Here is a 71,201-nt window from a genome sequence, read left to right on the forward strand (position 1 = left end):
CTAGCCCATTGTGAGGCTTAGACCACTCCCCTACCCTTTCAGTGTAGATAATATCGTTTGTTCAAAAAAATAAATAAATAAATAAATTCAATCGTCCAATCTGTCACCAGAGAGTCTACAAGGATGTAATTTATAAAGACATAAACCTAATAAAATAGGAAATAAACTAATCCTTAAAAAAAAAAAAGGAAATTAACCCAATCCTTGTTATAAAAAAAAAAAGAAACTAAAAGACTAATGGGCCTGCTGAAACGAGAAGCCTTTATTTTAAAACCCTAAAATAATTAAACGACACATCCTTGTCATTAAACTTCCTATCCTGTTCTCCATCAATATATGAAAATGAATAACCACAACATAAATATGCATTTTTCAGAGCACTGTCTATATTACGTAAACAAGCAAGATTTAACAAGTGTTTTGTTATATGCTCTTCCATGAATTCTTTGCATCACCCTCGCATGAGTTATAACAGATCCAAGTAATAAATTTAACATTGATCTTGAATGTTGAGGCACACAACAATGAAAGGGAAAGATACCTGTATCATTGCTCCTGGAAGATCATTTGTCCAGTGAAGGCCCAAGCAGCTTAATACCAGATCCACAGAACTTCACACATACAATTAGAGGATATTATATCAAAATTAAAATCCCTCAAGCAGTTAAATTAACCAAAACCAAAGAAATTAAATGTAGAGGGATACCTTTCCTTGACTGGCAAAAACTCTTCGTCACCAACAATAAAGGATGTTTCAATGTTTTCAGTTTGTAATTCACGCTCAGCATTTCTACACAGTTTTACCATGTCATATGATGCAGACATCATAATGAGCTTTTCAATGGCACCTAGCATAGGAAAAAAGAAAAAAAGTGCAGCTAAGTTAGATTGTCATTGAGGAATCACTTTATGCCATCATAACGGGGGGAGGGAGAGAGAGAGAGAGAGAGAGAGAGAGTTAACAGAGAATCATCTTCAACCCTTTCGGTTAAGGCTCTACTTATGGAGCTACTGGGGTACATCATACATGGTAGGAAATTGGTAATTTGTGAGTCGTACCAATTCATAAACAAAAATACCACTATTTCCACTTAAACATCACTTACTTCCTCAGTAACATCATTTGTATGATAATTTTCGTCAATAAGGTTAGAAATACTCATTTAATCTCTTTAACTACGAAAAATAAATTACATGTCGGACAATATGTTAAAGCTAAATACAAAGCATAAAGGAGAAAGGTATTAAAAATCTAATTTCTTACCGCGACCATGTAACAAACGCCTGACAGCTTCCAATTGGCCTCCCAAACATAATGCTGTTGGAAATGTTTTTTTGCAGTCCTTCAATATGTTACACATGGAAATTCAAACACAAAAGAGAAGAAAGTACTAGCCATATAAATACAAAGTGAAATATTTTTCTTTGAATGAGCACCATAAACTGAAACATCGAATATAGACTTGCAGAAAGATGTACACATTCCTCACTCTACAGCCTAGAATTAAACACTAACTATTGCATTACCCTAAAAGTAGTGTCGTTAAACATCACAATTTATGAACTTAGATGAATCAAGTGTTGCAAGGTTTCCCCAAGAAGGTTACCAGACTTTACTGTTACCTAAATTCATCAGATGCTGGTGGAACAATAGAACTTGAACAGGTTTGGAAGTAAGAACACAAGAAAATAGGGTTAAGTTTTCTACTTAGGAAAGAAAAAGGAGTGCATCATCCAACTATATCAGCCGAAACATTCCAAAGGATATAGCCACTCAAGGAAAGGGGATTCTATAAATCACCAGAGTCCTAGGAAAACTATAGAGAACAGCATGCTGACGTATAACGTTCACCGGGTATAACATAGCTCAAGATATGCAATTTTATATACCATACGGGGAAGTAATTTGGTTGATAATGTACTTGAATCGTCCCGAGTGGTGTTCTTACCATCAGAAACAGTGATGAAGCCAACAAATTCTACTAACAAAATCATCTGTTCTGATAATAATTCATTCCTTCAGTAAAACTAAAGGTTCTAAACCAAAATTAAAATTAAAATAAAATAAAAAACTGGGTTTTTTTTTTACCTCCAAGCGATCTAATAGATTCTCAGCAACAGCATCAACAAAAGAATCCTTGGAACGCATCAACCAAGCAGCTCGATCAAGCTGCACACAAACAACAATAACAAATGACAATTTTTTATTATTTAATTTCTGAAAGAAAAAAAAAAAACATGAAATTTAATTTATCAGAATGCCCACCCAATTGGCAATTGCTAAAGTGAGATGCTTTTACTGAAATTTGTTGGGGGGGGGGGGGGGGGGGGAGAGAAAGAGGAAATTAGAACCTGTTTGCGTCTGAAGTGGCGATCAAAGACCTTGATCCTGGAGCCTTGAACCCCATCAATGTTGTTGGTGTCGGTACAGAGAGCATTTGAGAAGAAGAAGAGTGAGTGCGGAGCTTCTCTTCCTGTCCTCCATAGCGAGCACCTCCGGTACAAGCCTCTCATTTTTCGCACTCCACTCCACCTTCTTGTTTTTCTCAAATGCAATGTTCGTTTATCCCTCAATCACCCAAGTGCCAATTTCCCCCCTCAACTTTTTGTTCAGCCAGTTTGCCCCTTAGTTGTATATCAATAAAATTTAAACCCCATTTGAGTCCATGAAAGAGGGGAGAGAGAGGAACTTGGGATAGAGACACGGTACCTGATGCTGATCAGAAAATTATAACGCCTATTCAAAGCTTTTAAAAGCATTTTTAAACGGTCATTCAGTTCAGTTCTATGTTCGAATTTGGTAGACGGTGAATTCAATACCAATTTAGGTTAGTTATTGTGTGGTTTAACTGAACTCTATATTATCCTAGTATAAAAATATCGATGTACTCAAACAAACAAAAATATATTTTTGAACTGACAAAGAGTACAAACTGAAAGATCAAATGATGCTACTGTTAAATAGTAAATTTTTGCGCCAGTAAACTGAGCTTCTAATTAAGAGATTGTGTTATTTGTCAAGTTAGTTTCTATGCCTTGCTATGCAAAGGATTTCAATTTTTTTTTAGGCTTTTTATATTAACACTCGACAAAATGTTGAAGACACCCAACATTAAAATTTAGTATTAAATGATTTATTTACCTTACTACGCATTGACAATTTTGACCTTATTAGGTTTTTAAAAAAAAATTATATATGCACTCTAAATCACTTTTAACGTATTATTTATCTTCTTCAACTATCAAAACTCCTCCAACCCTCTATTGTTGAATAAAATCCTACCCAATGAAACTATGAACATGTTGATTGAGAAAAAATATTTTTGGCGAATGAAACACGAAATCGATGTTTCGAAAGCTTCACATGAGGTAAGACTTCATATTTTTTTATTGTTTTAGTGATTTTGACGATCTCGATAATTATTTAATTTTGCTTCTGATGCGTTATTCAAGTTTCTATGTTCGTATTCATCTTTTAGGGATCACAGAGATTACATGAAGAATTAAACATCCATAATTACCACCAAATATTAAAAACTGATGACATGAGTTTTAACGGTGAAATTGAAAACAATCCACATATGCTTTAAATTTCAGGCGGCATCTTTTGTCAAAATTTCAGTCGACATTTTTTGTCCAAATTAAAAGCTTTATAAGATTTGAGAAATGTGGGGTGTATAGAAAATACGGGGTGCATGTAGAAAATGTAAGGTGCATATTAAGAATATGGGGGTGTGAGGATATTAATGGGGAAGGATGTGGGGTGTATTAAGATAATTTTTAATTGAAAAAGCAAATGTGGGGTGTATTAAATACATGGGATTTATTCAATAATTTGTGGGATGTTAATATAATAAGCCTTCTTTTTATGTCAAGTGATAATCATAAACTGATCGAATTTTGGCTCAACTTAGTTTACAATTCTAAATATAAACATAAGAATATAATGCATCACAAACTATATGAAAATGGAAATAAAGTTAAACACTTGTCAAATATTCAACAACGAAGCAATAACTTGAAAGAAGATGAGAAATAAAAGCAATCGAGTAAAATTTAAACATATCCACTTGCATTTTAAATGGAAATAACATGGATCTCGAACAAGCCAATATTTATTTTAGGTCCAAACATGGCCCCCTTTAAATGTAATTAAGCCATTAATCGAAGTCTCTCACGATTCTGAACATGACTCAGCTATTTGGTCTGAGACCATCAGGCAAGTGTATCGACGTCTCGAAGGATTAGTCTCTCCCTGGAACCTACAGTCGATGAAGAAAAAAGAGAAGTTAGGGCCACTCTGCCATCAGTGAAGATTAAGTAGTTCTCTTCAGAATTTCAAGCATGTGCAACTTCTTACTCCGGCTTCCTCAACTATCTCAAAAGAAAGTATGATCCTTCTTCCCTCTCCACCAATAAAGATCAAGAGAATATGTACTTTAGTACTTCTTCGAATTTAAGAACAAGGATGTCACATTCTCTGAGAGTACAATTCTTGCGAGGCAGTTGGCCGAAACTCCTACTACTACAGACATCTCGGGTTTAGAAATGTACATTCGAGTTCCTTTCTACAATAGTGTGAAATGTGGAACTTTCTACATAATCCCTCTTCCTAATATTGAAGCTGTCCAAATGTATCAGGAGGTGCTCGATGCTAGCAAGGAAAAGCCTAGCACACCCTCTCAGAGCAACAAGCATAAGAAAATGCCTGTTGTTTCTCCTAACATATGCATCTTTGAGGTCTTGCTCGAACTTCAGTAACTCAGCCAAACGGTTGACTCCCCTAGCCAGAAGCCGTCAGTCCAACAAGCTGAAGCTCTAAAGCAATCCTTCAGGCACCGGTTGGAAGGTGGTTTTGATGGCAACTTTCAATTAGACTTGATCAATTTGATGGCAACTTTCAATTAGACCTGCTTTATCAATCTGAAAGGACACTTGAGAAGCTATATGAGCTGATGGAGATCTCGAAAGAGCAATTCAAGACCTTCAAATCCTTCTTCAAGTTTCTGAAGTAGCTGCACGAACAATACTACTAAGTTACCAAAAAGGCTAAGGATGTACAGCAAATGAGACGTCAACACTCTCAATCCTCTACTCTTCTGAAATCATTGTCGAAGAAGGAACCAAAATTGGGGACATGATTTCTGTGGTGAACCAATAGATTCAACAGTTAGATCAATAGTTGCCCAAACTGAAAGCTAATAAGGCTAGCTCGGCAAGTGAACTAGATGTAAAGGTGGTTGAGGCCTCAAGTGCAAGCGAACAAGTAGATATTTTTTAATGCTCAGTTGGTTGAGGCCCCAAATACTAACATAACAACTACATTGATTTTCAACGTTTAAAGTGAAGGACCATATTTATCTATTTTCATTGTTTTTTTTTTTTTTTTAGTACATTGATATTTTTACTTTAAGAGGGGAGAATACGGCTAAGTCACACAACAGGGGTGGAAAAAATTCCCAATATTCCCAAATCAAACCAAAAAAATACCAATCCCAAACCAAAAATGTCCCAAACTGATTTTCCCAAAATTCTGGTATTCCCATGCCTAAAAAATACCGAAATTTCGGTATGGGAATCGGGATTGCCTTTCCAATATTTCGGTATTCCCAAACCGAACCGAAAATACATATTTTTAATTATTATATATATATATATTATTTTAATTATAATTAGAATTAATTTGAACCGTTGGATTGTTTCAAATTAATCGATGTCGTCCATCTATTCCTTGTTAGGCTTTCAAGTTTTAGCTTTGTTTGTCCCCATCAAGGACTGAACTAACTTCACTCCAGTTTCTAACTTTCATTTCATTTCTCAGTCTCTCTCTCTCTCAGTCTCACTCAAATCCAACTTCGGCCAGCCATTCACTGGCCCACCACCACAAGCGGATCATCCACCACTATCTCTCCCTTCCTTCACGATACAGAGTCACAGCTACGACCGGTCTGAGATCTCTCTCTCACGATTCTCTCTATCGCGACTCTCTCTCGCAATTCTCTCTCTCAGGAGTCTCTGACTCTCTCACGCGATTCTATCTCTCATATTCAGACACATGTAAATAAATATGGGAATTAATTTAGGGTTTGTGAAATTAATTTACGAATTCTAGATTAGGGTTTGTAATTTTAGGGTTTTTGAAATTTAATTTTCGAATTCTAGATTAGGGTTTGTTTGGTTTCACAGATCAGATTCTATTTAATTGATCTAATGGTTCAGGTTCTTGGGTTCTTGGGTTTTTGCAGATTGGTTTAATACTTTCTCAAATTCCGATTTAATACTCTCTCAGATTCTGGTTTAATAGCATATGTGGAGCCGCGAAGGTTATTCTCTTCTAGTAGGAAGCCATTATTAATAAAATGGATGTCACATTAGCGACCAATATTTACCAATGTTGATCAAAGTTTAAGCAAGATCAAAATTTTTGTCTTTTTATGAGAATTACTTGGGGTATTAGGCAAACAGAATGTTGTTTTGTTGGTGTGTTATTGTTAACAGAGAAGGTGTACAAACAAACCAATGCCACAAGGATATCAAGGACAAGGTAATTCTGTTTGCCTCAACCGAGTAGGCATGTGTTGTTGAAATTGAATAGGCAGATGTTGTTGTGCATAGATTGGTAGATTGCTTTTGAATAGGCAGATTGTGCACAGACGCTTTTGAATAGGCAGATTGTGCACAGACGCTTTTGAATTGGCAAATTTGTGCACAGATTAGTAGAAACAAATTGGCAGATTGGGCATGCCCATATGTCAATTTTCAATATAAAATGTTGAATTTTAGCCTAAAAGTATAATATGTCAAATTTTTGTCCAAAAGCCCAAAACCATTTTGGGATTTCCGATTTGTCCCGAAATCCCGAAACTATTTCGGGATTCTCGAAAATTGGGATTCCCGAAAATTTGGTTTGGAATCGGTATTGAAATTGGGATTCCTAAAAATTTCAGTTTAGGAATTGGGATAAGGGTTTCGGTATGGGATTCCATACCGAACCACCCCTACACAACATGTAGCCTAATTTGGTATCGAATTCGCCATTTACGAGATTCAAACCTAAAACCACTCATTTTCAAGTAAAAAAGAAATACCACAAGACTGTAGTACTGAGTGACATCTATTTTCATTATTAAGGATCAAATTCAAGACTTACGTCTATTGTTTGACCATTTTAGCACAAAAATAAGGGTAAATTACATTTTACCCCTTAAAGTTTGGGGTCAATTTCTACAACATTTTTAAAACATTTCAATTTCATACATTTTACTTATCATTTTATTTCAATTTCATACATCCGTTAGAAAATCTGTTAATTAAACCGTTAAGTGATGACGTGGCAAATATGAGATCTACATTTGTGCTGACATGATTGCCACATTTGTGTCATGTGACAAAAAAATTAATTTTTTATGCATTTAAAATATAATATTATTTACCTTGTTAAAAAAATAAAAAAAACAACCAAACAAAACAAACCCAGAACACCCCCCCTCGGCAACCCACTTCTCTATCTCCTCCCTCTTCACCTCCCATCAATTCTCTCTCCCCAAACCCACTCCTTCCTCTTCACCCCCGATCCCACCCCCACCTCCCTGGCAATTCCCCCACCCCACCCAAAACCCCAAATAGTCGTAGCTGCACGCATGGCGGTCGGAGGACTGGTGCTTGGAGCAAAAGAGCTTGCTGCACTAGCACTGAAATCCGATCAACCCGACCTTTCACGATCTCTGACGCCTATTCGGCGATTCGCCTGATCTCGCGATTTTTGACGCCGTCATCTTTTGGAAGTCTCGACTGGGGCCTCGAAGCTGAATGTGGGTCGGGGGTGAAGAGGAAGGAGTGGGTTTGGGGAGAGAGAAGGGATGGGAGGTGAAGAAAGTGGAGATGGAAAAGTGGGTCGTGGGGGGTTATGGGTTTCTGGGTTTGTTTTGTTTGGTTGTGTTTTTTTTTTTTTTTTTAATAGGGTAAATAATATTATATTTTAAATGCATAAAAAATTAAATTTTTTTTGCCACGTAGCATAACTGTGGATTCCATATTTGTTATGTCATCAGTTAACGGTTTATTTAACAGATTTTCTAACCGATGCATGAAAATGAAATAAAATGATAAGTAAATTCATAAAATTGAAATGTTTTAAAAATATTGTGAGGAATTGAAATTGATTCCAATCTTATTGAGGCTCCAAAAAATAAATAACCTGAAATTAGAACACTCATATTTGGTTTTGGACAAAGCGCGCGATAAAGGAAAGCCCATCCTCCGACGCCGCAAACCCCCTTTCGCTCGTCTTCTCCGTCTTTTATTTCGAGCGCTTGGGAGGACACCAGTAAGGTTTTTCTGTGCTGTTCTCCGTTGAAGTTTGCAGGCCTCTGATTTTTAGGGTTAGTGCTCTGAAATGGCAGCCGACAAAATTATGGAGGAACTGAAAGTGGTCTCAAATGCTTGACTTGGCTGAAACCGAGCGGCACAGGAGCTGAATGCACTGTAAGTGTTCACTCAGAGTTCACCACTGATTTCCTTTGATTTCTTTTGATTTGTCCATGCTAGTTTTTTACTGGGTCACGGAAGCTGGGGCTTTTTTCGGTAATTTAGTCTTGCAATTGTGTTGATAGGGTTTTAGGGTTTAGAGAAGGCCAATTATGACTAAATTTTTTGGGTTTCTCACGTCAGTTTCTAGTTCTGGGCACCCTTACGGTGGATAATGGTGGCTGATATAACGATTTCTCCCATTATTTGGGGAAGAATTATAAGCAACATTTCATGGATGTGTGCCATTGAGAGTAGGAATTTTTAATATTTGTGGTTAATGTTCGATTTATGTTTCACATTTTCAGGAACTTGTAGTGAAATTTATAATATTTGAAGCAACGTATCAATTGTTACAACCCTGCAGAATGGGCATTGAATCTGGAACTCCTCCTAATTCACATATTACATGTCAACACAAGAAACGAAGGGTTTCTCGGGACACTTGCTTTTCTTCGTCTGGGACTTTTAGCCATCTTGAAGCATCCGTACCCTGTTTACCAACTTTAGAAGCAGCTGATTACTATACGCAGCCCTCTTTGAAGGATTTGGCTGCTCGAGAATACGCAGATCCTGGTTTCTGTAGCCGAGTGTTGGACTTCACAGTTGGGAGACTTGGTTATGGCTCTGTCAAGTATCCTGGGAAGACTGACATAAGGTTTTTGGAATTAGATAATATTGTCAAGTTCCATAGACACGAGGTAATCGTATATGAAGATGAAGCTGTCAAGCCTTTGGTTGGCCAAGGTCTTAACAAGCCTGCTGAAGTAACTTTGGTCCTGCAAACAAGACCATCAAATATTGACGAGAGACAAAAATATAATATTGTGAAAAAGTTGATGCAGAGTGCGGAGGGACAAGGAGCTCGCTTTATTTCGTATAATCCAGAAAGCGGGGAATGGAAATTCTTTGTTCACCATTTCAGCAGATTTGGGTTGAATGAAGATGATGAAGAAGACATCATGATGGAAGATAGTGCTTCAGCTCAAGATCTTGTGGAAATGAACCATGGTGAGATTTCTGATGGTGATGAAGAAAACCAAATGGATCCCACTGGAATTGGGCTTTCACATTCTCTACCTGTACATCTTGGGCTTGACCCCGTAAAGATGAAAGAAATGAGAATGTTGATGTTCCATGATGAGGAAGAGGAGGCTGAGGATTTGAATCATATCCCTGCACATTATAATTCATCATATGCTTCTCAGAGGATGAGTCAGAGATCTACTCCACCAGCTGTGCGAAAAACCCCACTGGCATTGCTAGAGTACAAGCATGGTAGTTTTGACTCAAATTCTCCTGGAGCCATTCTAATGGCCCAAGAAAATAAGGCCATGCACTCTAAGACATTGAAAGAGGGTTTTATGCTTGATCTCAAGCATGAAACACCAGTAACCAGAAAACATTCTCACAACATAGTTGATGCTGGTTTGTTTATGGGTAGGTCATTTCGAGTAGGATGGGGCCCAAATGGAACCCTTGTCCATGCTGGAACACCAGTCGGGAGTAACGGTTCTCCAATGATGCTATCATCCATAATCAATATAGAGAAGGTTGCTATTGACAGTGTTGTTCGAGATGAAAACAACAAAGTTAGGGAGGAACTTGTTGACATGGCTATTGATTCTCCTTTAGATCTTCACAAGGGAATATATCATCAGACAGAGGAGATTGAAGTTGGATCATTCAACCTGAGGCTTCAAAAGCTTGTCTCCAACCGCCTGATGCTTCCACAGATTTGTAGGAGCTATGTAGATATTATTGAGAAGCAGCTGGAAGTTCCCAGCCTATCTTCCTCTGCCCGTTTGGTTTTGACACACCAAATAATGATTTGGGAGTTGATAAAAGTTCTCTTTTCTGATAGGGAAAATGGTGGAAAATTGAAATCTTTGGGTGCTGAAAGTGAGGAAGAAATGGTTCAGGATGTGACGGAAGCTTCTCAACAAGTAGACCTGGAAGCTTTACCTCTTATTCGGAGGGCAGAGTTTAGCTATTGGTTGCAGGAGAATGTTTCTCATCGAGTACAAGAAAAGATAAGCTCCTTGAATGAGTCCAGTTATCTAGAATATATATTGTTACTTTTGAGTGGGCGTCAGTTGGATGCTGCTGTGGAACTTGCTGCTTCTCGAGGAGACGTGAGATTGGCTTGTTTGTTGAGTCAGGCCGGTGGGTCCATAGTCAATCGTACTGATGTTGCCCAACAACTTGATCGTTGGAGGATCAATGGGCTTGATTTCGACTTCATTGAGAAAGACAGGATAAGGCTCTACGAGTTGCTTGCTGGTAATATCCATGGTGCTTTTCACGATGTTAACGTTGATTGGAAGAGATTTCTAGGGTTGTTGATGTGGTATCAACTAGAACCTAGCACTTCACTGCCTACGATTTTTCACACCTATCAACATCTTCTTGACGATGGTAAAGCTCCATACCCAGTTCCAGTGTACATTGATGAAGGACTGGTAGAAGAGGCTGGGAATTCGAATGCGGTGAAACGTTATGATCTATCTTATTATCTGATGCTGCTTCATGCCAGTGAAGAAAGTGAAGTTGGCTTTCTGAAGCCCATGTTTAGTGCCTTCTCGTCAACACACGATCCACTGGATTACCATATGATCTGGCATCAGCGTACAGTGTTGGAAGCAGTTGGTGCTATCAGCTCTAAGGATCTTCATGTTCTTGACATGGGATTTGTTTCCCAGCTGTTGTGTCTTGGGCAATGTCATTGGGCCATCTATGTAGTCCTTCACATGCCCCAGTCTGAAGATTTTCCATATCTCCATTCTAATCTTATTCGGGAAATCTTGTTCCAATATTGTGAATCCTGGAGTTCACAAGAATCACAACGCCAAGCCATTTTAGACTTGGGTATTCCTAAGGCATGGCTTCATGAGGCTATGGTATGTCATATATTCTCATTTTACTGATTCAATGTATAGTTGTAATTGTATACAAAAATTTATTTTGACGTCCTATCTTAACATACTTGGAACATAAATCATGTTTATGAAAAAACAATGAGCTTAGTAGCTTATTGACAATGACTGACCATATATTCACTTTGAAACCCTATTCGAGTTCGAAATGATTTGTTATTACTTTCATTTTAAAACTTCTATTTTTGTTATTTTAAGTCTTTTTCATCTTATTTGAAATCTTATGAGGATCCATTTGGATGCAAGGATTTAAGATGAGAAATTTGGATTTGAGTTGTCAATGTAAATTGCTTATTTGGGGTTTTAAAAAGTATTAATCTCTTATGCCCATGATATTTACGAATAAATTTGATCATGTCAAAAAATGTGGGATTGCAAACAAATCCTTTTCTCTTGAATATTCCAAAAATCCTCTTTTTAAAAAAAGTAAATGCATATATGGATTTTACTAACAATTAGGAAATTAATATTTCTTTTTCCTACTTTTGAAATGCCATGCTTGACTCTCGCTTTTCTGTTTCGGGAACTTGGGAGCCTTTCTTTGAGAAGAAAATTTGTTGGTTACCAGTCTGCTGTTTTGACTTTTAATTTCTTTAGGATTACCAGGCATGTAACAAAGTAAGACAAACATTTTGGTATCTTGTTTTGTTAATTAATGCCTCCCCTTTTCTACTTCTAAGCACTGGGGTGAAGCTTAATAAATCATACAATTAAAAATCATATTACTCTGAATTGCTGATAGATGCTATAGGATGTCTGTCCTTTCACGTAGCACAAAATCTAAATTAAAATTGTAGGATGCTCTAAATTGCTGACAGAGGCAATAAGATGATCATTGTCATATTTACAACGCATACAAGGGATACTCTCAATTTCCAGTTTCTGAATCCCAGGGTTTGGAGTTCCCTATGTTGATTCTCATCAGAAGATCACTATTTAAGATTCTAATTAAAAATTCGATGTGTGCTGAGTTCAAATCTCATGAACAGCAGTTGGTATAAAAAATAAAAAATAAATTTAAAAAAAACCAAAAACTCGATGTCAGCTGTTTTCCTTTAATTTATCTGTGGTTGGTTGCTTATCTGAAAGTCTTGGAAATGGAAATGGAATTTAGTCTTCCGACTTAATTATTCTACTGTTTGAATGATTTTTTTTTCTTGGATTGCAGGCTGTGTATTTCAATTACTATGGGGATCTTGCGAAGGCTCTTGAACACTTTCTTGAATGTGCAAATTGGCAGAGAGCACACACTATTTTCGTAACTTCTGTTGCTCCCAAATTATTCTTGTCTGGTATGGTTTAATAACTTCTCTTTCCATTTAGTTTCATTATGTCTTTCTTAAGTTTCTGGATGTACTCTAGTAGAATCACTGATTAGGAATCTGTTAAAGCAAAGTATACTTTTCATTCTGTTGTTAAGAGTATGCATATAACTTGAACAGTTTATTTCTTCGACCTATTGAATTTAGAAGCAGGTAGTTGATTGGTTTAGGGATGATGTACCTTTAACTGATTTTGTTCCCAAAATTTTGAATATATGAACCATTCACTCGCTAGATTTGGGCCTCAATTGCTTTAGTTAATATGGTTTGTAATTTTGTTTTTCCTTTTCTGAATGCAGTCGAACACTCAGATATATGGAGAATTGCAACTTCCATGGAGGACCACAAATCAGAAATTGAAAATTGGGACCTCGGAGCTGGGATTTATATTTCATTCTATTCGATTAGAAGTTCATTGCAGGAAGTGAACGATACCATGAATCAATTGGTATGACAGCTTATCCTACTTGATAAGATTATAAATGTTTTGTAGGTCTGCATGATAGTGAACCCTGCATTATTGTAAATAGTCAATTGGCTGTTGATAAGATTCAATGCAACGGGATCTTTATGATGTCGAAAGGCTTAGAAAATGATGATATTTCTTTTCTTTTTATGTTTTAATATATTTGTGAAAGCGATACTCATACTCTAGGCCCAAATCGATGCCATGTACTCGAGAATAAATTGGGGTAATCATTTGGTATTTGGTCTTTCTTTTTCCAATGAGGGCTCAGCACTGTGTTATGTATGCTGCAGGATACACTTGAAAGCAGAAATTCTGCTTGTAAAGAATTTCTTGGTCAGTTAAACCAGTCTTTGGCTGTTTGGGGTGTCAGGTTACCAATTGACGTGAGGTACGTTCAACAACCCTTGACTGAGCTTTTGCACGGATCGAAGCAAAATTGTTGGGTTTTATTAAGACAACTCACGCTTGTTATTACTGTGATATTTTAATTTTCGTCGTAGCTTGCTCTACAGTTATCATGAAATTTACATATTTACCAAACAGGGTAGTATATTCGAAGATGGCGGACGAGATATGCAATTTGCTTTTATCTGATATTGGCGAGGGACCAACACGAGATGTTCAATTAAGTTGCTTTGACACTGTTTTTTGTGCTCCCATTCCTGAAGACAATCGCTCAAGTCATTTGCAAGAGGCAGTGTCTCTCTTTACATGCTTTCTTTCAGAGGTTGCTCCGTAGGTTCCCCCCTTTTTGCGTAGCGTGCGAAAATTGAGCTCTCAAGTGCTTTTTCCTGGTAGATTGATCAATGGAGAGATTCACGGCACTCTGTTCACTGAAACTATAAAAGAGGAAGTTTTCAAGTTCAAGTTCGGGTTCGGGTTCGGGTTCTGGTTTGTTTTTGTTTTCTCGCAAGGCCTTTTTGTTTGCTTCAACAGCAATCTTCTCTGTAGTCGGTCTATTCCGGACATGCATTGTTCATGAGTTTTGTGGCACAAAAGCTATTTTCCTAGTTTGTTAATTGTACCCTAAAATTAACTATTTGTATCCTTTACATGATAAGGGTATATAGGTCCATAAATTTTATTTGAAAATTAAATAAATAAATAATCACTGTTGACTCAAACGAACGAAAAATAAACCTTTTTTTTTCTTCACGTTATTTCGTTCATGAAAATGAAATAAACTGAGAAATGTGAGATGAAAAGATAGTGGTATATAGGGGAAGAAATAAAGAAAATGAATGAGATCAAAATCCTAATAGCGAAAACAATTTGAAATGAGTTTTTAATTTTCAAACAGTGTAAATTCCTTTTTAAGAAATTAAAAAATAAAAACCTGATTTTGATTTGATCGAGTTTGAAGCGCACTCAAGTTCGAATTGTTTTTGTCGTAGTTTAGATGGATTAAGACATGGTAAAAGGAGTAGTTTTGTAAAGAACGAGTGTTATTCTTCTTCGTGTGTTTACTAAAAGAACATATTTGAAAGGAATGATTATAATTTGTGTTTATTAACAAAAGAATAAAAATAACTAATTTTGGAAACGTCGTTTAATATAGAGGATTGAATTAATCAAGAATAAAATTTATCTGTTCTAACCCTATACAAGAAAAAATTTCTTTATGTCTTATTCCCTTAATGTATTCCGTATGTTCTTATTTCATTCATTGGCACATGTAACGGTGTACCGTGACATGTAAGTTGTTGTTTTGCGGTTAGTAAGTACAAAGATGGAGAGAGATTTTTAAAGATTGCGAAGCGAAAGCAAGCACTGATAACCACCCAACAGGCAACAACTCAACTGAAACAGCAGAGAAGCAAGGTCCAAACATGTCACTAGCATCTCTGACGTCGTGCTCTCAAACACTAGTCTACTACTCTTCCTCCAAGCCGCCGCCTTCTCCGCCTCAGCATCCGCCTCCGCCATACAGTTTCCTCACACATGCCCACAATTCTCCATTAATTCCAACCACTTTAATTCCAGTTTCTACCCTCAAACTATCTCCATATTCTCCAACATTGCTGACAAATGGGAACTGGGTTCCTCGCAGAAACAGATTTCTTCCTGCAAATTCAGCCGACTCCGACGCACAAAACGAATCGGCAACCGGAGAAAATGGCGGCAACCCATCAACCAGCCTTCTGTCTTTTCTTTGTCCCCTGCTCAAGCTCTTCTCCGTCGGTCTTTCCTATCCTTTTCTTTTCCTTTCCTTTTCACTATACTTTTTGCTAATTACTAATGTCAACTGCATGTGAAGATACTCCTGTTTATGATACTAGCTCTACCAAATTGTTGTTGCTTCTTCAAAGTTCATACAACTGAATTTGATACTCTTGTTTATGATAAATTATTGAAATGCTGTGTTGATCTTTTGGCATTTGTTCACCATTGTTTTCGTCTTGTTTCGTGCAGGGAGGAGATCCCTCTCAAGAACGGAACTTTACTTTGGAGGTAATCACTTTAAAAATTCATTCTCAATAACGGAACTTTGCATTGATCGTTTGTTCCTACTGTGAAATTGCAGTGGCTAAAGAACCATTGGACTGTAACCTTACAATTTAATAGCATTGGATTGGACTGTAACTTCATCACAGCTTTGATTCCTTTCAGTGTGTGTTTGATTTTCTGCCCTATAGGTGTTGTAAACATCCATGGATTTGGGTCTAACCATAAGTTTTCATTAGGAATATGCCTATCTGTGAACAACTTACCTCTTAGCTGACCCTAATTGACTTCCATTGTTTTGGATCTCAATAGGTAGCTACGTCTTCGTTGTCTACCTTGGCTAGATTCCCTTGGGGATCAAGATCTCTGTCAAATAATATGGACAGCCAGGAGATCACTACCTTGGATCCTCCTTTGCGTTTGCAGCTTTTTGAATTTGGTAAGCTTTTCTTTCTGATTATAAGACTACAAATAAAGTAATTGTAGCTTTGTTTTGTATGGAGTTTTAGTGTTGTAGACAACAATTTTCACCATTGAGGTTACCAGTGTACCAAACATGGGTATAAATTTGTTTACTGGACCAATCAAAGGCTATAAACTTGTGTATTAGCATGATTAGCATATGACTAAGAACTAAGAAGCTAATTGTTTTGTTGGCAATGTGAATATTTCTACACTAGTTCTTACTGTTTGGTACAATCTATTTCATTGTTGACTTAACTTCATTGCGGAAAATAATCTTTCCCTTGTTGAATTCCCGAACTGGTTTTGTCAACAGAGGCTTGCCCTTTTTGCAGGAGGGTTAGAGAAGCTTTGACTGAGCTCGATCTTTCTGTAGAGGTAAGTAACACGTATCAATTCAACGGGTAATCATAGTGGTTATTCCTTGTTGATGCTTAATTGGTATTTGGATTTTCAAATGTCAAGTGTAAACGCACATTTGCAGGTATATCCTTGTCCAAAAGGTTCGGTAAGACATAGAGAAATGGTTAAAAGATTCGGTGGCAAAGAGCTGTATGTAATTCTCATTTCTTTAATCCTTATACCATCTAGAAAGAATTTGTTGTCTTTCTGATAATATTTTCTGAAAGTTGAATCAAGTCTAATTGGGGCTGAGTTTGTATTGAGGTCAGGTTATTATATATGTATCTCAAATTGGAACTAACAGATGATAACTGAGAGCATATTTAACACAACGAAATCCACCAAATATGACAACATTATTATTTTGTTTAACTTTAATATGCTTGTATCATGCATTTTCTTGCCTAAAAGGTCGTTATTATGGCTACTACTAGCTTTTGTTGAGTGCCTCCTTCATCTCCTTTGTAACTGGAATTGTGAATATTCTTATGCAGGTTTCCTTTTCTCATTGATCCAAATACTGGTATTTCAATGTATGAAAGTGGTAAGTTATTAAACTTTGTTTGTTTCACATGGATTCCACTCCATCTCTTTGTATCCTGGTCTCTTTCTGTCTGTATGTCTCTCTCTCTCTCTCTCTCTCTCTCACACACACACACACACACACACACACACACACACACACAGATTGCACTCCATCTATGAAAGTGGTAACCAATTGTAAAGCTGTACTGTCTTCTAGATTAGCATGGGTGGTTTAATTGTAAAGCTGTTTCATCTGAATGTTCTGTACTATAGGTAAATAAAACATCTCCCAACTTCCTTGCCTCAACAATTGTCAAGTTCATTTAACCAATAGGTTTTATGAGCAACGTCATCATATTTCGTAATGCTTGGTTTCTATCTTCTTAGAAAAGCTATTTGCTTCTACATTTTCTTTTCACCTACATTATTTTCTTCTCTGTTTTGACATGGTATAGAATCAATAATTAGTCCCATCGTTGGGGAAGTATCAGCAAGTGCTTACATCAATACATCTACATTGAGCGTAGCTAAATGTTGTAATTGAGAGCGTTTTTCTGCAATGTGTTTGAAGTTTAACTAAGTCTGCATAGAGTTTAACACTCAATAATGTACATTGAACTTGTAACATTATGCTGATTCATGTTTATCTTACGTTGTTTGAAATTATTTTATCAAGGTTGTATAATTTGCAACCTTATTGCTTTTGATTACAGGTGAAATTGTGAAATACCTATTCCAGCAATATGGTAAAGGCAGAAAGCCTTCAGTGGGGCTTTTGGAAAGGTATTGAACCTTGGCTCTCTCTCTCTCTCTCTCTCTCTCTCTCTCTCTCTCTCTCTCTCTCTCTCTCTCTCTCTCTCTCATATATTAAATATTGCTCCCTGTAGCACATTATTCACGGGATGGATGCCAACAATTCTGCGAGCAGGCAGAGGATTGACATTGTGGGAAAAGGCGAGCCCAGACCCACCACCCAAAAAGCTGGAACTTTACTCATACGAAAACAATCCGGTGAGACAATGGTCTTTCATTGAATCGATTCCAATGTACCATGATTTAGGCATCCGCATGTGTTTTCATATTTCATTTTGCCCGTCGCCACAATTTGGGCTTCAATCCTCTCTTCTTTTCTCCCTATCATTTACCCGTTTGTTTAAATTTATTTCTAGTTTGCACATAAAATGGTCATTTTAATCTGTTTTACTGAGCTCTAACGGCCTAAATTCAAGGGAGAGGAGAGAAAATGACAGTCTTATAAGAAAGAAGAGAGAAAATGACAGACACAAATCACAATCTGCTTTAATTTGACACTTGGTCTTCGTGTGGCTAAATTAGGACGTGATTGTCCTAAGATTTATGTAGTCGTAGTTGTCCATAAACGGTGATGGAATTTCCAAGTGCTATCAGTAAAACAATTTTCAGCGTGACATTGTACATTCACAGTTGAGGCCAAATTCCAGGGTCATTTGACAATTATTTTCTGTATTTTATGCTGGAAGTAGTTTGCAGATAAATCCTTCAATGACTTGTGGCATTTCATGTGATTTGTAATATCTTTCTCTTCCCCCTCACACACACGCCTTCCTTTTCCTTTGTTTCCAGTATGCACGAATTGTGCGTGAGGCACTTTGTGAATTGGAACTTCCTTACATCCTTCAAAACGTGGGAGAAGGGTCCCCGCGGTCGAAGTTACTTGAGGCATCTGGATCCAAAGAGGTTAGCATTTGAAAACATCTATCCCTCAGATGATTTTTCTTAGCGTACGCGCCAATCTCCTGTTGAGAACCCTAAGGATGACTGCGAAAACTGTCTTTGTTATAGGTTCCTTACCTGATTGATCCTAACACCGGTACTCATGTCGGTGACTACAAGAAGATTCTGTCGTACTTGTTCCAGACATATTCAGTAGCCATTCTTGTATAGTTAGAAAATTTAGTTGCACTCGGAAGCTGAGATGAATTGATCTTTATGCTAGTACTACTCATTGTTAAAACCTAGATCTGTCCAAAATTGAGGGCAAGCCTTTCCTTGTTCTTTAGCATGGCTGCTCACTCTGTCTCAAGCCTCGAAATTCGGTCGGATACATCATTAAACCGTGCCCGATTGGGCTGCCAGATGGCCGAACAAATGATCAGATAAGTTATACCAAATTCATCTAAACTACAGGTTAAAACTTGGGTAACCCACATCCGCGTGTAAAATGACGTAAGTACATTGATCCTGCCTCGAACATATGGTAGAGAGCTACAATCTAAGAACTAGAACTTACTGAACATTTTGGGAGTGACAGATTGGGATAACAGAAGAAGTAACGCTTTCAAATACTGATTCGAAACTGAAGCTTGTATAAATTTTACATTTCCACTGGTTCATCAATATGGTATAATTGTAAAAAAAAAAAAAAAAAAAAAAAAAAAAAAAAGACAGGCGCCCACGCGGATGCTCTATGATGTCTATAAGATTACAAAACTGAAATGCGCGTAATGAATTCACATGAAGGCAGCAGCAGCAGCAGCTTCAGCAACAACATGATAACATCTACTCTCAACGAATTTCTGTCTGAACTGCTCAAAATTACCAGACTTAATCGCTTCCCTTATAGAACGGAAGAATCCTAGATAATGGTGGGTATTATGTCTGCACAATCAAAGGACAATCTGATGATGACGATGACGACGACGACGACAGCAATGATCACAGCTACGACGATAACAGTAGTGATGCAAGTAATAATGATATTGAATGGAAGCAAAACAGCACATACATTTCTAGTAGAGTCTGAGCCAGCATTTCGCGAACATTGAGCAGGTGATTGATGTAAGCTTTTGTATGATTCTTGCACGTGTAGCAGTTACAATTTGCAACAATGGGTGACATATCTTTCCTGAAAGAGTTTAAAAAAAAAAAAAATCAAGGATCTCGTAGGGAAATATCATGTTAAGAGTTACGGCACTAATTATTTTTGGATCCGTTTGGCAATAAATGATAAACTAAATATGGTAACATTTCAAGAAATTTAAAACATAAACGCAAAGACGCCCCTTATGACAATGTCATGCAAAAACTTCTAAAGCCCCAACGAGTCCACAGGTTACAGCATTCTAGTTCTTTACTTTTGTATTATTAAATTTCATTTTGCATTTTCTTTTATGTTGCTTTAATATACTTTGCACTGAAAGTTCATCCTAAATCACTCGGCAATCGACATGCCATGCGCCTTATTCCTTTATGTCAAACTTGATATCTACTAATTAAAATTACAAAGGGGATAGATTGAACAAACTCATGCGCACTGTTAGTGGTACAAGTAGAAATAGACGTCATTAGTTACCTGTAAGCTGTTGCTCTCAGATTAATCTTTGTCTGGTCACTTCCAATATTAGTCAACTCAATACCAGATGCATTCATATCAACTCCATCAAGGGGAAACGTAAGTGCAAAGCCGCCAAGGGTAAGATGGCATACATACCTGCAAACATTGATACATATCATCCCCTTTTGGATCATGGTAGCAGCAAGGAGAAAGACATTCAAATAAGTTAGAAGACTGAGCAACTCACGTTGAATCAAAGACATCAATGCCGGCAGCAACGCCCTGCAAGACCTCCTCTGTGAGATAGAAAGAAAAAGCTCATTTGCCGATAATTGTGAATGAATAATCATGCATTTGATCAAAGGTACAGTTAACTGTTGAGAACATTTTCCTTTAACGGATCTCCCCAAGTTCATAATAACTGGGAAACTGCAATTTATTAGCCTTTTTTATAAAAAATAAGAAACACAATGAATTTTCAACTTTTCAATAGTCCTCAAAAGGTACCACCAAGAAGAAACAGAATATCAATAACACAAGAAGGAGCTAAACAGCACCCATCCTACAAGAAAACATAAAACTAATAAACAATCTACATGGAAAAATTCTAAAACCAGCTACTTTTTTTCCAATTTAACAAAATAAGGGGCAGTTACAAAATGTGGAAGAAAATGATGGTAAACCAATCCCCAAAACATGCAGAGTCCTGAAATTTTTCTTGATAAATTAGGCTGTTTATTTCTGAAAAAAATTTCACACAAAACATTCGAACCATAACAAGGTCCTCAGAAGTCTAGATGTATCGACAACAAATTGGTAAGACCACCAGTTTATTATAACAATGGTAGACCTGTTACCTGGAAGTCCAAGCCCACTGATCAAGCGTGGTTTCTCTTCTTGTAAGATATCCTGAACATTTATATGAGAATTAGATATCAAAAATCAAAATATAAATGAAGACATTTTTTGTTTTGATGTACTAAGTATGAGAATAGGGTTTGATCAAGTTCAGGGGAAAACTGAAGGCTCCAGTTTGTGACTTACAGTAACAGCATTAAGGAGAGCAGGACGCTCATCCATGTTCTCTCCAAGGCCAAATCCTCCGATCCAATAACCTGGAGAAAAAAAATATTTTCATAGCAAATTATATATCAACGCAATTAAATAAGGGTGTTAATAATGACACTCCAAAAATCTCATTGTGCACTCCTCTATTTTTCTTTCTAAATGTATAAAGTTTGGAGTGCACAATGAGATTTTAATAGTGCCAATACACTAATTTCCCATTGTTTTGTCATGTTCACAAAAGCTTCAAATGTTCAGAAAATTACAAGAAAACCCAAAGTGGAAGTTCAGTTCCATAAGGGAGTGTTCATTCTCAATTATTATGCTGAAGTTATTAGCTGTTATAAATTGTGTTTATTTTTGGTAGTCAGAAGTTTTTGTTAGGTTTCAAATCGTTTTTAATTGATCTTTAAATAAACTTAGTCCATGTAATTTTGTTTCCTTATCCAATTTTTTTACAGGGTTCTCTTGATGGAACAAATTCTTTTTTCTTGGAAAAATAAAAAATCAAATAAGTTCTAAGAAAGGATGCAACATACAAGTCGGTGATAAGGAAGAAACGAAGAATTGTAGAAACCTGATACATTTCGGCTAGCCACCTCTTGGGCACATCTCTCACGTTCATTTACGGAAGACCCACCAACAATAGATCCAAGGACAGGTCCACCTGCCTACATTTTGAGCAATATATGTCCATCATTCAGTCTAAACAGAAAAGAGTAAACTCAGATTTATATTATCAACAAAAAGAAGAAGAAAGATGCTCTATATATTGTAGCACAATTTCTTTTTCATTTTAAAACGTCTAGGTCTGCTAGCAGAACAGCTAGTATATAACGCATATGTCAGTGATTGTATAAGCATATATGATGCCACTACCCCTCTAAAATGGGTCTTTCATGATGGCACAAAAGTACGGTCTTTTACCTGATTTAGCTCAATGCATTCATCAAGCCATCTTATAGTTCGATCAACCGAGGTCTTGTTCCTCTTATCAGAGACCCATACAGGAACTTCATCTGCCAAAGTGGTCCACATATTGGGCTTCAAGGAAGTAATCAACTCAACATACTCTACGGGTTTCATCTACAAGCACATAAAAAGACTATACAGTCACCACCAACTAACCCGAAATCAACTTATTCCAGAAAGCAAGATGAGGCAATTACCAAACGGCGACCAGAAGGAGTCTCGAAAGATGCTCCAAATTTGTTACTGCTATTACATTCAGGAAGGCATTGAATGGAGTCCCTTGGTATGCACACGAACCCATGTTCGGGCAAGCCGAGCAACTGATGCAGTCCTCCTATTTTTGAAATTGTTTGAGGTGAGGGGACTTCCAAGCTGCAAAGTCAAACAATGCTTGAAATGTTGAACCGTTTTCTCACAGACCAATTCACAAACAGGTGGAATGCAATGTCAATGTGGCAAAAGTAGAAACATGGAAAGGCTGGAGGGCATAAATATAATTACTTACAAGTGGAGGGAGCTAACATGGAAGAGACGGGAATCAGGCAAAGGAAGAGAAGGAAGAAGGTCAGGAGGGGTGAACAGGGGCAGGCCCTTTCGGGTGGAAAGGAGAAGAGAAGGGGTCTCTATTGGGGTCGGGCAGCTGCCCAAGTGGAGAACCCCGGTCCGCGCTCTTCCGCCGCTCCATGCCTTCACTGCGAATTTCATATCGACAGAGACAAACAGCTTTGGATTTAGAGTCGGAGAGCAGGAGGAGGAGGAGAAGTTGTAGGGTTTTGCAGAAGTTTGCTCTCTCTTTTGGCGGCAAAAACAAGGGTTTTGTGAGTCCGACCCAATTTTCTTCCATTGGAAAAGTAACATATTTTGGGCAATTTTTTTTTTTTTCGAAATTGTATTAACATCCTAAAAAATTCATTATATTATTTTTCTTTCTAATTATAGAAAGTTTGGAATGCAAAATGAGATTTTTAGAGTACTAATTACAATTCCCCTTATCTAAATTATACGAAGAGTATTGCTAGGAAAACCAAAATTTTAAACCAAATTTACAAATTGAATAATGTGAATTTTAATTAGATCATTAATTTAGTGTTTATTTTCTAACGGTGAATTAATTGGTTTACAAAATTCGATTTAAAATTTTACTCTACAAAGCATTATCCTTATAAGAAAGCCAATGAGGTCACAATTGCAAAATTTACACTTTCAAAATTTTTATTTGTTCCAATATGTAAATAAATAGCAAATATGCTTCAATTAGTAAATGCCCAAGTCTCCTTTGAATCCCAATTCCAATATGATCCCCATGCTTCACTAGCACATACTACTCCTAAAAGAATACCTACGGTTAAAAGAATAAACCCCAGACTAATTATATGAAACTCCAACGATCCAATTGTTGAATCAATTGATACCTCTAATAATTTTGAGACAAAATAAAAGAAGTATTTCATAAGACATTGTTTCTTTCGTTCATGTATTGAATCTCACCAAAGTAAACTGGACCAATCTATCTCATTAACGAATTTTGTGGATAGAGGGCACATACCTCAAACCGATCGATTAAACCCATTATTATAAAGTTTACCAGGGAAGTATTGAATTAAAGTCATTTATGTTTGCCAATTTCCTTATGGTTGACTTCGCAATTGGGATATTGGTTTCACCGTACTTATAAATTTATAATCCTTTTTTTTTTCTTTTTCTAACATTCTAATTTTTATGTTCATGGCTTGTAAATAATTGATATTAGAACCAGATTTTTCAATTCGGATTATGGCTATGGGCCCTTTTAATCCAAATTTTATGCAAAATTCATCTCCAATTAAGGACCAAAATGAATCTGCTAAAAAGTATAAGATTAAATTTAGTATCTTTCAAATTGATCTCAACATTTTTAATATTCCAAACAAGTACCAACTTATTGAAAACGTCTCATCCACTTATTATACAAATGTATTTTAATCATATCAAAAAATAATAACGTGCAAGAAGCAAAGCTGAAAGCTCAAGCTTTCGTGATGGCTAATTTCCTAGACAAGTGTAATGTGTATGTAATAGATTAGTGGTAGATTTTAAGTGTTTTCTAGTGTCTAGGTTTCAAGACTTGCATGTCACATCCCAATCCGGGCTCCATCACATCTCGTATGGAGGTGGGCATGTACATATAAGGTATAAAGGATCTACTTTCCTGGACGATGTGAGATCTAACATTGCAAGTCAAGGACAATCAAAGGCAATACGACTTCATGGTTCACTTAAGGTAAAGTTCATGTGCATTATTTTAGGAAAATATAAATTGAGTGTTTATATTTTATTAAGAGAGTCAGACCAATAAAATCAATTTATATGATATAATCAGTTTACTATAGAGTCAAAGTATAATATGAATTTACTTAATTGTAGGCATCAAATTTGATTCTGATATCCATTGTATACTGCTGGTTTTCCAGCAGGTTTTCTGTCCTTGCCAATCATAAGTTTTGTGCGAGAAAAAGCTTCGAGGCAAGGAATCTATATGCTAGGTTAGTGAAGTGAAATTCGAGTGAAACACATCTAGCATTCATATCATCATTCATATTGTGTTCTAGCCATGGGCGAACCTTCGTGCTTTGAGATGACTGCGTTCAATCAAGATGAGACGAACCTCCAGACATTTTACTTGATGGATTGTAACCCTTAAAGCGGCTGGTTCTTTTCCTGATCAGCTTACCTGTTGTTTTTCTTGACTTATGAATATATCGTTGCTTTCAAAATAAAAAATAAAAAAAGATGAGACGAAGAAAGCAAGTACGAAGACAAGAAGGCAAGGCAGTCTTTGAGTCTTGTATTTATTGTTTGATCTTGGTGAATTATTCTTGTCAGTTTGCCCGTGAAATTTCTCCGTTGTATATGGGGTGTTACCACTTTAAAAAAGCCCTTGTGCTCTAGTTTGCTTTTTGCTATTTATTTACTGTTGCGTTTCAAGATTGAAACTCTTTTTCTCTATTGAGTTGAGTTCCACGATCCTCTGCGTTTTCAAAATAAATAAAAAAGAGAAAATTATACCAAGCAAAGCATAAATGTCATTCTCAATTCAATGATTAAACTCAAATCCCTCTTTTAAAAGGGTTGATTCTATGGTTATCAAAATGCCCTTTTGAATGCTCATTCCACCTGTTCTATTTTCTTCGTCGGTGTTCTTTCCTATACGTGATACATTTCATTATTCATTTAGAGGTTTGAATCTCAATCTAGAACATCAATAACCAAACTAAATGGAAGATTTTTTCAAGTAATTGAAACACGAATCGATAAACTATGCATCATAATATAAGTAGAGAGGCTTTTTATATTATAACAGGTAATGTATCGACTCGTCTTACAAGTATACTAAAAAAAATCTCTCTCAGACATCTGAATCTCAATCCAAAACATCAATAACTAAATTAAACGGAAGATTTTTCCCTTTCAACCACAACAGAAATAGGCAAATCACATGTCATAACATAAACGAAAATATATATTTTTTTAGTGTCTCTCTACTTATATTATAACACGTAATACTATCGACTCATGTTTCAAATATATTAAAAAAATCTCTCCCCTCATAATGTTTTTTTTTCTTAGGAGTCAAACCCTCTTAACGTATTCTTTATATGTCGCAATTAGACAAAGGTTTTATAACTACTACATGTCCCTTGTCAAGTTTAAAAAGCTTTGCAGCACAGCAAAAGACATGAATAATCAAAAGCATCACACCTTCGCTATTATAAAAGAGAAAAAAAATCAGAAATATATCAACAAATATCAGCGGCCGATACACCAACCATGTTATTTCTACCAACTGAAACAGCGGTGGTGGCCTTTGTGTCTACATCAACCCTCCAACAACCTATCTTGCTTCACTTATAAAGAAGAGGATTTTCTCCAAATTAACTTTGTGGGGATTCTAAGAATTCTCACTTCTTAGTCATATATCGTGCAGTTAGTTTTCGTCAAATACTATTTGTGTTTAATTTTAAATAAAAAAAATCAAATGATTTTTTATCGCACGATATACGATGAACGGTTAAGATGTGAGGATTTCTAAGATCCTCACAAAGTGAATCAGGATAGGATCCAATTTCCACTTCTAAGATGAAGATTTCAGATTTCAATTAGAGAGCAAGATATAATTAATCATTACTTCTCTCTATCTCTCTTCCTAATCACGTCTAATTCCTTTAATTAAGAGAATAATACATATAATCCGGGTCCCATTGATGGAATTATATCCATGATTAGGGCTATTATTGACTCTAGAAATTGTTTTGTGCTTCGTGAAAAATACTTGGAGGTGCTTTTTGAAGAAGTACCTATCAACATTTCTAGAAAGCACTTCTATAATTTAAAAGAATTTGTAAATTTTTACACAAAACGTAGTTGGAAACTATTTAGATAAAGAAAACGGTTGTAGTCCTTCTACGAGGGGTCCAGCCAAACATGGTGGTCAAACTCCACTACGATGATAATGGTGTGGGAGAGCTCAGGTGCAAAATAGTTGGAGGGGTGACAAAGAAAGCTAGAAACTAAAAACGTGATTGATAATTGTTTTCAGTTTTTATTAAAAAATGACAAATGAAAATTAAAATTAAGTCTCAATTTTTGTTAGGGTTCAAACTCCACTACGATGATAATGGTGTGGTGGTAATGTTTAACATTAGATGAGTTTAATTTTTAAGGTTTTGATCTATTCATTCAACAAATATCGAAATTTAAACTCATCAAAATAAAGTAGTGGACATCATTATCACTTGAGAATTGTGAGCATCACCATTACTTAAATGTGATTGGCAAAAATATTACTTTATAATGGGCGTGAAGGTAGAAAATACTGGGGCACATTTTTAAGGGTACACACTACGTTACCATGGATCTGGTAATATGCCATCATCGCTTGAGTAACTCTCAAGGGTGCCACTGTTTCCCTCTACCCTCCTTAATTTAATGTACCAACTTTGCTAACCTCCCCTTGAAAAGCAGTAACAAACAATAACCCGTCTCCTCCCCTCTTCCATTCCCCACCACTTCCCCCACCTTCTGTTCATAAAACCTCAGATCAATATTATCTCCTCGGTCCCCTCTCTCTCTCTCTCTCTCTCTCCCTCCCTCTCTCTCTCTCTCCCTCTCTCTCTCTTTCTCATCAAGCACCATGAGGTCCAAACCTCAATGTGGCATCAGTCTCAAGGTCATCCTCCTCTGCTGCTGCTTCATCTTCCTCTTCACTGTCTTCATTGTCAGATCAACCTTCTCATCGTCACTATTTCCGTCACCGTCCACGGCCAATTCCTCAGTATCCCATCTCATCCCAGACCCTAAACCCAACAACAACAACAACAACCACCACCATGCGATCAACCATTCACCCCAACATGCACCAAAATCCCACCATCCCTAGCCCACGCCATCATCCACTACGCCACAACAAACGTCACCCCACAACAAACCATCAAAGAAGTCTCCGTCTCCGCCGCGATCCTTTCCAAAAAATCACCCTGCAACTTTCTAGTCTTCGGCCTCGGCCGCGACAGCCTCATGTGGACGGCTCTCAACCACGGCGGAAGAACCGTCTTCCTCGAAGAAGACAATTCATGGATCGACCAAATCAAACAGAAGCTGCCGGGCTTAGAGGCCTACCACGTGACATACGACACCAAGGTCCACCAAGCGGACAAGCTCATGGAGATCGGAAGGAAGGACGAGTGCAAAGCTGTTGGGGATCCGAGGTTTTCAAAGTGCGAGCTGGCGCTCAAGAACTTGCCGAGCGATGTGTACGATATCGAGTGGGATCTGATCATGGTGGATGCGCCGACGGGGTACTTCGACGGAGCTCCGGGAAGAATGGGCGCCATATACACGGCGGGGCTGATGGGGAGGAACAGGGAGGAGGGGGAAACTCATGTGTTTGTACATGATGTGAATAGAGTGGTTGAGGACAGCTTCTCCAAGGCTTTTCTCTGCGAGGGGTACTTGACGGAGCAGGAGGGCCTGCTCAGGCACTTCACTATTCCCAGTCACAGGGCTCGATTAGGTAGACCATTTTGCCCTTAGAAGATGATGATCTTGATTTTTTATCATCTTCTCGATCAATCTGATCTGATCTGATCGGTCGATTTCCAGCAGAAACCTGGGTGGAATTAGTGGTTGATATTATTTCCTGGGTGGAATATTGATATTATCTCTCTTTTCTTGTGTATTGAAAAGTAGGTAGTGCTGTTCTTCTTTTTAAAATCTTGTGTTTAATTTATGCAAAAGAAAAGGTGGGCCGACGTGCTGGACAGGTGTTTCGGGGTCCTGTGTACATGTAAGTTGTTCACCGTCCGTGTCCGGTTATTGTAAGCAAAATAACCATATAGAGACAAAACATCATTCACGGAGCCGAAAGTAAAAGGTTTCTTTTCTTCATCGAATTGAACATATAATAAAATGAAAACAACGGTACATGTGAGTGTGTAAGAAGTGAATGAGAATTCTGTTTGGATTTTTTTTGTGAGTATTCTGATGAATCTTTAATTACGTTTGTTTATTGTATATTGTACGACTAAAACGTTTATTCATTGTATATTATACAATTAGTTTTAGTAGGTAATATTTATATTCAATTTTAAATAAAAAATTTATAATATTTTTTTACAACACAATGTATAATGAACTGACGTTAACGGAAGATTCCTAGAATCCTCACAGAAAGGATCCAAAGAGGATCCTCTTTCGTAAGAAGTGTTTAGTTTCAAAAATTAAGTATGTGTGTTTACGAGAAGTGATAATTTTTTTAATGTGATGGGAATATGGAATAATACATTACGTGTTACTATGCAAATAGTAAGATATATGTGTTAAAAAATTAATAACTTAAATCATAAAATATCTCATCATTTATATAAATACACGTTGTATATCACTTGTATTCCAATTACAATGAAAAATTTCTCGTCTATATGATAGTGGTAGTGTGGATTGCAACCTGAGTTTGAATTCTGCCATTTTCTCCCTTTTTCTTCTCTTTAGTTTTCTCGCTTATAAAAGAGTTTGGGATATCGTTTCGATGGTGTGGGAAGAGCAAACTCAGCCATACAATAGATTAGTAATAACATGATTCAAATTTATCTTTAGCGAGAATCGAATTTAACACTTCTCTAACCATGGCAATTGATAGAAGTAGTTTCTAAGTTCGTCGTAAATCATTGGTTCTTTAGTGGAAAATCTGTAAATATTCTAGTTAAGTGGATGAGTTGGTTTGACAAAAATACCTTACAAATGTGGACAAATTTTTCATAAAATGATCAAAATGATTTACCGTGGACAAATTCAAGGTCCGGTTCATTGATATTCATTGTCAGAGACCAAAGTTGAGAGTTATGTCTACCTCAGAAACCATTTTTAGATAAAAAGCCTTAAAAGAAAGAGCAAGAAAGAACTAGGATCAAAGTACTACTGTGAATATGATCACCAATACATTAAAGCAATACTCTTCCCATTGTGCCTTGTGATAAAACTGAAAGTAATATGATTAGTGACGATAGTAATCATGATTAGGAGTGCATAACTAACATAAATGGCAATGAAAAGCCAACTCATTTTTCTGATCGGGATTATCTGCCGTTAACAAGTGAAGTTCCTTCTTATCCCACATGCTTGGACGACGACGCTAGTCGTGCCACTTCTCTCGTCTGGTTCTCAAGTGTGTTAACGAACTTACAAAGGTATTCTTTGATACTTGGCTTTCTCTTCAGCTCTTTGTTCATTAGATGTGCATGCACATCCATACATCATGTCTTTCTTCTCTTTGCTGCCGTAGTTAACATTTGGCGTTACATTTCTCGACGGCAGGCTCTTCAAATCACAACATATGATTTCGATCTGGACCGCATCCTTGAAAGCATCCATTTGTACCTACATGGCTTGGGTATGGAAACTTAGATGCAATTAGATAGAGGATGAAGATCATCTGTAACATGAAGGGACAGTGGAGCTGACTCCATCGAGATTTCGAGGGATAGGTTGAATCCCAGATAACACATTTATCAGAATCTCATCACACCTTGCAGCTTCAATATGACCAATGAATTCCATGCTGCACAGTTAAAACTGCAATTGCATAAAAAAGGGCAGTCATTAGACGTCTTCACATGATTTGATTTCATAACACACTGAAGCTTGAGTTCCAAGTGAAATTATAAAGAGTACCAGCGGGTGTTGGATAGAAAACAATGGTGAAACGTTGGTGACGATGTGCGACTTTTATTCTCATCTAATGAGCATTGAGTTTCATAAGCATCAAAAGCAAAAGTATAAGAGACTCCTGCAAAATGCAAGCAAGAAGTAATACAAGCTCCATTTCAGAACAATAAATACCTATTTTCCATTTGAACTGTCCTTTAAACTGATCCACAAGCAGCACCAATTCGAACTTCACATAAAGTTTTTTTCTTTTGTCGAGAAATTGGAATTAAGTTTAACTACATACGATAAGTGCACAAGTAGAAAACCGAGGAATGGTGACGACACAAAATGTTCTTCAACTGTGTTTATACATAAACAAATTAAAGAAAACGCCTAATCTAAGAGTATCTGTGCTCAACATCATGCGAAGTCACCAAACTGAGGGGACAAAGATCACAGATCCTAGCAACAGGAAAGTGTAGTAATAGATACACCACGTCACCCCTTTCCTCTACACATAGAACACTAAACCAAAGCAATGATATTTCTCTAGGGAGAGTTCTCAATTTAAGGCAACCACTGATACTGACATAAGGTTTGACTTAAACAAGAATTTTTCAGAACAGGATAAGAGTGCAGACATTCTCTTTTCCAAACGCCAACAAACGAAAAAGTGCAACCAATTGGCACCAACAACCAAAATAAGTATAATATGTACAAATTGAAGTAATCAGTGTTGTTTGTCCAAAGACCTCAATCTAAATGATTCCAATGCGGGTGCACTTAACTCTCTAATGCAGTAAAAGTATTATGAGTCTGGTTAAACTTACCAAGTACTAAGTAATAACTATGTATGGGAAACCTAATGGGTTTGTCTAGCGGATTACTGATGTTAATGGGTAGTTGTTGGTATTAATGATGTACGGGAAGTTTAACAGGTCATTTTGGAAGGGTCTAGGAATTACTAATGTTATAAAAGAGAGAGTCCCGTGGGCAAAGGAGTTAGGCTGGATGTATTTTACTTGAAGTATTATCAGTTTCTTAACTTTCCTAAAGGCTTTTTCGTTTGATTTGCCTTTAGAAACCTAGGCCCGGATGGTGATTGGAGGAATTCCCACCTAGCCAACATTTTCCTCCCTCTAACCCTACCCCTAAATGTACTAGAAAAACATTATAACCATAACTCACTAAACTTTCAAATTGTTTTTTCTTTATCCATGTTTTGTATTACTCTGTCAATCATCCCTTCATATTATTTTCTTTTTACGTTATTGTGCATTCTTCACATGTTTTTCACATACATAGTTTCAAACTTTATGGGTATGCATAGCATCAGAATAACCAATGTTCGATTAAGGATGCTTCAATTACTACAGATAGTATATTACAGACAAGATAGAAGGAGGAAAATCTGGAAAGTAATACAAACACGATATCCGGAGACACTGAATCCTAAGTGGAAAAACCATTCCATTCTACAGAACTAGAAAACAAAAAATTTCATACTTGATAATTTTATCTTGAAAGAAATGATTGTCGTACACCTGGAAACTGTTATTCCATTGTTGTACATCTGGAAACTGGTTATTTCATGAGAAAAAGAATTAATAGGGTATTCTGCAGAACTGTACAAGACAAAAGACAATACAAGACTTACATACGATAGAACAAGCAGCAGGTTTATCATGGCACTGGAAGGTCCTTCTTGGAATGAAGAACATCAAGCAGCATATGATCTAAGTTGTGGGTGAGAGTTATTGAGTTTCACCAACAGCTCATCACAGGTAATGCTGGCTCCTTTTGATGTTTCTTGGGAAAAAGTTGGAAGAATCTTCATCACATCAACATCGACAGAGATTTCACTAAGGCACTCCAAGATAGTAGAAGTTATTTCTGAGTCAAGAACAACACCCTTGTCTGCCATCTGATGAAGCAAATTAACGATTTCTTCTGTGTCACCCTTTAAACAATAGCCCTTTAGTAAAGAATCAAAAACAAGGGCGTCAGGTTCAACACCACAAGCAATCATATTCTTGAGAACCATTTTAGCCTCATCCAAAAGCCCAAGTTTCGAGAACCAGCTTACTAATATGGAAAAGGTAATGGCATCAGGAGTTAAACCCATTTTAAACATGTCCTGTAGCAAGTCTTGAGCAGATACAACATCTCCCGCTATTAGAGTTTCATCAATTATTGTATTAAATGAGACCAGATTTGGCACACAATTTGTACACCCCACCTCTTCAAATAGCATCCTAGCTTGCTCCAAACTACCCTCCTTGCACAAGGATACCATCATAACGTTGTAGTCAATCACAGTAGGACTAACCCCAGCAGCTCTCATTTGACTAAAGAGTCCTTTTGCAAACCTAAGCATGTGAGTTTTGCAAAACCCATTGATCAAGACACCATAAGTAATGCCATTCAGAACCAATCCCAAGTCAAGTGCATGTCTCAAGAATTTTATGGCCTTGCCCACAAATCCTTCCTGTAGACATGCATCTATCAAAGAATTATAAGTAGATAAGTTACCTGCAATGCCCCTTTCAACCATTGTATTGTAAACATCCTTAACTTTATCAAGATAGCCTTCCTTGGCCCAGTCCATTAATCAGGATATTATATGAGATTACATCTGGCTCTAGAAGGTTCTCATCCTTTGATATCACACTGAAAAGTTTCATTGCCTCATCTACCTTCACATGACAAGAAAGTCCCATCACTAACATGTTGTATGTAATTACACCAGGCTGTTTCCCCTTACCCTTCATCATTTCGAAAATCTTAAAAGCCTCGTCCACCAAACCCTTCTTGCACAGTCCATCAATCATAACATTGTACGTTACAGTGTTAGGCTCTTCACCCCTCGATAGCATTAGACTGAATAGCTCCATGGCTTTTGTATCCCTTCCATTTTTGAAAAGCCCGTCAAGTAAGCCTGTATAAGTAACAACATCAGGGCGAACTCCATACTCTATCATATCATTTAACATCGCGGTGGCTTCTTTCCATTTCCCCATCTTGGATAGATTATTTATGAAACAATTATATGTAACCACATTAGGAGGAATACCCTTCTTTAACATCTCATCAAAAATTTCTTTGCCTCTATCAAAACTCCCTTTATCACAAAAAGCACTTACAATGGAATTGTACACTACAACATCCACTTCCAAACCCTTTTGCTTCAATTCCTCGAACAAACCCATCGCCTCATCTACTCGACCATCCTTGCAGAATCCATTGATCAAAGTGCTGTATGTCTTCACATTCGGGTCAGATTCAGAAAATTCCATATCAACCAGCAACTCCGTTGCTTCTTTCAATTTTTCGCCCTGCAAAGTCCATTTATAAGAGTGTTGTAACTAACAATATCGGGGGTTACATAATTTCTTTCCGTTACACGAAACAACTCCATTGCCTTGTCAACCTCATCATTAGCGCACAAACCCTTCAATGTAAGATTCAGAACATACGGACTCAACTGAAATCCACGCTTTAACAACAACCCCAATACCCCGGGTGCGAATTAGGGGTGATGGGTGTTAACAAAACAAGCAACTAAACAACTCAATGATAAAAACTCGGACGAACACCAACACGAAACATCTTACTATAAACCGAGAACGCAAATTCATTTTTGGACTTTGGTAGAGCGTGCAAGAGCAAATTGCAGGCTGCCCCAGAAGGCAAGCTGTTCGAGTCGACGGCGCGGAGGAAACCAAAAACCGCCTCTGACACCTGAGGGTTGGACTTGCCACAAAGAAACCTCAATTGGGTTTCGACACCGGAGGAAGAAGTCACAGATGGGAGTGAAGAGAAGAGCTTTGAGCAAACGCAGAAGCCATGAGAAGGAAAATTACAGCTTGGGTACAGTTTAGGAAGTTGCTTTATCATCATTTTTAGTATGTAATTCGGAGGATTGGTGACGGTGGTACCTTAACCGACGCCGTCCCCGCCGCTGCTGCTTGACACTAAAAATGTTGTTGCTGGAGTTAAAGCAAGCATGCCGAGCTCCGAAAGCGCACGCATAGAGGGAGGCCTGAAAAGTTGTCTCAGACTTGAATTATGGGGCAGGCAGGCACGTAAGTTTTTCGGTCAAGGGCTTTAAGGCCATATCCAACCGAAGGCTGGTCAGTATGTTTGTTTTAGCCATCTAGTCCTTTAAGATTCTTCAAGATATTAATATTTTAATAAACAGATCATATTTGCCTCATCTCCAACCGAGGGGCAGAGGGCTCGTTTTAGCACTGCCATAAAAAATCGTCTCCAACCGAGGGTCAAATGACCAAACATAATTTATTATTTAAATTTAAAAACTACAACAACTTAAATTTAAAAACAACAACTTAAATTAAAAACTACAACTTATATTTAAAAATTACAACTAAAATTTAAAAACGACAAATTAAATTTAAAAACTACAAATTAAATTCGAAAACAACATTAACTTAAATTTAAAAACTAAAACGACTTAAATTTAATATCCATAATCAACATCATCTTCATCATCTGTCATCGTAGGAGTATAGTCAGAGATAAACAATTGCCGTCGGCTTTTTTTTTTTTTTTATCAAAATAGGCCTTACTCATTTGTTTGACAATTCCCCCTCACACTATCTTCCGACACCCATCTATAAGCCTTGCAAAGAGCTTTATCTTCTTTTCGGGTCCAAGCCCTACCTTTCATTGCAGGAGAGGCCATTTCAAAATTATTAAAAAAATTGAAGGATAGATTTTTGAAAGAGGAAGGAAAATATGAGAATGGAAATGGTAGGAATGGAGAAAATTTTGTGAGGAATGGTTTAGATATTTATAGGAAAAAAAATAGATTTTTTTAAAAGAAAAAAAAAAGACCCAAAAAACCCTAAAAAAAACAAAAAATTGAATCCAATGGTAACTCGCGCCAGCTAACTGTTGGATGCAAAATTATTTTTAAAAATTCCTGTCGGTTATAACTAACAGGATTTCCAGTTTTTCTAGCCAGCAGCAGCCAGCCCTCCAACCCTTTAGCCCTCTTCGATTCCATGGGGCCCTCTGAGATTCCACAACCCTCTGGCCCTCTGAACCCTTCGGTTGGAGATGGCCTAATAGGATTACGGGGCAGGCGGGCATGTAAGCTTTTCGGTCAAGGGCTTTAATAGGACAATTGGGCCTTTTGATTTGGGACAAACTCAAAACACTAACCCCAAGTAGCTACGACAAGTTCTAACAATTCAAGTGGTTCTAAAGTCTCCAAACTCCTATCTTTGGAGACTTGTAGAGCCACTTGCGTTGCTAGAACTTGTCGTAGCTTCTTGGGGTTCGTGTGTGGGGTTTGTGCTTAGGGTTTACTCACTCATTTCTTGTTGGAATGGAAAATTTCGGGTATTTCAATTTTCCACCAACAAGTAATCTTGAACATATTAAGGAACTTAAGACATCATCTTCAATTGCCATCAATGAGGGAGGAGGGGTGACACGCCCTGATCCCGGTGTCCGAAGGACAACGGAATGGCCACGTGTTGGTTGACACCGAGGGTGACACAAGCTATTTCATTTAATACATATGCTAAGAACATGTAAAACATGCATATAATTTTTGCGCATAACCACACAAAGTAATATCAAAATGCCAACCTTAACAAAATAATAGTAATAAGGTACATGTCACTAAACCAAAGGAGAATATTCAACTGCCAACATTTAAAAAGTGATAATACATGAACATGTTCAGAGCATACTACTAAGTCGAAATACAAGCAGAAGGGATATTAGAAAGTGCGATTACAAGAGATGTCCTACGTAGAGAGGAGGACACAAATTCATTGATATGGGAATGTCTCGTAACTCAAATCATATGCTTCATTCCTAGGTCCTGAAGAGGGCGCAAAACAAAACATCAGTGGACTAAGTTTATATATAAGTAATACTACATCACTTTCTCTTCAAACATACTAACCTCTAGTTTTAGAAAACTCATATAGCATAATAAGTAATAGGTTTTCTAAAAACCCCAGCATGCCATAAAACCTTCTTAAAACATATATCATAAAAAGTGTGCTTAGTAGTGATACCATAATCGCCCGAAGGCACATCCATCGCCTGTCCTAAGGCACCTACATCGCCCTCCCGAAGGCATATTGTATGAATATCTGGTAATTAAGCACAAAAAATCATGAACATGATCTTTCCAAAATATATATCATTGGAGCCCAATAGCTCAAACATCATATTCTAAATCCATGTTCATAAATATTTCAGTAAACGTAAATTTGATAAAACTTGATATTGCATAAAGCGTAAATCTGATAACTCATTAAATGTTTCGTAAAACATAGTCATAAAATCATGCTTTTCATGTATGCATTTCTAGTAATAAAAAACATGCATTTTGGAAGGGGTCCACTCACCAATACTCCGTTATCAAAGAGCCGTTCAAACTAAAGAGGACGGGGTTGCCACTAACAAATGCACATAAGCATATAAAAGGACTAATTAGTAAAACTCTACTAAAATGATTGAATTTTGGAAAATGAAGCACGGATTTAGAATCAGGACGTCGAAATTAATCTAGGAGGGGTCCCGACCAAAACCCTAAAAAAAGTCAACAAAAAGTCAACGGTCAATGCTGATTAAGAAATCAACGGCTGACTTAATCGAGCCGAGCTGTCGGAGCTGAGTTGACTCAAGCCGCCAGAGCTCACCAAAATTAAAAATTTTGGCCGGAAGTTTAGGCAAAATTCAAAGCTTCGTAACTTTGTCGTTTCTTAACTAAATTCGACCCCTAATATATCAAAACACAGCTAGGGAAGTGAAGAACAAGATTATACCTGTTTGGAATTTAAAAAATGGTTGGAGATGGCCTGAAAAAAGCTTGGAAAACGTTGGAGGTTGTTAGAAACTAGGGAAAGTTCAAATGGATATAACTTCTTCAATACTCAATGAAATCGAGTGATTCAAAAACAAAAATCATACATCTTGACGAGACGAAGAGAATGTTAACATTCTTGATGGCTAACTCACTGTGGTTTGTCCGAAAAATGGCTGGAAAGTTGACTGTCTCGCCGAAAATTGGGGAATGTTTCCCAGAGGGTTTCCTACGTCCAAACATTACCAAAACTTCTCTAAATTACTCCCAAACATACACTAAGACACGATCTACAAGTTTTGGACAAGTTTCGAGGCTTACCTTCGCTGGAGAATGCGAGAATTCACTGGACAAACTTGGTGAATAGTGATGGTGCCGAGAGGAAGATAGGAGTTTGGGGGGCTTTCCTCATTGTTCTAGGTTCGTGAGTTCACCTAGAGGGGAGGTGGTGGTGTCTTTGTTGTTGTTGTGTTGTTTGTCTGTGTGTGCACACCCTTGGGGAGGGCAGTTTCAAAAAAGATAGAGAGATAAGAGAAGATAGTTTAGAGAAGGGAGAGAGTGAGTTGACAAAAAAAAAGAAAAAAAAGAAAAAAAAAGAAAAAAAAAGAAAAGAGGGTTCACACGGGAAGGGATAGGATCGGGGGAATACTCTCGACGTTTCAAAATCGTAAAAATTTCGTTCTAGTTCGAAATTCGAATCCGCTCGCGCCCAAATGTTCGTGGCGTTGAGTAAAAGAAGAATAAATTAAGAAAATTAGTCATACGCATCACAACAAGATAGTCAACATTCATGTTACGACGGCAATTTGGTAAATTCACACATTAATAATACAAATACGTAAATATTAAGCGCATGGTATCATAAGGGGGATCTGCAAGAAAACAATATGGTCCTCATGTCAATCTTTTTTCAAGATGCTTATAAAATTTAGAACAATCTCGTACTTCCTTTTCTCCTCCTGTTGTTCTGGTGGGATCCTAGGCTTTTTATAGGCAGAAAAATGTTGGGCTCCAAGTCCTATTATCTCACTCTATGTTGCTTAGTAGTGGTTGATTCATGTTGCTTTATTTAAGCCCCACTCCCCTAATTTAGGACGCATGGGATGAGAAATGGCTAGTTACTTGACCCTTAATTTTTACACCCACACTTCTCTCACACAATATGCCTAGTTAACGATCTTGAAAAACTCTAATGCCACATTAAAGTACACGTCATGCCATTTTATATTATATAATTATTTCTCTCTTATTGAACTACTATATAGCATAAAATTAATTAAGTATAATGAGTCACTACTCATTTTGTTAAGTTCGAACTATAGAGGACGGGGTTACCACTAACAAATACACCTAAGCATATAAAATGACTAATTAGTAAAACTCTACTAAAATGATTGAATTTGGGAAAACAGAGCCCAGTTTTGAAATCAGGACGTCGAAATTACTCTAGGAGGGGTCCCGATCGATACTAAAAAAAAGTCAACCAAAAGTCAACGTTGACACGTCAATGGTTAACACTGACTGAGAAATCAACGGTTCACTCAACCAAGCCGAGCCGCTGGAGCTGAGTTGACCCAAGCAGTCGGAGCTTACCAAAAACTAAATTTTTCGGCCCGAAGTTTGGGCAAAAACTGACTAGAGATAGCCGGAAAAATCCTACAAAGTGTCAGAGGTTGCCCGAAACTGGGGAAAGTTCAAATGGATATAACTTTCTCCAATACTAAACAAAATTGAGTGATTAAAAAATGAAAATCATACCTATTGATGAGACTAAGAGAATGGTACCATTCTCAATGGTTAACTTGACGTGGTTTTGCCAAAAAAAAAGGCTCAAAAGTGGGCTATCTTGCCAGAAAACTGGGGAAGGTTTCCCCGAGGGTTTCCTACATCCAAACATTACCAAAACTTCTCTAAAATACTCCCAAACATACACCAAGACATGATCTACAAGTTTTGGACAAGTTTCATGGCTTACGTTCGCTGAAGAAGGCAAGAATTCACCGGAGAAACTCAGTGAATAGTGATGGTGCCGAGAGGAAGAGAAGGGTTTAGGGGGTTTCCTCCTTGTTCTAGGTTCGTGGGTTCACCTAGAGGGGAGGTGGTGGTGTCCTTGTTGTTGTTGTGTTGTTTGTTTGTGTGCGTGCGCCCTCGGGGAAGGCAGTTTCAAAGAGAGATAGAGAGTTTAAAGATGGGAGGAAGTGAACTGACAGAAAAAAGAAAACAGGGGGTTCACACGGGAAATGATAGGGCCGGAGGATAAGGGACAAGGAGTGGGTCCCAATGGCTCACAAAATAAGACCACTAAAGATGAAACGTGAAATATCTTTCAAAAGTAAAATTACCGAAATATCCTCGACATTTTGAAAATTGTAAAAACTTTGTTATAGTTCCAAATTCGAATCCGCTCATGCCCAAACATTTGTGGCATCGAGTATAAAGAGAATAAATTAAGAAAGTTAGTCATGCGCGTCACGACGAGATGGTCAACAAAAGTCAACATTCATGCTACGAGGGCAATTTGGTAAATTCACACATTTAATAATATAAATACGTAATATTAAGGGTAGGGTATCATAAGGGGGATATGCAACAAAACAATCCGACGCTCAAATTCGTCCTTGTTCAGGATGCTTGTAAAATTTAGAACGATCTTATACTTCTTTTTCTCCTCCTGTTGTTCTAGTGGGATCCTAGGCTTTTTTATAGGCAAAAAAAGCTTGGGCTCCAAGTCCCGTTATCTCACTCCATGTTCCTTAGTACGGTTGATTATGTTGCTTTATTTAAGCCTCACTCTCCTAATTTAGGATGCATGGGATGAGAATGGCTGGTTACTTGACCCTTAATTTTTATACCCACACTTCTCTCACACAATATGTCTAGTTAACAATCTAGAAAAACTATGTTGCCACGTTAAAGTACACGTCATTGCCATTATATATTATATATTTATTTCTCTCATACTGAACTACTATATAGCATAAAATTAATCAAGTATAATGAGTCACTACTCATTTTGTTAAGATCGAAAATCCTTTAAGTTAAAGAGTTTCTTGGAGATGATTTTTATGGGTTTAGCTCTTTAAACTAGTATTCCAAGAGATTTAAAGAGTCTTTTGGAGTTACTCTAATGTAGACACTTTTACGCTTTTTAAGACTTTTAAGACTTCCTATTGTCATTAGGAAGAAAAGAACTTTCATAGAGTCCATCTGTAATATTCGTCATTCGGTTATATTCCATTTGTAAAGAAAACTACATCAGTATGGACGTAACCTAACCTAAGTTAGAGTTGCCCAACTTTTGACATAACATTAGAAAAGGGACCAATTACCAAATGATTTAGGCTAAAGCCGCTAAAACCCTCTCTCTATTCTTGTCGATAAGCCGTCTCGATAGAGCTGTGAGGTATTCCTGATGGGCGAACGGAGCACAACTGCACCCACATCCAAACACGACCCCTATCTATAACACACGCTCCTTCTCCTCATCCTCAGGCTCTTCGCCAGGAAAGTACAGCGATCGTCGAACATGTCGAAGTCGAAGAAGCAGTTGATGTCTTCAGCTCCGTGGAGGGTGGAACAAGAGGCGGAGGATGAATTCCCAGAAGGGAAGCTTAAGGTGACGAGCCAGCCAGGGTCGACTCCAACCATGCACGTCCCTCGCAAGAAAACCAAGCGCTCTCAGGACCAAGACGATCAAGATTCTCTCACGGAGATCGATCCTGAGCTCCGCTACAGCTTCCAGCGCAACTTTCAGGTCCTTTTAAGTTTACCCAGTTCGCAATTTCATCAGTTCTTGCTGTTGTTGCGCTCTCAGACACAGAGTATCATTTAATTTGGTTGTTTTTGTTTATTTTTTGGAATTATCAAATTTGGCACATAAAAATGTGTTTATTTAATTATCTAATTGGCAATTTGTTTGGTTATTCTGCAGTTAATTGCTAATATCAGTTTAGTTTATTGCCTTAGCCTAATATGATTCTGAAGATTTTGGGTTTTCTACTTTTCTGGGTTGTGCGTGATTATTGTGTTTTAATTAATTTCTATCTAAATTTGATTGTCAGTAGTTGCTTTACGCATGAGATTTTGTGAGAATCACAGCCATTGCTTGCAAAGTTCTTGACAAATTTTGTAGTTGTTCGCTTCAAATGCTTGAGCAAAAGGGGTTACAAGAAATGAGTTACGAGTGGCGCATCTTGGGTAGATTAACAATGTAGCTTATAGCTCATAAGTCATACTGTCGTACATATATCTCATATTGGGTGTTTGAGGTACTTTATTTACATGTATTCACATGGCCCCTCATGTTCCCGTGCATACTTAATAACTCTGTTGGTGGTATGCACGGAGAACTGGGGCATGGCCTGCCAAAACCAGATTTCAGTAAACCCCTTCTGCTACTGTTTCAGAAGTATTTGAGTTCTTTCTTGACCAATTCGTGTTCTTTAGTTTCAATTAGTGAAGGACATGCCCTTACTAAATCCGGAAGCAAGACATGGCAATAGTATGCAAGTAGGATGGTAAAACTTGGACTTGTTACCGTACTGGTCTACTGGCATTCCTCTTCAACTCTGTACTAGAGTCCCCGATTAAAACCCCCTTTCCTGAGGCTAAGCGACAAAGAAAATAAGAAGATGACTTTACTAGTGTTTCTGGCTCGTTTCAGTAATTTAGAAGACAGTCCAAGCTAAGTGTGGTCTTCATGTTGAATTGACTATCTAGCTGCTTTCGTTCAGTTATGTTTTGTAGATTATTTGCTTTTACATCATTATTTGCTTGGTTCTCTATGATTATCTATTTGGCATATAATTTCCATGTTCCATTTCATTTTTATGTATAGCATCTACATCTAAAATTTATTATTTGATAATTTTATGCCTGACAAATTCGTTTTGCAGTTCCTTCAACGGGTGTTCAGCATTGATACTGTCGTGAAACCTCTTCCTCCCGCCATGGCATACAATGTCTCCCGCAACTTGAACTTCTTCACTCGTATTTTCACACAGTTCTTTGGTACGTATATCTGCTTACACTTTGTGGGTACCGACACCAAGTTGATGAAATATTAAGCATAAATAACAAAATCTGGGATCCCGCCCTCAACCTGTTGTTTCTGTGAATGAAGTGGCAATGCTATAGCTATGCTTATTATACTACGAGTACTAGAAGTGTGATAAATGTTTCTATCTTATTATACTACAGTGAGAGAGATTTTATTTCGCCATGGTTCATTTACATTCCAATATCTGAGGGGAAGCTTTCCTCTCACGATCGGCCTGGATACTTCAGAACCAAAGTCAAGAGTCAAAATTTTTGTGGATATGCGTACACATTACGCATGATCCCTTTACTTAGAAGCCAGTTAATTGAAAACTTGGACATATGATAAACCTTTGACATTATAATCTGGTTAATTTGGTTTCTTGTATTGCAGATCCTGAAGGTATTGCAAATGCGCAAAAATCACTTGGGCTAGGACAGGAAGAAAAAGTTCGTAAAGTTCGCTGATGCATGTTGAGGAACATAGAGTTGAGTAATAAACATTTTGTAATTCTAGTTTTAACTGTGTTTAGCTTGAATGTTCTGTCCATGACCATGGTAGTATATTGTCTCTAAATATTGAGAAATCTCACAATTTAGATGGCAACACATCTTTGTCGCGAAGTCGATTTGCTTGCTATCATGGAGGAGTATGCAGAAAGGGCATTTCATTTGTTGATGCATATATGGATTATGGAGGCACACAATACTCGTACAATATCTTTCTCTCGGGTTCCATTTTACGTACGACTGTAGCCTCATACCACTTGATATGTCATTGCTTGTGATCAAAGAATGAATATGTATTGTATAGGGTTATCAACCCTTAGAAATAACATATCACATATGAGATCACATCGTTTGTCAAAAGATGATTAAGGTCTTTACCAACAACACAATCTTATCTAATAAGTGGGGTCTACTGTATAAATGTGGCAAATTTGAAACATGGTTCAATCATCGAAACCGTTCTCATTCAAAAATCATCATAGTAAAGTATATCACAAAAGTTCCGGTGTGGTAAGTAATGAAACCATCATTTATAAGTAGTAATGTATTTTGTCAAGTTTCTGATGTGGATATAGGCCGCTTCAATTTTTAAACAATGGTGCAGGGTTTGAAGTGATAGACAAGGGGTGTTATGGAGTAGGAAGGAACAATGGGCAGATAAATTGTCTACCTCTTCAGCAAGCTTGTAGGGATCGCACATAGTACTTGTTTTGGGATGCCTTCTATCCAACAGAGGCAGTGGGCAAGGCATCATATAATGGTTCCAATACACGATCATATGCTTACCCAATCAACATTCAACAACGGACTACGCTATGAAAGCCAAGACAATACAAAGCTTTTGGAACTTCTTGCATGCAACAACCTCATCACTGATTGATTTCTTATGAATTGTCAATTTCTTTGAGAGTAAATTGTAGTAATCGTCCTCAACAAAAAATTTATTATTATTGGTCCCTCAACTCATCAAAATGTGTAGCTATGATCCTTTTTCGTCAACTTCGTTAGAATTTTGTCAAAATAAGTTATGTTGGAAGGACCATTGCTCCAATTGGGTTAAAGTTGAGAGACCATTTCTCTAGTTATATTAAACTTGAGGCACCAATGGTAATGAATTTTTAGTTGAGGGACTATTGCTCTAATTGAATTAAAGTTAAGAGACAATTACTACAATTTACTCTTTCTTTGATGCTTTTTTTTTTTTTTTTTTTTTTGTAGAAATAAAAATAAGATAGATATGATGTAAAGAAAGTTGAAATTTCACAGTAAAACTAATTGATTTTTGATGCTTTTCAGCTGATTGCTAATTTAATAATGTTAATAAATATTTTTCTGTTTTAGTAATTTCTGCTTGTACGTGTTGTCAATTCATGTGGGTACATCACCACTAGCGGAAGTATATAATTCTATCATGCGTCTTTTCGAGCTAGGAAGGATCCCCTTGAATTAAGTATTACTACCAGGCCATGGTGATTTTTGAATCCATCCAAAGGTTTATAGCATGAAAAGTGAAGGATAAATTCAGAAAATCTAGTCCACAAGGTTAACTTTATTCATGCTCAATCAAATCAAATCACAGCTCAACTTAAGGTAGCTATGATAATTAAATACTTAATTAGTGTAGCCATCTTTGTTAAGATTAGTGAGAGACTAACGAATCAAACGAAAGTTAAAAAAACCAACACATGTCGATTATTATTTTCGGGTGCAATAAATTGGATAGAGTTTTCATTTTTTCCCACTAAAAACGGTGTTAAAAACAGTGCTCTAAGTGATTTTGACTATGAAGATAATTTTGAGAAAGTTATTTTTGCGAAAGCCCAAAATAATATTGATCTCATAAGATCATGGTGGGATAATGAATCTACCAACTCTCCAAGAAAGAGGAAACAAAAACGAAAGAATGAAAAACAAAAAAGAAGAATAAGTGTATAATAAATTATAGAGATTAGACGTGAAAATGGAGTGCCATCTGTCAACTATCTGACGTCTTCTCTCTCCACTTTCATTCAGACTTGGATTGGGAGCGTAAGAATAAAATGTATAATAAATGAGAGAAGAAAAGGATAATCTACTACTACTACTAGCCAATTCCAAACAACAATCTAAAGTTCAAAACCAATAAAGTACAAGAAGTCCGAGATTTGTAACATTTCTCTGCAGCACTCAAACAAATTAGTAGAAACAAAATAGTAAGATAAAGCCAAATGGTAAATTTGAACCACCGCACTTTCTACTGGTTCCTTTCAATGTCAAGAGTGGCAAGCTGCTGTATGTTCATGGGATAAACCTCGGTACGGTCCCCGCTGAAAGCTTTCCTCCCAATTATGATGTTCACCGCTGATGTCGGGTGGAATGCATCCCAGAAAATATATTGGTCTCGATTTGGGCATGGTGTTTGGAAGGAAGACATGTAACTTGGCCTCTGTTACGCCCAATACCGCAGCATCCACGATTTGCAACGCTGAATCCTACAAACAGAATTGCACAAATATTGAAATTGCTAGTGTCGACAGACACATAATTAAAGTTCAATCAGGAATGACTTCAGATTAAATATACAGTAGCAAGCATACCATAGGATCTAGAATTGAGGAGCATGTCTTCGAACATACGAGCAATGTCTATGTAAATGAACTTTGAGCTTGGTAAGTTGGCATTAAGATTGTTGATCATTGTCTTCACATTTGTATTAAAAGGTAGAACAAGGCGATTAACTTCGTCCGAGCAGGTTCCACTTGGATTTTGGGCCAAAATACTTGGAATGCAACCCATTCTCCCTAATCCAGCAATAACAAATTTTCGGGCACCAAGATTGTAAAGTCTCTGGAACATGTCACATATATTAATAGGATGCTTAGGTAATTGTACGATAAGCTATGCATGCGTTGTTAAAGTTAGAGCATCCAACGCAAAACCAATTTACATTACGCATAGTGCCCCTAACTTTTATCGATTACATGATGCAATAACGCTTCAAATACGCAATGTAAGACAGTTATACGATCTAAACATATGGAGCGTCTAGTTGAGGAGGTGAAGTTCTTACAGTGAGCTGCTGTGTATATTCTTGAGCCAAGAGATCAGCATATTGTTGGGCATTGTACTGATTCCTAGTTGGATAGTTGGGCATTAGGTAATTATTCAGGTAGTCATTGCTTCCCATTCCAACGAAGAAGATGCACTTGGCAATAGATCGAGCAGCATCATCAGCACCAAGATTGCCTGTTATCTGATCAAGTGTATTCTGAAAGTTCCTTATTTGTTCACTAAAAGGTATTCTTCCCACCTGCAGAAAACAATTGTGACAAATAATTCAACTGAAACAATTCCAGATCAAACATGCAAAGCGATGGTTCTGCCAAATCCATGCAAAGTTTAAGATAAATACATTGAGTTAGTTAATTAAATTATGAAGCATGAAGTAGTATTAATTACGAAGTTTCTGCCAGTGTCATCAAGGATTCCAGCAGCTGCAGATGCATAATTGACTCCATGACGCATTTGATCACCAGAAGCTTCAGAGTGAGCAGGAATCAAGGGAAGTCCTAGCAGTTCAGCTGCAGGAGGATCAAATTAATTTAAAAAAAAAAAAAAATGAAAAAAAAAGAGAGATAAATGGCAATAATGTTTAAGTTTTTTGTCATCATTTTATAGAAGTGTATAATGCCTGGTTTTTATGCTCTAATGAGGAATGTAAATGTGCCCTTTAATTAGTCAAATGAGCAAATAAGATGCATCTCCAAGACTTCATTTATGTGTAATTAACAAGTAGGTTAACTAAAAAAAATTCAGAGATTAAGCAAATAGAGTACCCATAAAACCAAAAAATAAAATAAAAGCAACGACTAATTTCCTTAAGGTAAAAAAATAAACATAAAAGCAGCAGGCAAGAGAGAGAGACCTATTTCATCAACCATGGTGTAGCCATTGGAAAAACGGCCAGTAGGACCGCCGTTGAAATCAATGCCATAAGGGAAATAGTTAGCCTTGGCAAATGACGGAATGTCGTTGTTATTCCCATTGTCAATTAGAGAGTCTCCAAATATAAACATGGCAGGCACCGTTTCTGACAACAATCTCCTCCCACCGCCACCTCCATCGGCTGACGGTGATGATGAGTTCACATCTTGGCACCAAACTACTCCAGCTTCCAGAACCACCATCACCAAAACAACCACACAGAACAACCTAATACTGCTACTTGGAAGGTGCCTAGCCATCAATGGCTGAATATTGATGTTTTGAGATGGTAACGTAGGGGGGGAGAAGAGTAGAGAGAGAGAGAGAGAGAGAGAGAGAGAAGAAATGTAGTTGCTGTATTTGCAGGAGGAGCATGCAGCGATGATTTAATAGGAATGGCAAGGCGCGCGGTGGTTGTGAAGGTAATAAATGTTCACGTCTATCAGCTGCAGTAATTTAATACAAAATTTCCCTTCCCAAGCATCCTTCTCTTTTTCCTACCGCTGTTCTAATTTCTTGAAGTTTTCCCAACTCTCTCTCTCTCTCTCTCTCTCTCTCATATAAATTGAAAGCCATTTCCATGCAACGAATTAATATTCAACCCAATTAGGTGGTGCACAAAATTAACAATGTAAATAATTGGCTGAGTTTATTGAGGCTAGTTTGAGCTTCCATATCTTTTGTATAATTTGGGAGAACGGTTAGCACTTCAAAATTTTTATTATATATTTTTAATTTTCTATAATTATTAAAAAAATTTGGAATGCAAAATGAGATTTTTAGAGTGCTAATAACAATTCCCTAATTTGGTAGGTTAGATATTAATTTCGTAATGATAATGATAGGGAGACCAAAATTTTAAACCAAATATGAAATAAACACATTAATCAACACTTAAATAATAATTCAATTATCAATATCCACATCATTTAGTTTATAAAATTTGATTTAAAAATTTGGCCTCTCCAGAAGTAAGTGTGGCGGAAGTTTTTGCTTAGTTGAAGACAACATGAATGCTCTTTGAATAGCAAATTACGTTCCATTAGAAATATTTACTTTAAAGATGTAAAACTGAGGATGCAAATGACACTTCTACTGTTTGTTTTCTATTTTTTTCCCTTTTTTCTATTTGTTTTCATTTTCTTTTTATAAAAATGGTGACAACTAGTGGTAAGCCACGGTTATCCACCTATTCCGGAGGCCAGGAAGACTCACAGAGTTTCCATTAGAAAATTCTAAAATGTAAAAATATTCTGTTTTAGTGGAAATTTTTTTCATCTTAAAGTTTAAAATGTCCCACTAAACACATTAAACTTTCGATATGAAAAATGCTAGGGAGAAAATATTTTTATGTCATATTAGTGCACAATTTGATGTGATAAGTGATGTGTACATGTCACGTTAATTAATAAATTTATCTGATTAAAAGTTAATGGTATAAATCACTTAGCTTTTCCACTTCAAAAGGTACACTAATAGGATGTCATATTGTCTCTCTTGCGTTACTCTTCCACATAAAACTATTTTTCGGGACTGAGCTGGTGCACTAGCAGCACTCCTGCGCGTAAAAGAAAGGAGAGGACCAACCAAGACATACGTGCAGCCACGTAAACTGAACATGTGAGTCGACAAATATTTACCTGCGTTTTTTGTGGTTTTGTGGAATTCGTAGAGAAGTAGTTGATAAATTCCATTTTTGTTGCTGAAATGAAACCTTGATGATCTTCACTTCATGTCTAGAACTCTTCAAGACTTTCTTTTAATAAATGTTTTGAGTCCTTGGAACTCCAAGTTTGGCCACTTACTCTAATTAACCCTATATCCATATGATGTTTCACATGTATGCATCCAGGTGCAGGTGCCAGAATTCTTAATAAGAACCTTGAGTTATGAATGCAAGAAGTCAACACGTGATGTGCCTAAGGATCAAGATAAATGATCCTAGTGAATGAAAACAATTTATATGGCACGCATTCGTGCTAATGAAACAAGAATACATAAATAAAAATCCATACAAATTCTTGTTGGCATTAGATATATAGACACTACTGTTACAGAATCTGTGCCGTGTACGTCCCTTTTGAAGGGTATGCCTAAAACGCAGATTAAAAATTAAGAACTCGTTTGGAAGTGTTTTTAAAATGATTGAAATTATTTTTAGATAAATAATTTTGAGTTTCAAAAATACTTAAAGTGCTTTTTGTGAGAAACTTCAGTTATGTGTTTCTCGTAACAAGCATTTCAAGTACTTTTTAAGATTCACTTATATTTACTAAAAATTGATTTTAAAAGTATTTTCATTTAAAACATTTTCAATTATTTCAAAAATATTTTCAAATGAGCCTTAATTTTGAGCAAATAAGCTGTGTGTCAGTCTAAAAGAAAGGGGGGAGAGAGAGAGAGAGAGCTGATCGATTGGTGGCGTTGAAGGCGGATTCAGAGGTTGCCATGCCACTCCTAATTCCCAAGTCCTGTGTTGTTGTGGGACAGTTGGTGGTTATGCCTGCTGGGCAGGGCGGAGCAGGGGCAGCATTCTTATGTACTTTGACTTTTGTCGCAAATAAATAAATAAAAGAATTGATTCTCTCGGGGAGAACAAAGTTAACTCTTCTTTCTCCATGTATATCGTTTGTCTCAACAGTTAACATGGACTTTGTTGTTCCCGTACTCCAACTTGGGTTTCGTGAATTCAATTGAATGTGTTTAAAGTTTGAAATTTGTGTTTATTTACTATATAATTTCAATTAAACTTGTTTATGGTGATAAATAAGGTGGTAAGTAAAAATGTTTATGTACAACTTACATTACTATTTGATCTATAGTTTAACCTAGACCAAGCATCTAGTTAGGGAATAAAGCTGGTAAAATGAACCTAACTCATTAACACGACTCAATTTGCTCGCAAAAAAAAAAAAATTCAAATAACGGGTGAAGACTTAATGGGGGCTAGTAATGGTGAACCTGTTAGCAACCCATTAGTTAACCGGTGGTTTCTTATAGTGGTGAAGCCATGATTTCTCGAGGGGAGGGGCGAACTTAAAAGAGTGCAAGGTTAAAGAAAAATGGCAACAACTAAATCTTTTTATATAGTAATGTACTTCCATAATTAATTAATACAAACAAATTACAATTGTTGCCAGCGAGGTTTCATGTCCTGAAAATATCGCATAATAGGCTTATTATTAATAAAAGCAAATAAATCTCTCTCAATGTAAACAATCATGTTATCACTCAACCATTGATCTCTCATTTTATTACGCAATTGTGGTTTCACAATCTTCATAGTATCGTTCCATTTTGAAGGAGGATTTAAGCATTGTTTCTTATAGTATTGTTTTATTACGTAACTGTAAAATGGAAAGAAAAAAAAAATCTTAGACTCTTAATCCTAGAGTCGACTATACTATAGTATGCATAATAACTAATCCAACCAACAATTCAATTAATCAATACCAATAAGCATACAAATTATTCGATAAAAAAAAATTCAATTCAACTAATCATATGAATAGAACTAATCAATTCAACTAATAATCAAGAATTCAATTTTTTTCACCCTAAAAAATAATTTCATAATTTCATATCAATAATCTTAGAATCATATCAATAATCAATAACTAATAACCATATTAGTGCATTACTATATGATTCTATACCAATTAAACGAAATTCGTATTCAATAATTAATTAGGGTTAGGGATTATAAAATTAGGAAATAAAAAATTTACCTTTGATTGAAGGCTGGAAGCTAGCCACTTAGACTTTAGTGGCTGAAGAATGGCTGGTGATGGCTGCAAAAAGCCAACGGGAATCAACCTTCCTAAATTTTCTGTTCCGTTGGGCATTGGCTGCTGGGATTTTGGGGGCAAAGTTGCTCTCTCTCTGTCTCTGAATGGTGAATGGGAGAGTTTGAAACAATATAAGGGGAAATAGGGCTGAAAGAACTGAGCGAAGGGGGGACACGGTGTCTTTTTATTTTTAAATTTTTTTTCCAGGACCAAAACGACATCGTTTTGGCTTGGATGTTTTGAAAAAAAAAAAACCAAATATGTTGCTGCTACTGCTGCACGCAGCAGAAACAGAACATCGGAAACAGAGAGGCTGCACCAGTCGGTTTTTCGGCCAGGGGAGGGGTTGAACCAGCTCTCTAGTGGTGTTTTCCGGCGAGGGGAGTGGCGGCCGCCACTCCTCACCCTCGCATGGCTTCGCCACTAGTTTCTTACCCAACAATCAATGGCAATATGCCTTGAGTCCATGTTTGATTATTAGCTAAATCAATGACAGTATGCCACTTGGTACTACAGTATGGTAGTATTCTTTTTTACTTGTAAACAAGGGGTCTTAGATTTGAATCTCGTGAATGACGAATTCGATACCAAATTAGGTTGATTATGTGGCTTAGCTGAACTCCCTCTTCTCTTTAATGTAAAATATATCGTTGTACTAAAAAAAATAATAAAAAAAAAAAAAAAAAAGGTGTGGCTCCTCTTTGGCTTAATTACGATTTTGAACTCTAATTCAATATATTGGGTTTTAGGATTTCTTCTCAGAGCTCCTCTTCATATTCAATTGGGGATTTTTCTTCAAATTCGAGCATTTTCCATCTGTTCATCCGAAAAATGGGGGACAATGTTCCAATAGTTTTAGTCGCGACTAATAAAGGCATATAAATTGATGCCAAAAAGCTCTCATTCACTCTCTTCCATCAACACAGCACAAGTCAGATTGGAGGTCATTTGATGTCATGCAGAATTCAGATCGGACGATTGAAGCATAAAATGGAGGCAACTTCTTATATCCTTCCCGCAATGTTTGCCGAACCTAAAATCTCCTCTTCCGTCAAGACCCGATACAGCTAGACTAATTAGTCATGTGCTAAGCTGGAACCTCCTTAAATAAGAGGACCACTGCACTCAAATGTATCAACCATGTTTTACGCACTAAATAACAGACAGTTTCAATTATTCGAATCAAAGCCTATCCTTCCCACAAGTACTTAGCAAACCATGTCTATAAAATTAAGCACTTGATTCGATTTAACCGAAAACAGATTATGCCAAATCTTGGTTCTAGAGTGCATAACACGAATACGAGTTATGAATCAAAATTACAGATGTTGCTTAGTAAAAAGCTATACAATATGTCCAAACCATGATTGATCGATGAGTAAATGTTACGAATCCAACATCCTAATCGGCTCTGGGTCTGAGTGAGTTTTTGCAGACACCGCTTATACTTTGTTTCTCAAATGCCAACCAAATATGCATGTCAGCAATCTAACTTCACGCAGCCGGAAACGAAATTACATACAGTACATACAAGTCACCAGAGATTCAAGGCTTCCATAACTTCAGTGTACAGTCTTCGCTATATGTGGCGACAAGATTCCTGTGAGGATGGTGACTGATGCCAATTACATCCTTTTCATGGACCTGCAAATCACAATAGAAAGCACTTCATAACTCTTTGGCATTCATTTATGCATTTTCGGTTATCAAAGGAGGATTGTGTAAACAGAGCGATCGTTTAACATGCGCAGTTAGATCTCAGCAAACAACCAACAGTGTAATCCCAGACGTCCACACATGCACACACCCACGAATGTGAATAGTGCAGGTTTCGGGACCAGAAATAGCTGGAATTAGAATGCGGCAAGAATTGCAATTACTGTACCACTCCTTTAAAACGAGCCATTCAGGGACCAAAACAGGCCTTGTCTTAAATTTGCCACATCTAGGATGAATACACATCCAGAAAGATGTCATCTGCATGCAGTATGCTTACAGGTATATACTGGATGACAAGGGCCAAATAGTTATATCGGCCAGCACAAACAAAGATGTCATCAGATACCTCTATTAGTATTTTAAACAAGACGGGGCAGATATTTATCTAAGCGAACATACACAGGATTTCTCCTTCACACCTTATTTGTATAGAGTATGAAACTTAACCCATGTACATCTTCGAATATGGGGTTTCATGCCAAGCAGAAATAATATAATAAGACACTTGCAATGCTGAGTGATCGGATCTCAATCAGTGAAGCAACCAAAACTGGTTAGAAATACTAGAAGATCCATGTCTCAATGAAGTTTGAAAAACACCAATTTAACTCAACCAAGGAAAAATCATCACTTGAACATTCAGTTGTCTTTTCAAAGTACTTTGTGAATTTAGAGCAATAGCCATGTTGAAAGAAATACGTAAATTCTCGTTTAATGTGATTCAGATGTGCAACAAGTATTTGCATTCTAAGCCCTCGTTCCGTACCATCTCAATCTCCATTACCAAAATACATACGTCAATTAACAAAATTGTCAATAATTGTTGTGATTCCAGATATGCGTGAGGTATATCATTCTAAAGCTAATTCAGTACTTTGTTCGGGAAAAAAAAAAAAAAAAAATCATTACCAACTCAATCTTTATCAACAAAATACATACCTTCATTAGATGCTCTAGTTTACCAGATTGGTGACTGAAACAGTACATATTCCTGCAAACAGATGAAACATTGGTAAGCACCCTGCATGCTGATGATCACAAGAACAAAGCAGGTAGCACGGTCTTTGTAGTTTCCAACTGGCAAGTACCCGTTGGAGGAAAAAAAAAATAACGCAAACGGCTCTGACTCTAGTGAAGGAGAAGCCCAAATTATCTCTTAGATTCTAATTTTGGAATTCTAATGTTGGAAAAGCAAAACGTTGTCTATCCAATGATGCTAAGAAAACAAATAGTTCTCTAGAAGACGAGGATAAACACCGCAAAGTGTATAAGAGATCTTTTGAATTTGGAAAGATTTCATACATAACAGACACAAAAACAAGCATATTAAGAATGTATATTAACATAAACAAATGAAATATGAGCACGATGAAAATTTGACAAAAGTTTATCTGGAATACCTATCTTCACCAACACAGTAAATCCATTCCCCTTTAGGTGACACACAAGCTGACAAAAAATCTCCACCTTCCTTTTTACCAGATGAAAAGCTCTTCACAACCTAAGCCATAATAATCAGACAGTCTCAGTAATAATAAATTCATTTGCACTTAACAACAAAACAAAATATTTTGGCTTTAAAACATGAAATTTTCAAAAACAAACTTTAAAAAATGTTAAACCAATAATTACTGCCTGCCAAATACATTGTGACACGTTGAACAAAAGTGAAAAAATATATACCTGCCCTTGAAGTGTCATGACATAAATGGATGACGTCTTATTACATACAATGATGTGATCTGTATTTTTTGGGTAAAGATGAACAGAATTCACAGAAGCATCACCTCCCTAACAGTTCAAACAAAAAAACCACGTATTAGATGCAAAAACAATAAAAGAAAAGGCAGAAGTTCAAAGGAAATGTAGCTAGCTTCCTCGAGCTCATGATATATAAAATATTAAAACAATAAACAGGAATACCCTTAAGGAGGAGGTGGCTTGAATGTCTGCAGACAGTCTGTAGTCTTCAAATCCCAGACCTAAAAAAAAAAAAAAAAAACATATTTATGCCCCAGAAAATGGAAAGGTGTTGCGCAACAACAGCGTCTAAGAGATACAAATACATATTGCAAGAAACTTACCTTGACTGTACAATCGCTAGATGCAGTAATTACACGAGCTCCATCACTTGTAAAGATTGCGTCATTTACATAAGATGAATGTCCACGAAATTCTTTCAACGCCTTCCCAGATTTTAGGCCATGGATTCTACATCAGTCATAAACAGTCACCTTTAAAAATATAGCAATGAATATAAATATAATTATATATGAACGAAAAGAGGAGATGCGCGTGGCAGCCAATAATGCACTTTTTGACATTAAATCATAGTAACCAAAACATAAAAGTGAAAAACAAGGAGATGCATGTGACAATGAGTGATGCATAACTGTTACATAACTAATACAATTCAACGGATGTATTAAAATGAAAACATAGGAACAAGTCAAAACTCAATGTTGAAACAATATTAGTGATAGAGTAAATGTTGACATGTAAAGTAATAACTAATGTACCAATCTAGGAAACATATGCAACAAGAGATGTGAAAAAATACTTTGTAGTGCTGTCAAATGATGTACTAAGTAACTGGCTTCCATCACGAGAGAAGGAAACACTGGTGACACCCTTTGAATGTGCACGTTCAAGACGGCGCAAGCACTGCCCAGTCCTAATACGCCAAACCTGTAAGAAGAATTTAGACAAATTAAGTTCAGTAACAAATTCAATAAAACTGTATAACATATCAAAACTGAATTAAGTCAACAAATGCAAAGTAGCAAAATGGACAGGAACCAAAAAAGTTAAATAACATTCTGCAAACTATCTTCTAGCTTCAAGATAAGACGCCAAATCATAATTACTATACTAGGGCCTTATCTTGGACCAGAAAAAGGAAGCATACTCAGAAATCTCAACAAACACAGCTTGAGTTATGTTCATATCATAGACAAAAAAACTTGACCAGAACCAGAATCCAACATTAAAAACTCCATTCGTCACTCATTACAATTTCTGGAACACCTAAGTGTCGTATTCATACCAACTTTATCCACTGACATGTAAGAAAATTAGGGTACACAGTAATGAATGCTTACAAAGCAGTGGGAGAATCATATGGACTCTCTGAAAGAGAAGTAACTACATAAAACTAACATCAATTTTATAATGATAGGGCAGCCATCCCCATAGTCAGATGGCAACATTTGCTCAGATTAGTACTAGAGGGAGACTGGTTTGGACTGAATAGTATTTGAAGACAGGTGTGGGAGTAAATTTGAAGGACTCTCTAATTAATTGAGGATACATGTGGTCATATGATGGTTTCTAATGGGAAATTAAAACAAAAATTTAAGAAAAATGTATGGAGAATTTAACTTCTAGAAGAAAAAACAAGAACCAAACTGTTCCATCCAAGAAAAATGAGCATAATTTACTTTGATCTTTCCATCTTGTGACCCAGATGCAAGCATCTCTGAATCTCGGCTAAATTCAACACAGAGGACAGCATCCTCGTGCATCATGAAACTTTCCTGCAATATTGACAGCACATCAGAAAATGCAGAAGGCAGGTTGCGAAAAAAAAAAAAAAACAACCGAGCGACTGTCCGTGTGTGTAGGGGCACATGTATGTGTATAAGGACATGACAAGCAGGCCAGAGCCCAAGTTGCATTCATCGAGAACCCTTGAGAGGGTGAAAAACACAACATTATCCCGACTTCCAATAGCATGTTTCTTGCTCAGAACCAATGATATCAAGGTCATAATGGTACAACTTTACAATTAATTAACCTTACAATTGCAATGAAAATATATACTTATATTATATATCTATGCATGTATTATTGTTGTAGAATGCACAAGACTTCGGAAAGAAAATAAATGCTCACATCAGCCTGGTACTGAAGATCCTTCTTGAGTTTCCCACTTAAGTAATCCCACACCTGGAAGTGACACAAACATTGGAAAAAGAACGCACACTCAAATCACACCAAATAATTCATATTAACAAAAGCATCATAATCATATATACCTCAATAAATCCATCAACCGAGCAAGAGACAAGAAACTGCCCATCTGGTGAGAACCGGGCACATTCTGCATGACTTTTTGTCCCAAACTGCAGCAAAACACCACCAAAAACAGATTAGAAGTTCAGAAAGAAATTGTTACAAATAATCAGGCCACTACTTAATATAAATCGATAAGATCTGTCTAATCTATTTAAATTTCTTCATAGGCCGATGCATGGATAAAAGAACTACCATCGAATATTGATGTTACTGTAGTCTAAGTTCCTAAAACCTGATTTAAAACGAAGTTCAGTATCCAGCATTAATAGCCCTTAACACTAAACCAATAAAGGATACTGAACAATGTATCAAAATGATATATAGCTACAATGCTACATGTAAATTCCCTGCCTTTATTGTGTGTGAAAGAGTTGTTGGATACAAGTCATCCACATCTTGTTTCATAGCAGCTGTTCCCCGAAATAAGTCAAACTGTGTTCCTGGGGGAAGCAATCCTGAAAGAGAAAAAAAAAAAAAAGTAACCACATAAGTGACCGTTCCTGTTAATAAAAATAAATCTGATTAGAATATATATTGATAGAGAAAAAAACCTATACGAAGTGAACCAGAAGTCCACTTCTTTTAATAAGAGACTGTTAACTTAGGCCTCATTTGCTCGGCAGTACGCAAGGCCTGGAATAGGAATTTGTTTCCTTTCCATCAAAATTGGATGTTTATTTAGCTTGGAATGAAAATAGAATTAAGGAACTGACTGAACTCAACTACATTGACTAGGTGGAATTGAAACAGGTGGAAGGCTGGAATTTCTATTAGGTACTTCTAATGGGATGTAACTTTGAGAAAAGTACCCTCCCACAACTGTCTTCTCTACCATTTTGTGCCTTTGTATATTAAACCTATTTTTTCTTTAATCTACATACTTTGTGAAACTCTTCTGTGAACATGTGCAATTCTCACTAGTAGCAAATATGTTGAGAAAAAGATCATTTATCAATTTATCACCAGCAAGCCATGCTAACATATATTGGGCTCAAACCCAGGATAGATTCTTTGATAGTCTTCTTGACTGGTGGTGGAGGTGAACGCCACCATGTCACTAGGAGCAATCATGTTCATCTTCTTTACTTTCTTCTCGATTCTGGTCCTCGTTTTATACCAAACATAATATTACATATATATAAATTTGGTCTTTTATATAAAGACATTAATTTCTTACATGCAGAAGTAGTTGGACATCTCAATTATCATGACAGCAGTTTTGATACTGATGTTGAAAGATTCTTTTTAAGTTTTGAAAATTAGTAAGTCGTAAAACAAAAAAGTGTAAAATTGGAAATATGTTAGTCCTTCAGCCTATTCCTATTTACAATTCGTAACATATATGCCAAATGGTGGAATGAAACGATCATAGCCATTCCGTCCTTAAAATTGTATGCAAATCCTATTCCTATTCTAACATTCCAATCAAACAAATGCAGGCCTTACAGTTATAAAGATAAAGAGCTATTACATGTACAGTGAGAAGCAGTCCATCAATCACTTCAACAAGAGGAAGTGTCATTCAAAAGTACAGAAAGGGTAACATTCATTTTTTGCTTACTCTGCATTTAATAAAATTTGTTTCCTCTCAAGGAAAAGAAAAACAGATGGAATCCACATACATAGCACATGAATCTTTCATCTCAATGCATATGTGAACCATCAAGATGAAGAATTATTAAGGAGGGACAAGGTATGGCAAGATGCCGAAGCTAAATTAACAACAAAAATCTCTGTATCCTCACCTAACATGTACGGATAAAACTTCTTGCGGATAAATAAAACTTGATTTCATTGGCACTAAAATTCACAATGCATAAAAGTGAATATAGATTTTATAGCCATGAAGGGTATCTATAAGAAATATAAAGTACGCTCATCCATGACAGGATGGAAATAGAAGGGAGGGAGGGAGGGAGAAAAGAGTAAAGCAGAAATGAATTTTAAGCAACATATCCACTAGAGGATTTTCTTTAAAGCTCTTCCACGGGAGGATAATTTTCAAACCTTGGTGCTGCTGCCACTTCAGAGCCTGACCAATTAGAGCTGTTAATCTTGATGGTGGCACCACACTAACTTCCGCAGCAAGTGCTGAGAAATTCAAAAGAAAACAAAACTCGTCAAAGACCACAAACTTCAAAGAATAAACTTCAATAACTACAAAGATTTTTTTTCATTTGCTATCTACATTTTTTGTCAGATTTCAATGTCAGACACCTCTGACTGTATTTCACATTTAAACTCTCCATATCCAAGGCCTGGTCTAAATCCATAAACAGGAACAATTAAAAACAAATTAAAGGAAATGCTAAACAGAAACTTTAGTAACAGATCTTTGCTTTTCTTAACGCATTATGACATTGTATGACCATACGAGTATATTTCAGTCCCTAGAAGTCTTCAGGCGGCAAGCATATCAGATTTTTTCTCCCCAAACTATGAATTGAACCGTTATCTGAAGATTGAAGTGAATCCAAATTGTGCAGGGTTTTTTTCTTACGTTATTTATGTTCCTTCAGTGATTGTTCAGTGACAAATTTTATCTCTAATCATAGAGGAGAGATACCTGATGTATTCATTGAGATTAAAAACCTAATGGAAATATTTAAAGTTCACTTATAGAAGGGAGATGGAGTGAAACCTTGAGCAATTTGAGCACGCCGTTTTTCTTTTGTTGACTCTTGATAAGCCTGTTATAGACAACATAACCTTTAAGTTTCTAATAAAGCACCATGCTGATTGAAATGAAAGCACAACATTCTCCAAGACAGTGGAATGAGCTAATAGCAAAAGATTCAGGTGCACTATTTAGTTAACCTTCAATCTAATTTGATGGCATTACAGAGAAAAGACAAAAGTTATGACCAGACCAATATCATTTTCTTTCTTTCTTTTTTCCTCAAGCTGAATAAATATAATGCATCATTAGTTCTGGAGTGCTGGCTGTTGATTGGGACCTTCAGGTGTTTGTGATATTAAGGTTTTTGGGACATTCAAGTGTCTGGGAACCTTCAACTGACTAACATGTTTTTGGCAGGACTTCATTGCACATATTCTCATTGTAGATAGGCAATAAAGAAATAAAGGTTGAAATTCTTTCTTATTATGACCAATAATTCAATAACTAGTGAGTCAAATAATTATTTGAAAGCTATTTCATACCTCATTTGGATCAAAATAGGTTCTGACAAGGAGGTGCTCAAGTCGCAAGAATCTTTCAGGTTGTTCTTGCTTCACTACACCCATTACCTGAGTCTGTCTTAAGATAGCACGAGCAGTATCCAATTCTCGAAGTTCAATCATTTCAAGTACAATCTACACAACATGGACAGATGAAACATAGAAAAAATTACTCCACTGTCAATCCATTCAAGTAGGCTTTCAGGGAAGTAGAGCCAACTAAACCTGGCAGAGGTACACAGCGATCATACTAACATTTAGGGCCAAACAAAGACATAACTCCGCAATCCAAATTAGCACAAACTGAAAAATCCATATCCAAGACATACAACGACAGCAGAAAAAAATGGGAAAAAAGTATCCAACCCCACCACACAAACTTTGGTTTATAGACAATGATCTGATTTGCCTTAATGTCATTCATTCTCACAAGAGTGAATCTGATCAAAACCAACAGACTTAGGCGCTACCATTCCTAAGAGTATTAGAAATTTTAATATGATTGAGCCTTCTTACATCAGTACTAGTTTGATCCATTCTGTCAAAGGTTCTAGGGATTAGAAGTTGACAATGTTATTTGTGCATTTAGACAATGGCTAGGTGTGGTGTGTTCCTATGCGTGCACTTGTTTTTGTTGGGACATTATTCATATTCAATATTTTAAAATAAACAGAATATGTTTCCACCTTACAATATCAGTACAACTCTATTGCTGACTTCAGAATACCTTAACTACTTTCTCCTCTCAAATGAGTCTTAACGAGTTCCTCAGCTCAAATATGACTTTATACATGAGATGGGCCACTCGAAAAACCTTCATATATCAGAAATATGCTTTTGTGCTCGACAACTAAATCAAATGTGCATTATTGCTTCTGTCCTACACTTTACACCTTTGATCACTAAATCCCGGTAGCCATATCATGCATCCTAGCAGGAGAAATTCTCTCATATAATATTGGCATAATGTAAATTGGAAGTTATATACGCGCACACAAAAAGGACTAGCCCTGTAAGAATCATACTCAATACAGCTAACACCAATCTTGAGCATTATAAATCACGACAGTGAGCTTATAAGTTGAAGAATATGCAAAACAAGTAACATTGTTCATACATCAGAGCAGCTAGAGTCAAACAGTAGTGTAAACATGTCGGAAAGTGAAAGGACTAATACCAGGCTTGCAACATACATATTCAAAGGTAAGTATTGTTACAAACCTGCTCGTACAAATCCTCCAATTTATTCCTGGGAAGCTTAAGTTGAGCCACTTGAGGCAAAATTGCATCCCACCTTCCACTATTTATGTCAGAAACAAATGTCTCAACGCTGTCAACAGTGTTCAAAGATACCTGGCACTCACTCTGCAACGTTTGAAACGTTTGGTGCAAAGAATTCTCTTTGCAAAATTGAAGCACAATCTTGATGACACTGAAAAGAGAGAAAAATAAAACAGATTAACGACATCGAATTTTCTAGTACACTCAAACAGTACAACGTTGTACTCTCACTATATCTTTAGCAAACAAGTCAATACCCCTGTTACCGAAAGCCAACATATTCGACAACATCCGAGAACTTCCCAGGCATTGTTTGTCTTTGAACGAACAGAATCCAATGATTACCAAAAAAAAAAAAAAAACCAAACATAACCCAGTTAAACCTAACTTAACCCTACTCTACTCCCCCAGTTGTCTGCCCAGAAAACAACACAAGAACTTAAATATTGAACCCTAGAAAAACATAAACATAGGATTTATGAGTGTGCAATACAACGTTAAAGAGGAAAAACAAAAAGACATACTCTCGAGCTTCGATTTCTAAGGTAGACATTGTGCCGACGAAGTTTCAGTGGAAGGAAACAGAGAGAGAGAGAGAGAGAGAGAGAGAGAGAGATAGAGAGGAAGACTAGGGTTTGCAGCTACGTCTAGGAAGAAGAAGAAGAAGAAGAAAGAGAAAGTTTGGGTGGTGTAAGGAAACTTGTGTTGTTTGGGCGGGTGAGGGCTGCGGCTTCAAGGAGGCGGAGGGAAGGGAGAGGGAGTGGCTGTGTTTTTCTATTTTTTTTTTTTGTTCGGAAGGGGTTTGGGTTTGTGTTTAGAGCAGTTCCAGCGTTGGCTGGTGCTCAGGGAAGGGCTGGTGAACAGGGCCGTAGAGCCTAGTGAGAGAGTCCACCGTGTGGCAGCCCGAGGAACAGGCCCGGCCCGAGGGAGGGGCTGATATGAGTTGCCAGCCTGAGAGCCTGAGGGTTTTATGACGTACGGCTAACGTCACCCAGACGTCAGTCACTTTTTTTATTTTTTCTGTCAGGCACGTGGCCTTCAAGCGTGCGTATAGGAGTGTGGGCCAACAAGATTTCAGGAATTGGGGCCCGCAACCCATTGAAAATTGTTACCATTGGGAAGCCACGTGGCTTCCCACAATCCGTTCGATCTTAACGGCAAAACATTTTGGACCGTTTGATTTGCAACGGTAATAAAAATAAAAAAAAACCTTATTTAATATCAACCGTTGGATCTGAGATCAACGGTTGATATTATTAGCCTTTTATAAATAAATAAATAATAGTTTTAAAAATCAGAAATGTTATTGTTGTGACACGTGGCACAATCTGGAGTGTTTAAATTCAATTTTTTTTTATATCCAACAGTAGAGATTAATTAGTTGAATAAAAAAAATTTAAAATTTTAAAAAATCCGAAAAAAAAATTGAAATTTTTTTTAAAAAAATTGTTTTTACTTTTGTATAAATACCTTCTCATTATCATCTACCTTACACATAAAAAAATTGAAAAATTTAAAAAAAAAAAATCTTATCGGAAATCCATCACCAATAATTATCTTTTTCAGATTACGACACATGGAGCAACGAGAACGATTAAAAATCTGTCGGTCCGAAATTACAAATAAAATTATTTTGTATTATTTTATAAATTTTTGGATAATGACACGTGGCGCAACGAGAACGATTAAAAATTCCAATCCGAAATTACAAATAAAATTATTTTGTATTATTTTATAAATACAAAAAATACTCATATTTTATTACCTATTGCCAGGGCTATTGAAGTGTAACGGTGGAGATGCAAAAGATAGTTACTGTTCATTAGGGCAGCTACTGTTCACTGGGTGGATAGCATAGTGTATTGCCCGGGGGGAGGGTTCCCACACTGGAACTGCTCTTAGGCCCCAAATTACTTTGGTCACTGATAGAGGTGGGCAAACGAGTCTTGGACTCGCGGATCAGGGCGGATCTATGCGGTTCACAGTGGGTACGGGACGGGTCCAGGGCAGGGCGAGTCTAGGTAAATATCGGGGATAGGGCGGTTCTAGAAATTGGAGAAAACGGGCCCTTGACTCAAACTGTTGATTTCCTACCTTGATTAAATCTCTACCATCTATCATCCTTTCTCTATTATTCTTGGCTGAGTTGTCTCGTCCCTAAACTCCCAATTTCGTGTTCTCAGACCCAATTCACTCAACTCTCCCCTCTCTAGAATTCAAGCCTTAATCTCGAGGTCTCTATCCCGACTCCAACATCACATATGTTCTCCTCACCGCAACCACCACAATCTGCTCTCCTCAACCCTGACAGACTCTTTCTCCCTCGAATTCCCAACTAGAGCACTCGCAGCGAGCGGCGACTCTTTCCTCCCTCAATTTTTCCTCCCTGAATCTCATTTCCTCTCTCGTCTAAACCTCAATCTCGAGCCCATGCTCCCATCTCGTCCATCGACTCTACACACTTTCTCGCTCTTCCTCCCACCCGTAGTTACTGAGTCAACCTTGACTGTGTCAACATCACAGCAGCCATCCACCATCACCATTGTGGTAATTTCTCCTGACTCTCCATCGGTCCTCCTAATCACGAGTTCTGACTACCACCATATCATCCTGCAAATCCCTAGGTAATTTATGAATTAGGGTTTCTGACTTAGGAATTTAGGGTTTTTGCATAAGTTTTTCAATTGATTTAGGAATTATATGGGTTTCTGACTTAGGAATTATGTGGGTTTCTGATTTGGGAATATAGGATTTTTGAGGATGTGATTGCATAATAAGTGCTTTTGGGAAAATTTGCTTCTGGGTATGTAAGATTTTGTTTTGATTCATCAACTGATGTAATTTATAATGGCAAGGGTGGAGGTCTTGGATCCGTGAGGAAGACGACATCTCTTGGTTTGATTTGTGCGTCAGGGTCAGCGCCTCCAACTAAAGTTACTGGTGTGGCTAGGCTCAAGCACAAATTGCAAACTCAACGATGTTGTCCTTTCTGTGGCTAACAAAAAAAAAAAAGATATTAGACCTGTGGACTCAGCCCGTTTCAAAAGAGTCGGGTTAGGTCTGGTTCCAAATTCTCAAAACCCATTACCCGGCTCGGCTCGCCCAGTTACCATTTACAAGGGGTAATGTCTGATTCCTCTAAATTTGGGTCCGGCCTGACCCGTGCCCACCCTTAATCATCAACTCATCGAGTTTCTAAAGTGAATTATGGGACGCAAATAAAAGAAATATGCAAAAAGAGAAAAGGAATGTTAATTTCCACGAAAATTTCTTACAAAATTGATCATTGTATTTCTCGTTGTTGCAATTTAAGTCCCAGTAATTAATTTTGGTTAATTAAGTTGATGGAACGCAAGTAGCCCTTTATCACAGTGGTGGAAAGGTGTTGAGCCCTTATTCTCTACTCCCCCAGTTGACGGAACATGGACATAAATGTCCTTTTATATACATGGACATAAATGTAAGGCCCAATTGGATTAATGGTTGTCATGGTAATTAGGGGTGAGTTTGGTTTCATTCAGTTCGGTTTTTTGCCAAAACCGAAACCAAACCAAAACTTTGGTTCGGTTCAATTTTATTTCAGTTTTTTTTGCTTGGTTTTTTTTTTTTTTTTTTTTTTATCAGTTTGGTTTTGTTCGGTTCGATTTCAGTTTTTTTTTTTATTTTATAAAACTTGAACTTTTTTAATATAGATTTTAGAAAAGAGGCTTGTATTAGTAGACTAATAATAAGAAAATGGGGAAAGTGGGAAGGTAGTTGTATGTATACAAGATCATATAGAGTAATCATATTCTATCAACAACCTCAATTGCAAAGAAAAATGATCACCATATCCGTTCAAAAAGCAAACAAATAGAGAAGCTCTTCCAAGTTCCAAAACTTTCCTCCATAACCAAATATCCTCCCTAATTGAACCAAGCATGCTCCTTGAAAAAGTCCTAGGCTTAGTTTCAAACTTAGCAATTCACAAAAGAAACATCGTAGGCATACATTCATTAAGTGTAAAGGAATTTGGTTTGGTTCGGTTTGGTTCAGTTTCCGAACCTCCATACTTAGATTGAATACCCTCAGAGTTTAAAAGACACTTTCCAAGTCTAAATTGAATACCATCATACTCAGATTGAATATCACTTAAGTTTAAAAGACTCATTTAAAATCGTAATTGAATACACATGAATTTATAAACTCCCTTAAAATCTAACATAATTTTATTCCAATACACACCCCTTAATCAGCCTTTTCTATATCGTTTTAAATTGAACTTAGAACTTCAATTTGCAATTAAATAAGAGAAGAAAATAGGAGTTAAAAAGTTAGAAAACTATATACAATATAGGAAAAGTATTTTTACCCTACAAATTTTGTCATAAAAGGGCGCAATTGGCACATGATTTGGAGGGAGAGAACTCAAAAATTGACACATCTCGATTCGGAATGTCCACATGTTCATCTGAATCGTTATGTGCTAGGCTTAAACATGGAGGGTGACGAACCATAAAGTATGGTTGATGTGTAAAAGTGAGAATAAATTTAAACTTTAATTAAAGAAACCATAGTGCACAATGTGACTGGGTAGAAACCCTTATTACAAATTACGAAGTTCAGAGCATAGCTCAGGAAATAAAAAGTAGTCTCATCCATAAAGGATGATTATTATTACAGAGATAACCTCATTTGATCGTAGTACAGTCAGCTACTTCCACTTAATCCTTGTACTCCAACGAGCTCAATCTCTATGTCCTGGGATCTGTGGGTCATTTCCCAGCATCAGAGATTAAAATATGATTAAATTTGAGAAGAGATGTGACAAAAATTGAATTAAAGGACCAAATTGAAAATTGGCTAATAATTTGAGACTATAGCTACAATTTACTCATAAACTTTAATAAGAATGTTGATTACCTTATCTTGAAGATACTTATTGGCAGTTGTCAAAATTCCTTCCTCCAAAAATATCAATTTAATTAGGGTTTTTATCACAAATGGTCCTTGAAATTGACCCTCACCATCAATATAGTCCCTGAAATTAAAAATCAATCAATGTAATTCCTGAAAATAGATATCGCAAATTAATGTAATTCCTGAAAATAAGTTCCAATATGCCGCAAAGGGGCGGCAAGTCCACAGGTAGTTCCCGCTTTTAGATTCAGAGGAACCCTAGCAATGTTGGTGCTCCGCTCTGTCGCATATACAATAACCGTCATTTCAATGAGTGTAAAATGGGAAGTAATGGGTGCTATACTAGAGGTCAGATCTTCATTTCCATATAAAGTTGGTCAAAAATAGTTGAGAAATGAGTAAGATATAAAGCTTTGAAATTTTCCCAAAAACTAACGAGATTTTCCTAGTTTCCGACGAACGAAATGGCAGTGCCAACGCCGACGGATAACGGAGGATCACAAAAAGAAGGAAAATATTCTGTCAAAGTTGACGGAATATTCTAACGCCATTAGATTCTATTACTATTTAACAAAATATTCTGTCAACTCTGACAGAACATTCCCATCTTCTGTTAGTCTCTACCAGGCGCATGGCCTACGCGTGGCTGTGGGCTAGGCGGTGCGTAAGGGTCCGTGACTTTGTGGAGAACGTTTTCATATATTCAAACCTTCCATTTGAGCAACTATGGGGTTTTTCCTAACTTTTAGTGTATGTGTTAATTAATTAAATAGTTTAGTTATTTCCCACATAGGTGAGACTTACCTCAATGACGTATGAGGACAAGCAAGGCTAGGAGCCTAGAAGGCTACGATCAATCGACAAATGCTTTCGAATTGATTTATGCACAAATGCTTTTGAATTGATTTATGCATATCATGCCATGATTAAATAACGTTATAAGAAATGGTATACTGTTGTGAAATGCTAAAATAATCCTACAGGATGCACAAGTAAGTTTATTATGTTGACTAGAATTATTGAATCGTTATGGCATGCTTATATTTATGTAGTCTACTCATCATTGCTGCACCCCGATGTTAGTGCTCGCCCAGGGCGACGGCCAGTCTTTCACGTGTACGTTCACCTCCGCACCGCACACTCACCTTGAATCCAAGTAGGTGCCAGTCCTATTGTACAGTTTGCATTAGGCGACTCCGACTCCGACTCGTAGGTGACCGCGAATAGCACCAATCTTCACGTGATTGTAGCACTAAAGCGTATACTATGATTACACCCAGTCATGTTGTACAAGTTGCATTAGGCAACTCCGACTCGTGTGCTAGCATAGATTGATGAGCATCAGTTCAGTCGTACATGTCACATTGGGCGACTCCGACTTTTGTGCTAGTATAAATTGATTGAACACCTGATTTTACTTATATTACTGTTGAGATATTGTGATGTGGCATACTTCTAAATTTCTGTTGATTTGCATTTGATTTCATACATATACGTAGTATGATTTTCTGGAAACTATACATGTTTTATGGCGAGGGTTTAGTATGTTCAAATAAATGGATTTTATAAACTTTTGTTTTTGCCTATCCACCCTTCTGTTTTTCGCCCCTCCAGGTCCTAGTTAGCTGATGTACTCTGTGGCATACAAGGAATATCCGGCAATTCTGACATATCCATAAATAATGTAGGACTTTTCCCGATTGTGTATTAAGTACTTAATAGTTTTGACTGCACTACTTTGTCATCTATGCTCTGAACATTTGTATTCTATAGGTTCTACCCACTACTGCACACTCACTTTATTAGTTTAAATAAGTAGTTTCAGTTTTAATTTATTCACATTTTTACATCACTTACACGTTTGGTTACATCACTTCGGGTGATGGCCAGCATGCCTCGACTCCGGTCGAGGTGTGTCACACTATTTCTGAAACTGGAAACCGTCACTATTTATGAATTAAACAATGTCACTGTTTCTGGAATTGCACAGCGATACTGTTTCTAGAATTGAACACTATCATTACCACTATTTCTAAAACTAAACAGTGACACTATTTATGAAACTAAATAATGCAACTATTTCTAAAATTGAATACCGATATTATTTCTAAAACTGAACACTCACACTATTTCCAAAGTGAACACTATCAATGACACTACTTATAAATTTAAATCCGAAAATATCGATTGTCAGGAAGCACTTACATGAAAATGAAACTCACGAGGAGAGTTTTAAACTTCTCTCTTGAGTTGAGGATGTCTATAACATATATTCAAACAGTGCAATAACAAAACTAAACCCCAATGCTTCATCTCGTTAAATGTTTTTAGGTTCATATTTTTACAATTCCAATATACTCGAATTGATATTTTAAGATGATAATTATTATTGGCACTTCAAAAATCTCATTTTGCACTCCAAACTTTTTATAATTAGAAAAAAACACATTTGTGAGGAGTGTAGAATGAAATTTTTAAAGTGCTAATAACAGTTCCCTTTATAATACACCAAATCGACATTATATTGAATGTTAACATTTTAAGTGCATGCCAAATTTGGGTACTGTCAAAACTAAGAAAATTATTAACAAATAATTTGTTAGGGTAATCAATATCTATTACATGATCAACCCAACTTATAAGATTACCACCTATATCACATATGACACAACCAGTATGACTAACTAGGGTCATAACGCTTTTTAAACCAAAACCTAAGCAACAATAAAGCTAGAATCAACAAAACATATATGATTCCTACACACAGATTCAAAGTACCAATGCTCCTCTTTTACACCAAAAAATTGACAAATTATTTGTTAATTTGTATCAGAGTTCCCTACACACGGATTAAAAATAAATTGTATCAGAACCAAAATACTATAAACGGTAATGACGAGAAGATAACTGAAAATTATACTAGAAACTTTCAATTCAGAAAAAAATTCCATGTCCAAAGCCTAAATTTCTATTTCCAGATGACAAAAACCATTTTCTATAAAAAACAGGAAAAAAAATAGCTCGAAATTGTCACAAGAAAAATATTAAAAAACAGGAAAAAATACAAGTGAAAGATCAGTGGTTGGAGAGAAAGAAAGAGACTGGTACATACATGGACGACGGAATTAGAGCAAGATGACGAAAGCAAGCGAGGTTTTCTGTTGAGCTGTAGAGAGAGAGAAAGCACAGCGCGCACAGGTTTAAGGGGAATTCAATTCGCTGCTACCCTTGATGATCCAACTCCCCTCGATTTATTCGACGGAAGTAGATTCGGCAACGGCGTGTCGTCTGGGTCATGCGACATCTTCGCTTCTTTTCGAAGCAAGACCTGCACCTGTTTATACATCCATCAAGATTTCCATTGCCATTTTTCAGAGTTTGACGGAGAAGAAGATCGGATGATGGGCTGATGAAATGTGAAAATTGCAGACATTAGAGCACTCCCACCGTTGCATTTAGCTCGGGGGACCGGCTCCAGAACAAAGGCCCGAGGGCCAGGTCCGTGAGGGATTGCCAGCCCTTGAGCCCGAGGTGGGAGTGACGCAAGGCTGACGCCAGGATGGCGTCAGCGTAATATTTTATTTTTTTTGTGTCAGGCGCGTGCACCCCACCCGCGCGTGCACCCCACCCGCGCGTGGGGGCGCGTCCTGACACGTTAATCAGAAAAAAAAAGAAGGTTTGTCTGTTACCGTTGGGAAGCCACGTGGCTTCCCACGGTACGTTAGATCCTAACGGTCACTTAATGTGGACCGTTAGATCTCAACGGTAAAAAAAATTCAAACTGTCAGATTTAATATCCACCGTTCGATCTGAGATCAACGGTGGATATTAAAATGCTTTAAAAATTAAAAAATAAATGAAAAAATAGTTTTAAAAATCTGAAAAGTTACCGTTGTGACACGTGGCACAATCTGGAGCGTTGGAATTCAAATTTTTTTATATCCAACAGCAGAGATTAATTAATTGAATAAAAATTTAAAAAAAATTGTAAAAAATTCAAAAAAATTCAAAAAATATCTGAAAAATCTGAAAAAAATTGTAAAAAAAATTGTTTTTACTTTTCTATAAATACCTTCTCATTATCATCTACCTTCACAACAATTTCATATTTTCTCAACTACTTTCAATCACATTCCTTTCTTTGTCTCAAAGTTTGAATCCATTTTTTTTCAACAAAATGACCACTGGTGCAGGTACGAATTGGTCGCTTATTGAAGATGTTGCGTTGTGTACTAGCTGGGTTGAAATTACTCATAGTTCGCTTACGGGTAATGAGATGCAGTTGCGAGAAATGTGGAGTCTTATTCATACAAATTTTCTTGAGAAAATTGGTGGGCAAAGAACTAAAGAATCGATGTCCAGTCGTTGGAAATTACTTAGCCAATCGTTTAGTACGTGGAGAGACGCTTTGGCACAAGCTAGTAATAATATTCGAAGTGGGGAAAATTACTCGGATATGGTAACAAGATATTATTATTTATTGTTTGTATTCTTTATTTGTTACGTACAAAATTTATTATTTATTGTTACTTATTTGTTACATTATAATTATGTTGTTTGTTACATTATAATTATGTTGTTTGTATTATTAATTTGTTTGTTACATTATAATTATGTTATTGTTACTTATTTGTTACATTTATTTGTTACATTATAATTATGTTGTTTGTATTATTTATTTGTTACTTATTTTCATTAAAATTAATGTATAATATCACTTACATTAAGAAAAAAAAATGTGTATATTTAAGGTTAAAATTATTTACTAAACTTGAAGCCTTCTTACTTATTTTCATTATCTTTGTTACTTATATATATATATATATATATATATATGTATATATTTGCTAGTTACTTATTTTCATTATAATTATTTATTTGTTACTTATTTTTATTGTGTAGGAACTTCAAGCACAAGCTTGGTACGTTGCCAAAACCAAAAGCAAAAATAAATCATTCAACCGGTGGGAATGTTGGAATATTGTCAAAGATTGTCCTAAATTTAGAGTTGTGTCAGTTGGTCCAGAAGTGCACATGAACAGCACCCCTCTACACTCTACACCCGATGATGAGAAAGGAGATGATGCAGAAGAAGTGCCTGAAACGCCCCTCCCTGAACAAGCGTCGGGTTCGACCCGTTTTCCAATTAAGCCTCAAGGTAAGAAGGCTTCAAAGAGAAAAGGGAGTGCTTCCAAGAACGATTATGCAAAGTTCATGGAAGAACTTACTCGCCAAGGTGAATTGACTTTGGCGAGGGAACTGGCGAAAGATGAGGCTGA

The 71,201-nt window shown here is 36.8% G+C and overlaps 7 protein-coding genes, 1 long non-coding RNA gene and 2 pseudogenes across 10 annotated transcripts in view; 4 read left to right on the plus strand and 6 right to left on the minus strand.

Moving 5' to 3' along the window:
• The window catches only part of LOC103952500 (putative methyltransferase At1g22800, mitochondrial), a 6,001-nt gene extending 3,269 nt beyond the window's left edge, over positions 1-2,732 (minus strand). The window contains exons 1-5 of the mRNA XM_009364084.3: positions 2,353-2,732; positions 2,090-2,170; positions 1,265-1,343; positions 707-848; positions 542-611 (exon numbers count right to left, since the gene is read on the minus strand). Coding sequence (XP_009362359.2) covers positions 542-611; positions 707-848; positions 1,265-1,343; positions 2,090-2,170; positions 2,353-2,514 — 534 coding nt within the window. The 5' untranslated portion in view covers positions 2,515-2,732. The remainder of the gene's footprint in view (positions 1-541; positions 612-706; positions 849-1,264; positions 1,344-2,089; positions 2,171-2,352) is intronic.
• Positions 2,733-7,950: 5,218 nt separating this feature from the next.
• Positions 7,951-14,272, plus strand: LOC103952501 (nuclear pore complex protein NUP96). 2 transcript variants are annotated; one of them, XM_018648743.2, is made up of 6 exons: positions 7,951-8,484; positions 8,894-11,426; positions 12,631-12,754; positions 13,084-13,232; positions 13,544-13,641; positions 13,797-14,272. In XM_018648743.2, exons 2-6 carry the CDS (start codon positions 8,895-8,897, stop codon positions 13,990-13,992), a joined length of 3,099 nt encoding a protein of 1,032 aa, XP_018504259.2. In that variant the 5' UTR covers positions 7,951-8,484; position 8,894; the 3' UTR covers positions 13,993-14,272. The 2 variants fall into 2 exon arrangements, with proteins under 2 accessions (XP_018504259.2, XP_009362360.2); XM_009364085.3 differs by having other exon boundaries at positions 7,953-8,484; positions 8,835-11,426.
• Positions 14,273-14,984: 712 nt separating this feature from the next.
• On the plus strand, positions 14,985-19,061 carry LOC103947990. The gene is made up of 10 exons (XM_009358979.3): positions 14,985-15,430; positions 15,666-15,704; positions 16,011-16,137; positions 16,477-16,538; positions 16,645-16,712; positions 17,057-17,106; positions 17,801-17,870; positions 17,975-18,098; positions 18,690-18,803; positions 18,909-19,061. The coding sequence occupies exons 1-10, from the start codon at positions 15,083-15,085 to the stop codon at positions 19,008-19,010; spliced, it is 1,104 nt and encodes a 367-aa protein (XP_009357254.3). The 5' UTR covers positions 14,985-15,082; the 3' UTR covers positions 19,011-19,061.
• A 467-nt stretch (positions 19,062-19,528) lies between these two features.
• LOC103947989 (queuine tRNA-ribosyltransferase accessory subunit 2-like) lies at positions 19,529-23,281 on the minus strand. The gene is given in 11 exon segments (XM_048582961.1): positions 19,529-19,724; positions 19,852-19,971; positions 20,419-20,556; positions 20,648-20,696; positions 21,258-21,309; positions 21,445-21,515; positions 22,043-22,136; positions 22,393-22,551; positions 22,635-22,809; positions 22,943-23,263; positions 23,265-23,281. Coding segments are annotated over 11 exon segments (1,344 nt in total). The 3' UTR covers positions 19,529-19,576.
• A 3,970-nt stretch (positions 23,282-27,251) lies between these two features.
• LOC103947932 lies at positions 27,252-28,860 on the plus strand (annotated as a pseudogene).
• A 944-nt stretch (positions 28,861-29,804) lies between these two features.
• On the minus strand, positions 29,805-34,716 carry LOC108867615 (annotated as a pseudogene).
• A 6,096-nt stretch (positions 34,717-40,812) lies between these two features.
• LOC103952505 lies at positions 40,813-43,375 on the plus strand. 2 transcript variants are annotated; one of them, XM_009364091.3, is made up of 4 exons: positions 40,813-41,222; positions 42,364-42,478; positions 42,900-42,993; positions 43,106-43,375. In XM_009364091.3, exons 1-3 carry the CDS (start codon positions 40,995-40,997, stop codon positions 42,971-42,973), a joined length of 417 nt encoding a protein of 138 aa, XP_009362366.1. In that variant the 5' UTR covers positions 40,813-40,994; the 3' UTR covers positions 42,974-42,993; positions 43,106-43,375. The 2 variants fall into 2 exon arrangements, with proteins under 2 accessions (XP_009362366.1, XP_009362365.1); XM_009364090.3 differs by having other exon boundaries at positions 42,900-43,129.
• Positions 43,376-45,066: 1,691 nt separating this feature from the next.
• LOC103947987 (GDSL esterase/lipase At1g71691-like) lies at positions 45,067-47,342 on the minus strand. Its single transcript, XM_009358976.3, is given in 6 exon segments — positions 45,067-45,418; positions 45,421-45,486; positions 45,592-45,841; positions 46,065-46,304; positions 46,454-46,575; positions 46,920-47,342. Coding segments are annotated over 6 exon segments (1,167 nt in total). The 5' UTR covers positions 47,239-47,342; the 3' UTR covers positions 45,067-45,248.
• A 4,647-nt stretch (positions 47,343-51,989) lies between these two features.
• LOC103952506 (suppressor of mec-8 and unc-52 protein homolog 1) lies at positions 51,990-61,826 on the minus strand. The gene is given in 16 exon segments (XM_048583194.1): positions 51,990-52,410; positions 53,425-53,476; positions 53,886-53,986; positions 54,169-54,278; positions 54,410-54,467; positions 54,570-54,696; positions 55,046-55,173; positions 55,926-56,021; positions 56,380-56,433; positions 56,523-56,609; positions 56,914-57,017; positions 58,570-58,653; positions 59,204-59,252; positions 59,725-59,877; positions 60,964-61,174; positions 61,548-61,826. Coding segments are annotated over 16 exon segments (1,542 nt in total). The 5' UTR covers positions 61,577-61,826; the 3' UTR covers positions 51,990-52,311.
• A 6,600-nt stretch (positions 61,827-68,426) lies between these two features.
• On the minus strand, positions 68,427-69,354 carry LOC125476883. The gene is made up of 2 exons (XR_007258098.1): positions 69,035-69,354; positions 68,427-68,761 (listed from the first exon to the last, which is right to left on the minus strand). It is a non-coding gene; the product is annotated as an uncharacterized LOC125476883 (long non-coding RNA).
• Between the last annotated feature and the right edge of the window lie 1,847 nt (positions 69,355-71,201).

The sequence above is a fragment of a genome, unplaced genomic scaffold (assembly GCF_019419815.1).
Source record: "Pyrus x bretschneideri cultivar Hongxiangsu unplaced genomic scaffold, Pyrus_bretschneideri_v1 Contig2, whole genome shotgun sequence".
Taxonomy (NCBI): Eukaryota; Viridiplantae; Streptophyta; class Magnoliopsida; order Rosales; family Rosaceae; genus Pyrus; species Pyrus x bretschneideri.

Coding starts and splice junctions, on each gene's coding strand:
- LOC103952501 (XM_018648743.2), top strand. CDS start 8,895: ATGGGCATTGAATCTGGAACTCCTCCTAATTCACATATTACATGTCAA. Junction 12,755..13,083: donor TCCCAAATTATTCTTGTCTG/GTATGGTTTAAT, acceptor TTCTGAATGCAG/TCGAACACTCAGATATATGG. Junction 13,642..13,796: donor AGGTTACCAATTGACGTGAG/GTACGTTCAACA, acceptor TTTACCAAACAG/GGTAGTATATTCGAAGATGG.
- LOC103947990 (XM_009358979.3), top strand. CDS start 15,083: ATGTCACTAGCATCTCTGACGTCGTGCTCTCAAACACTAGTCTACTAC. Junction 18,099..18,689: donor ACTCATACGAAAACAATCCG/GTGAGACAATGG, acceptor CTTTGTTTCCAG/TATGCACGAATTGTGCGTGA. Junction 18,804..18,908: donor AGGCATCTGGATCCAAAGAG/GTTAGCATTTGA, acceptor TCTTTGTTATAG/GTTCCTTACCTGATTGATCC.
- LOC103952505 (XM_009364091.3), top strand. CDS start 40,995: ATGTCGAAGTCGAAGAAGCAGTTGATGTCTTCAGCTCCGTGGAGGGTG. Junction 41,223..42,363: donor GCTTCCAGCGCAACTTTCAG/GTCCTTTTAAGT, acceptor TTCGTTTTGCAG/TTCCTTCAACGGGTGTTCAG. Junction 42,479..42,899: donor TATTTTCACACAGTTCTTTG/GTACGTATATCT, acceptor CTTGTATTGCAG/ATCCTGAAGGTATTGCAAAT.